We start from the raw sequence: 72089 nt of genomic DNA, 5'->3' as shown, positions 1-72089 counted from the left end.
GGCTTCCATTTCAGACATAAGGCCCGGTAGTCATATGCAAAGTCCCTCAGGCGCTGTTGTGGCTGCTGAACCATTGTCCTCAGCTTTTCCTCCACTTCTGAGAGGTAATCATCTGAAAGAAAAGCAGCCATAAATGCCTTTTTGAAGGATTTCCAATCCATTACCTTGACCTTCTCCGCTTTCCACCAGCTCAGAGCAGGTCCCTTCAGCACCGTGCTCAAGGTGCCTAGGAGTTCAGTACTGGGAAGGGGCCGGATCTCCAGGAAGTTCTCACATTGTTCGATAAAGTTGAGTACCTCCGCCGTATCACAGGAGTCACCAAAAGAGGGGAATTCGATGCGGATAGGAGGTTGGGCACAGAATGAGGATGAACCTGCCACTACTGAGGAGGTAAGCACATTAGAGTGTCTATCATACATCGGATGTTGAACGTCATAAGTCTCATTGAGGGGTTTATGAGTGGTAATTTTCTCTCTAGATACTAGAGTTGGGGTAAGTGGTTGAGGGACAGTGGAAAATCGGGAGGCATCTGGAGAATAGGCCTGTAATCTGGTGAGTGTGGGGGTGCTAGTGAGCCTCATTTTTCTCATTTGACTTTCCCATTTCGCATCTCTCCTCAGAAAACAATTTGTCACAGCCTTTTCTAATTTTTCCAGCGCATCTGCAAAATAATCCTCCAACCTTGCCAAGCTAGTATCTACAGCCTGTCTGAAACTGGTTTCCCGATTCAATGTACTGTCCATTGACTGTTTGAAATCTTGTTCTAAAGTATGTACTTTGTTATCAAGGGCCAATAAATCAACTTTACATTGAGTCAGTTCTGATTGCAATGATTGTACCCTCTCAACATTTTGTGTACAACTCTCATCATCATCATCATCATCAGATTGTTCAGCATCAGAAATGTACAATGAACTAAGCATTGAAGTTATTTCAGCAGTAGGATTACGTCTAGTCACAAAAGACCTGGGAATCTCTTGAACATTTGTTAGTTCCATATCATTCTGGCCATCTTCAAAAGTAACTAGGTCATCAGCAGTATTAACAACTTCTGTCACTGTATCAGTATTCCTTACATCCATCTTAAAAAAAAAACACACAAAGAACAATAATAAAGGGTCCCCGTACGGGCCACCAATATGTAACACTCAGCTTAATTAAGGCAGGATACACAAAAAAAAAAACTACGGTTTATACCCTCTATATGATTTTCTTTGAATAGAAATGTTCTATTTGTTCACAACATAAATACAACAAACAAGATGGAATAATACCTTAAAGTGTATTCAATAGAAGCACCAAAAATAAATATATACAGAATAGGCAATAAGTCCGGTGAGTGTGTGTGTATGTTCCAGTTCAGTGTAAGTGTGTGCGTTGAATCGGCCTCACCGGTAAGCCTTTCAAAGTCCGTGCACAGGAAGAGGAACAGCGCTGTCCTGTGAAGCGATCTCCAAGGTGAAATAATCCACTGGTGTATTTCCGCAAAGAGAGTCCTACAATCACAGTCAATGACGAGCAAAAACAAAAGGTGTGGTGCGATCGATCGCTAGTCCCAAACGAGCAATAGTAGCGTTGCTCTCGAACGCCGACTTTCCGGCTCTTTTAAACGGAAGTGAAAGTCATAACTCCAGCTGATCAGACTGACGTCACGGGGATTCCCTGAAGCTCCGCGAACAAACTCTCGCGTGAGAGAACAGGAACACAACCACATGGCCGGGCAATCAAACGAGGAAGAATAATTATAAAAGAACAGCTGTCTGGTAAGAATTATACAAATACTTCACAACAATATAAAATATTCTTTCCTTATGTGGCCTAGCTACAACTTTGTCACCCAAACTGACGTGAAAAAAGCGGGAGGCGCCGAAAAGCGTGCTGTTTGCATCCCTGCTTGTCAAAACTTGGCAAAGACACATCAAAAAGCTGCTGTAACAGTATACTGTAACCATTTGGCACTTAAAAAGCACGTCACGACACATAATTTCCTGTCTTCTTTTACTAAAGAATATTTTTGAATTATTTATGAAATGCATAACTGATGCTACTAAAATTTATACTGGCCATTGGGGTGGCCAGTGGGGTGGCCAGTGGGGTGGCCACCCCCTGGTGGCGCCACTGGATCGCGAGAGTACGAGTGTGTCGGGGATCGCGAGAGAACGACTGTGTCGGGGATCGCACACAAGAGAGAGAGAGAGACCGAGTGTGTCAGAGATCGAGGAGAGAGAGAGACAGAGACAGACCCAGAGCGGGTCGGAGATCGCGGAGAGAGAGATAGAGAGAGACAGACCCCGAGTGTGTCGGAGATCACACGCAAGAGAGAGACCGAGTGTGTTGGAGATCGCGGACAGAGAAAGAGACTGAGTGTGTCGGAGATCGCGGAGAGAGAGACCCAGTGTGTCGGAGATCGCGGAGAGAGACAGAGACAGACCCCGAGTGTGTCAGAGATCACGGAAAGAGAGACCCCGAGTGTGTCGGAGATCACGCGCAAGAGAGAGAGAGAGAGTGTCGGAGATCACGCGAGAGAGAGACCGAGTGTGTCGGAGATCGCGCGAGAGAGACAGAGACAGACCCCGAGTGTGTTGGAGATCAAGCGCGAGAGAGACCGAGTATGTCGGAGATCAAGCGCGAGAGAGACCGAGTGTGTCGGAGATCACGCGCGCGAGAGAGAAACCAAGTGTGTCGGAAATCGCGCGCGAGAGAGAGGGAGAGAGACCGAGTGTTTCGGAGATTACGCGAGAGAGAGAGACCGAGTGTGTCGGAGATCGCTCGCAGAGGTCCCTTCGCTTTTGTCTAGTCCGGCGGCTCATAGATCTGCTCCGCTCCGAACTCAACTTTTTTTTATTTATACTCGAACATCTCTGCGAATTATTGACTGGCTTTATAATCGTGTGACACAACGAATCGATAATGAAATTCGTTGCCAACTATTTTAATAATCGATTTTTATCAATTCGCTGTTGCAGCCCTAGATATGTTTAAAATAATTTAAAGAAAGTATTTGTCAAAACCCTTTGTTATTCTTAATTTTGACATTAACTTACAGTTTTACACCAGACATAGGCTATATATAGGTTAAAAATATCGGTTATCGGTCTACTTGATCTGTAATAATCGGTATCGGCCCTGAAAATCACATATATCGGTCGACCCCTAAAAGAGACATATAAAAATATGTGTATTTATTATCGCAATGGTTAGCATAAGTAGCCTTTAGCATCACATATAAATGTATATCTGCCTCATACAGTGATCAGAATCTCCATCGAATCACCTCACTGGTGTCTGAAAGTGAGTTTTGAACTGAAAATTGCTAAAATTGTCTTAAAGTTGAAGTCAGCTGGTAGCCTGATAAAATAACATGAGAAATGAACAGCGGTGTTGACCCTCTCCTGACTCAGGTAAACCCTGGCTTTGTTCATGACCACTCCTCAAGCCCCAGTTATCCCGCTTTGGACCAAGGTATTCTGCGGGCCAAAAACCTCTGGCAATTTGCCCCGAGGAAGCCCAGATGAGGCCTGATCAAGCCCTGGAAGTGACAGTGGAAGTGCAACTGGCCCTGGCACGCACTCGCATGCTCGCTTTTGGCCCGATAGTGGAAAAACGCCTATGCTGTTGCATGGAAATTTTAATTAATCAGGCATGTGACACTGGAACCATTTTTCTAAAATTAAATTCACATATACTCACATCATCTTCAAGAGACTGAATCAGGGTCTTGAGTTCTCCAATGTCTTTGGCTTGGTACAACCGCAAAAATCCTTTAAGGTACTCATCAAGCCCATGGAAAAAGGTTGTCTTAAGGTCTGTGGACAGGCCCGGATTGGCCATCTGGCAATTCTGGTACATGCCAGAAGGGCCGGTGTTATTTTCTATTGTTTTGGGCCGAGCTGACCACGTTGCTCTCCTTGATCATTTCAAATTCAATTCACCGCTACTTTTTCCCATGCTTTTTCCCTCTTCCTCGCTATGTTCCTCGCGCTCGCGCCCGCGCCGCTGCTACCGTCTTCTTCTTCTTCTTCTTCGATAGTAGCCTAAGCTACTGTCTGTATACTGCCACCTGCCTTACTGGAGGTCTAGCAACCCAAGTGCAAGCCGCCACTTCACAGACACAGATAGTTGCGTGTTCTGAGTTAACACAATCAGAGTGTAAAAATACGGGATATTTTACGGGAAAATACTTAAACGGGAAGACAGCGGGAAAAGAGCTAAAATACGTGAGAAACCCGGAAAAAACTAGATGGGCCGGCCCATATTTATAGGGGGGTTTCTCCCCCTAGCTACTGGCAAGTGATATGGCAGGACGTGCATGCGGAAGTGATAGGCAGAGGCCCTCCCCTCTGCCCAAAGTAATATGCTCCACGTCAAGAGTACGCAACCAAAAGCGGGGAAAGAGTAAAATAAATTTTGCTAGTATGTCAGTGGCCGATCATTGAAAGAGTAGTGGAGAAGAGCGCGCTGATGCAACGGCTGCTGATTTAATAAGGTAGGTCATGCTTCTTTTTATCATATATATTCTATTGTGGTTTGGTCATGGTGCTTTTTCTTTATTAAGCAGTTGTGTTGTGTGCGTCGTGCCGCCGTGCCATGCTCGTGTGTGTGCATGTGTTTTTGGCTGCTGTGCCATACTCGTGTGTGCGTGTGTTTTTGGCCGTTGTTCCATGCTAGTGTGTGCTGTGAATGTGTATGGACTAAAGTCTATGCGCCTCAGTCTTATATCATGACGTATGCCTACAGTGTTAAAGTCATTGCTGCTTTGTATGGTGTGTCTCAGTGGGAAAAAAATTCAGATTCTGGGGACGTTTTTTTTAACGTCATCAATTAGTTGGGCCGGTGAAAACCACCAATGCCAGGGCCGAATTTTGGTCCCAGTCCGGCCCTGTCTGTGGACACTATGCGTTGAAATTCTGCTGCAATCTAGTAAAATGCCAGACCCACAATTAGAATATTACAGTTTGTTTTTTTAACAATGGCTAGGACACATTTCTCAATACTTAGGTCACTTTTTCAGTTTTGAAAAGAGAATGTAAATGTGCAGGTTGGCCTGTAGTATTGGTAATGGTTGTCTGTAAGAGACAAGAATTCATGCAAAGGAAGATTATTTGAAAAATATATTCATTGAATGTATTTTGTGCCAAAGCAGTGATAAATGATCCACAGTTTAGCCCACTGTTGTGCTTACTTTGTGAAGTTTTGAAAAAGTAACCCAACTATTGAGAAATGGGTTCTAACGATTAAAAAAAAAACTTTTTTTAACATTTCTACATTTAACAAAGCTATATTCTATGTTCAAATAGTCAATTTTACTATTGTGTTAAATAAGGGTTTTAGAATAGGTAGTTTAAAAAAGGCAATTTATAATTCAATGCAATATTGTGTGACAAAAGTAACCCATGTTTTAGTGAAGAATGCTAACCTGTCTCTCTGTAAATAAGGCAGGCCATCTGCTCCTTACATCTTTAACCAAAGGTTCATGTACGACCACTTCCTTTCGCCTTAATGAGAATGTGCTCTCCATCAGTATATCAACTTGCTTCCAGTCCACTACCCTTTTCTTCATTGCATTCTCTAGAGCAAGTCTGTCCACTTCAAGACTGTTGGAGCTTTTGCAGACTTCTTTGGCTTCTTAATTACTCTGGCTTTATCACCTGATGCTGATCTCTTCCGGCTGTTTACAGCGAGCTCTGAGCATCCCGCAATGCGCAACTTCTGCCTAAAATTCCCCATTTTGAACTTCAAGCTGAATTTCCATCCGTACCACCAACATGAAGGACCAGTCTCTTTCAAACATGGGTGCCTGTCTATTAGAGCTTTTGCAACAGCATTATATTCATCACTGTTGGGATATGCCTTAACGGCATAAATAGCTTCTGCCAGCTTATCGAGAATGTCACTTTTCATGTCTTTGTTCATGTTTAGAAAAGACCCATCTTTTAAGTATGCCTCATTTCCAAGCTTGAGCTTCAGTTCAACATCGGAAGAGAAAGAGGGTAGGACAAATGGATCTGGCCATTTTTGAGTATGGCTTTGTGGTAAGTCTCCAGAAGGGCTGTTCACATCAGTGTCTACTGAAGAGTCAGAAAGAACTTGGGTTTCCTTCTGGATCACTTTCAGAGTTGCTCTCCCTTCAGGCAGGTCTGACACGTTGGACAAATTGCAAAGCTCATTTTGAAAAGCTGGGTCTTCAAACTGTAGAACAAAAACACCTTCCAAGCTTAGCTCTTTGCGTAGTATATTGATCAGCTGATCTACTGTCTCTGGGAGGCTTTCAACGGAAACTCTTCTGATGTCATCACAGGCCATGATCACTCGAAACGTCTCGGTTACATATGGTAACCTTCGTTCCCTGAGAGAGGGAACGGAGACGTAGGTCATGACTGACCAATAGGAATCTCGCTAGAGAGGCCAATCTACTTCGAGTGAAACTAAAACAAGCCAATACACATTGGCATGCAATCATTTGCATCAGCTGCGCGCCCTCGTTAGCGCGGGTATAAACGAGCAGCTGGTGCGATTGCACACTAGTTTTTTGCTGAGGAGCCAAGCCCGAGAAAGCTGGCCGCCCCGGCGGGCGGCAGCGGATGTGGCGACGGGACCTACGTCTCCGTTCCCTCCCTCAGGGAACGAGGGTTACCATATGTAACCGAGACGTTCCCTATCGGTCAGTCACTACAACGTAGGTCATGACTGACCAATAGGAATCCCTACCAAAGCGCCACAGCTGCTGCACCCCATCCAGTGCCCCCGTGCGCGCCTCTACACCTTCTTGCCTGGATCTTGTTTGTTGGACTGTTGTTTAAAATCAATTCATTTACGATCACGTGAAAACATCAATCTTGCTTGTGTGATACTATTTACATCTTATGACAAAAAAAGCTTGACAAATGAAAAAAAGCTTCTTTTCCTTCAAATGAGTACATGTCAGTTTACACATAGTTAAAAAAATAATTACGATATTATAGCAGACAATACTGTAAATGTCACACATAGCTTTGTATTTGGACAAAAATTCACTTTTTGGGCGCTGCGGTCCATCAGAGACTGTCACTGAGGTAACATTAACGTTAATTCAAATGGCAGATCGCCAGGTCAGGATTTACACGAAAATAAGCGTGAAAAAATCAATAAGAGGAATCGAAACTTTAATTTTTTATAACAATAATCCGAATCCTAACCTTGGATATCCGATTTCAGGATACATTTATCGATTTTGAATTCCCAACCCTATAAAGTTATAAAATAAAGAACGTGCAGGCGCTTCCACCGACTTAACGTGATAAATAACAAAATGATTAGACCATTTTGACCTTATAAGAGGCTATATATGATATATATGTTAATAAAATCACATTTAATCTAGTAACTTAGGCTATCAACATTAAAGAAATCCGCGTCTGACTTATACAGACGTTATAAAACATGCCGCGGCCAGTTCTTTCTAACGTAGGCCTACATCTATTAACGTAAGTAACTGATATGGTTAAAATATAAAATTACTAACCAGATATATATCATATGTATGGCGAAAACTTTGCCGACAGCGACGCGATGCACGGCCTGCGCACTCTCAAAGAGGGAAGGGAACTGAAGAGTTCTTCATAAAATGGCAGCTTGTTGTGGTTATTTTTCGCGATCATTTCGTACTAATGTATTTAAATTGACAGGAACATGTCCCAAAATAGGCTACATTGAAGAGTATCATATTGTACACATCTTATAGTAAAATGTCTAGAATAGATTAAATTGAATATAGAAATTGTGGTCAGCTATTCTAAATTACTACGTTTTGTTTTGCTGTGTGTTCATTGTCAAATCCAAAATTGAAGAAAAAAAATGCTATTATTTTATATGAAAAACATAATAATTTTCTTTTATTAACAAAATATTTTAGTTTGTCTTGGATAAATTTGATTAGATGACATTAAGCTGTCATATGGTCATGTTAACGTAAATAAGAAAGTATGCACTGTATTATGAAACAAGAAAACATTTGTCCCAGACATGTGTGAAAAGAGTAGATTTCACAAACTGAAAAAGTCAAAAAGCGTTAGGTTGTGCCCCGCTCTCCCTCTAAGGTGATTCAGGTGCACCACTAAATAAACCGGGCTTCAGACATATTGCGCCGATAATTGGTCCATTCAGTGCAGGCGGGAATTTAGCGCTTATAAAGCTCTGAACGCGCAATGTATTGATTAATCATTAGATGGGTCTCCTCCATTAACCACGGTAAATAGTGTGGGAATTGTTTTTGACCCTTCCTACGCTACAAAGAATGATTTTTTTGTGTGTGTGTTGTTTTCCAGGACAGATATCTAAACATTCATATAAGAAGATCTATTGTAAATCAAACCTAAATTATATCAAAAATCAGATGTCTTTGCTCAGTCTTTTTCTATTCATAAAATATATTAATATTAGGAAAAAGCACCTATTGAGGTTAAGACCCATCCGCCACAAACGAGTGGTTTTAAGTAATTTACAATGGGTGGGGTGGCGAAGTGTGCATACACGTAGAGAAATGTCAAACATCTTAAACAACTATTTACTTTACACAAACCTTACACAAAGTTTACCTTACGCAACCCAAAACGTTTTTTTTTAAATGAAAAAAACTGTCTCCTTTAAAAACTGGTCTAAAACAGGTTTAAAAAAAAAAAACTTCCAGTGGAGTAAAAAACTACTTACTTTTTACTTTTATTTTAATAGTGTTAAAACAGGGAGAGGTTAATGACAGCATTATTTAATCACTCAAATCCATTCGACCTCTTCAAAGCTTCAACATAGCAATGCTGAGATTATACATTATAGTGAATTTAGTTAAAACACCCGTCCATTCAGTGTATTGTTGTTACATCTGTAACCGGAGTCACCTGTATCATGGTGAAGACAGAAAGATGAGACAGAAAAGAAAAAAAAGTTACTGGTCAGAATTAAAAATGTCACTTCTATCTATTCATGAGTTTTTCAAGAATTTTGGTAGATTTACAATGCTAATAACCATGGAAATGCGTCATTACAGTCTGTAAATATCTCTTAACAATACAATGCAATCACTAGTAAGACTTTCTGTTAGGGCTGGGTATTGTTAGGAATTTCACAATTCGATTCGATTTCGATTCTTGAGGCTTCGATTCGATTTCGATTCGATATTGATTTATTAGCTTTGATATCGATTCAATAATGAGTAAAGACACAAGTAATTAAGTACCTGAGTATATTTTGAAATAATGTTTGCAGTATTACCAATGTTTAAGAACAAATTGACCCCAGCATGTTTCCTGTCATGGTTTATTTAGCAGAACAAACTGTGTACAATATTGTAGGCTACATGTGTTGAATACAAACCACAACTGTAACAAACAGGTGCTTTATTAACACCTCTAAAGTGTATGTAACTGTAAGTAGTAGAAAGTATATTTCTTTCTTCCTATACATTCAAGTTATAAAAGAAATGTAAACAGAAGCACAAAATGTGCATAGGCCTACTCATAAAAAAATGTGCTTCGTGAGGCACACGCGAGCACATTTGCACACACACGCAAGGACTCTCGCTCTCTCCCTCTCTGCTGTGCGCGCATTACGCAGTTTGGAGCTCGCGAGCTCTAGATTCTGGGAGATTTCAGGGAGCAGCGATCAATATGCGGGAGACTCCCGGAGACGTATTGTTGTTTATGCAGGAGACTCCCCGAGACTTATTGTGTCACGGAATGGGTCTATCTATCTATCTATCTATCTATCTATCTATCTATCTATCTATCCATCTGTCTATCTATCTATCTACAAGGCAAAAAGGTGTGAGGACTCAAATGCAGGAGAATGGTTTATTACAAAAATAAACAAACACAAAGCAAAAAAACCATGAGGGGGGAAAAACACAATGAATAAAAATGAAACAACAACTGAACCTTAACATGAAGCGGGGAACAGGGAATCACTGGGAACAGGAGACATTAGACAAACGATCCGACAAAGACTGCAAACAAGAGGAGACTTAAGAAGGGAACAAATGAAGAGGGGACAGGTGGAAGAAATCAAACAATAATCAGGTAACGGGGGGGGGAGGGATCAGACAACGACCAGAGCACATGGCCCAAAATAACAAAACACCCATGTGCAACACAAGACAGGACAGGCATGTGACATATTGTTGTTCTTATTATCATTTAGGGGGGCTTAGGAACATTTTGGGGTAGCTTCATCCCCCCTAAAATAGGCCTAACGACGTCTCTGGTTGGTGGTGCAGGCTTGAACGGAGTGCAGCTGGCAGAGACGGGAGGGACAGAACGCTTACTCCTGGGAGGCCAGGGCGAAGCAGACAGTCCATCGGGCGGCCAGGGCGAAGCAGACAGTCCATCGGGCGGCCAGGGCGAAGCAGACAGTCCATCGGGCGGCCAGGGCGAAGCAGACAGTCCATCGGGCGGCCAGGGCGAAGCAGACAGTCCATCGGGTGGCCAGGGCGAAGCAGACAGTCCATCGGGCGGCCAGGGCGAAGCAGACAGTCCATCGGCCGGCCAGGGCGAAGCAGACAGTCCATCGGGCGGCCAGGGCGAAGCAGACAGTCCATCGGCCGGCCAGGGCGAAGCAGACAGTCCATCGGGCGGCCAGGGCGAAGCAGACAGTCCATCGGGCGGCCAGGGCGAAGCAGACAGTCCATCGGGCGGCCAGGGCGGTGAAAACCCCTCGGGCGGCCAGGGCGGTGAAGACCCCTCAGGCTCAGGTACCGCAGACACCGGCTCAGGTACCGCAGACACCGGCTCAGGTACCGCAGACACCGGCTCAGGTACCGCAGACACCGGCTCAGGAACAACAGACACCGGCTCAGGAACAACAGACACCGGCTCAGGAACAACAGACACCGGCTCAGGAACAACAGACACCGGGTCAGGAACAACAGACACCGGGTCAGGAACAACAGACACCGGCTCAGGAACAGACACAGGAACTGTAACAGTCACAAGAACAAACACAAACACAGAAACAAACACTGGCTCTGGGCCAGACATTGGCTCCGGCTCTGTAACGGGCACTGGCTCTGCCTCCGGCTCTGGAACGGGCACTGGCTCTGGAACGGGCACTGGAACGGGCACTGGCTCTGGAACGGGCACTGGCTCTGCCTCCGGCTCTGGAACGGGCACTGGCTCTGCCTCCGGCTCTGGAACGGGCACTGGCTCTGCCTCCGGCTCTGGAACGGGCACTGGCTCTGCCTCCGGCTCTGGAACAGGAGACACGGGCATGTCCAGGATCCGAGCCAGACGCTCCAGATAGTCCGTGAGTGCCTTGGCGGCCACACAAATGGGCATTTCCAGATCTGTCTCAGACTGGGCAGACTGGACGTGCTCAGTCTCTGACTGGGCAGATAGAGCGTGTACTGTCTCTCCCTGAGCAGACGTGACGTGAACAGTCTCTCGCTGGGCAGACGTGACGTGAACAGTCTCTCGCTGGGCAGATGTGACGTGAACAGTCTCTCGCTGGGCAGACGTGACGTGAACAGTCTCTCGCTGGGCAGACGTGACGTGAACAGTCTCTCGCTGGGCAGACGTGACGTGAACAGTCTCTCGCTGGGCAGACGTGACGTGAACAGTCTCCCGCTGGGCAGACGGAACGTGAACAGTCTCTGACTGGGCAAACGGAGCGTGAACAGTCCCTGGCATGGCCCCTCTTCTCCGCTGAGTCCTCATGAGGTCGGATCGTTATGTCACGGAATGGGTAAGGCAAAAAGGTGTGAGGACTCAAATGCAGGAGAATGGTTTATTACAAAAATAAACAAACACAAAGCAAAAAAAACATGAGGGGGGAAAAACACAATGAATAAAAATGAAACAACAACTGAACCTTAACATGAAGCGGGGAACAGGGAATCACTGGGAACAGGAGACATTAGACAAACGATCCGACAAAGACTGCAAACAAGAGGAGACTTAAGAAGGGAACAAATCAAGAGGGGACAGGTGGAAGAAATCAAACAATAATCAGGTAACGGGGGGGGGGGAGGGATCAGACAACGACCAGAGCACATGGCCCAAAATAACAAAACACCCATGTGCAACACAAGACAGGACAGGCATGTGACATATTGTTGTTCTTATTATCATTTAGGGGGGCTTAGGAACATTTTGGGGTAGCTTCATCCCCCCTAAAATAGGCCTAACGACGTCTCTGGTTGGTGGTGCAGGCTTGAACGGAGTGCAGCTGCTGTCCGTCATCTTGCTGTTTTGGTAAAGCGCGTCTTGTACAACGCTGAGCTCTCACTAGAGTGTTGCCCACAGCGCCGCCACTGACCGGTGGGCTGAATCATTCATAGGATTTCATGAATCGATATTGAATTGAGAAACAAATAATTGCAATGCATTGATGAATCGATATTTTTACCCAGCCCTACTTTCTGTTTATAAAGTATCAGGTAAGAATATATTCTACATTAACAATGCATTAAATCACATTACACATTAATAAACCACAATAAAAATAAAACTAATTAGGTGATCTCTCAAGTCAAGTGAATTACGAGTCATTGGACAGGTGTTCAATCACAACTGACTTCCGGAAAAGGGGAAGTAACCAATGACATTTGAGGTTATTAAAACAGTAAGTCCCGCCCCTCGACTGTCAAAAATAAAACTTTTCGAGCGAGCAAAAGTAGCAGGCAAGAGCAGATCAAGCGCGAGAGCCTGTGGAATGATCATGCGTGTGCGGGCTTGTATTGCGAGCAGAGGAGATGTCATGAGGCTATGAATGAGCTCGCGAGTTCCCGTTTCCTCGTGTGTAGATCTGTTATCTTCTCGCTAAAGTAATTTACCGCACGCGCCAGCATCAGTGTGCTGCGCTCGGTTCTTATTGACATTGATTTGCCTCTTGGAGGAGTATCAGCTGTGCAAACGGGAGAACCTCTGCCTGGCGTCTGTGCATAAATGGTACATGCAGTTAAGAGTCTTTCTGCGTTTAAACTTGGCATTGTAGTGTATTACGCCCCGACTCTAGGGGAATATAAATCACTAAAGAGGCGTAATAAATAACTATTGGGTTGTGGTATGGAACCCCAGCAACGAATCACTCCGGTCGATAATCAAAAAAAAACTCATGCACAAAATTAAATCAAAAGTAAGAAATTTATTAAAGAATAACAAGTGAAATAAAGAGCAAATCTTCAGGGTGTCCAAAAGGCCAAAATAACAAACAAAACGAATATAAAAAGTAAAAGGGGAAATTAATAACTTACTCAAATAACAAAAGAAAATACATTTATCTTACCTAACTCCCTGCCCAAAAACAGAGATCAAACAATTTACAAAATAAACAAGGCAGGACACCCCTACGCTCCACACTGTTAAGATGGTTTAGACATTAGGAGAACGGTTCAGAGATTATCACAAAATGCACGTTCACTTGAACTAATCAAAGTTTCTAATACACAATTTGATCATCGGCCGGAGGAGGGATTCCGGAGCTCTCAACCCACGTGCGACCGAACCAAGAATGAGCTCCCAGACGAGTACCAGCAGCGTCCTTATAAAGACCACGCCCTGACTGGACAACCAATGGCGTTCGTTCACTTCAATCATTGGGCAACCTATTAAAAATCAGGAAAAAAAAACAAACAAAAAAAAGAGAGAGAGAGAAAAGGAACAGAGCAATAAAGAAAATAATTAGCTACACAGACACAGGTCGTAACACCCTCACACACAAAGAATCTACATAGAATATAGATTCACTCAGAGTTAAACGACCGTGATAGGGCATCGGCCAACACATTATCCTTGCCTTTCTTAAAGCAAATTTCCAGATTAAAATCTTGGACAAAGAGAGACCAGCGCATGATTCGTTGATTTGAGTTTTTCATCCTAGACAAAAAAACTAACGGGTTGTGGTCTGTATATACAACCACCGGAAGAGAACTAGAGCCAATATACACCTCAAAGTGTTGTAAAGCCATTAAAAAGGCTAACGCCTCCTTCTCAATAGTACTATAGTTTAACTGATGTTTCAGGAATTTCTTTGAAAAGTACCCAACAGGGTGTTCAATCCCATTTTCATCATCCTGCAGAAGGACAGCACCACCACCCGTGGCACTTGCATCGACATCCAACTGAAATGCACATGAATAGTTTGGAGCCATTAAAACAGGAGCACTACTCAAAAGGGTTTTAACAGAATCAAATGCAGTCTGGCATTTAGTAGTCCACTCAAAGATTTGTGACACACGAAGCATATTTGTTAGAGGCAACACAACATCTGAGAAATTTTTACAAAATCCCCGGTAATAACCAGACATTCCTAGGAATCTCCTGAGGTCACGTTTCGTTCGAGGCACTGCAAAGTCTGCAATAGCTTGCACTTTCAGAGCAACAGGTCGAACCTGCCCTTGCCCCACCTGTTTCCCTAAGTAGGTAATTGTCGCTTTGCCAAACTCGCACTTCGCCAAGTTAAGAGTCAGGGATGCATCCAATAAATGAATAAAAACAGTGCTCAGGGTTATCAAGTGCTCATCCCACGTATTCGAATAAACAACGATATCATCGAGGTAGGCTTTACAGTTGGAAACACCGCCCAGCACTCGACTCATCAAGCGCTGGAACGTAGCCGGAGCGTTACGTAGTCCAAACGCCATCACCCTATAATTTAGGAAATCATCTGGAGTAACGAAGGCGGATATTTCGGCCGCGCGCTCCGTCAAGGGAACTTGCCAGTACCCCTTTAGCATATCAAGTTTCGTGACAAAGCGCGCCGAGCCGACTTTATCAATGCAATCCTCCATGAGCGGGAGGGGAAACGAATCTGGTTTTGTCACGGCATTTACTCTTCTATAATCCGTACAGAACCGTTGTGTTCCGTCCGATTTCGGAACTAACAAACAGGGTGAACTCCAGGCGCTGAAACTCGGAACTGCGAATCCATTCGCCACTAGATATTTTACCTCGGCCTCCATTACTTTACGTTTAGCAGGGTTCACTTTATAAGCACGTTGCTTAATCGGTGAATGATCACCCACATCAATATCATGCTTCAGTACTTGAGTGCAGGTAGGGACATCTGAAAACAACCCCAAGGACGAATTTATCAACCTTACTATGTCAGTACGCTGTGAGTCAGATAAATGTGTCAGATGAAGGTCTAAATTATCCAAAATCGTGGAATTATTCAATCTCCCACCCAACACCAGGGTACTCTGCAGATTCAGCCCATCTTCATCAATATCACTGTCAGAAGCAACCACGATCGAAGCTACTGGAGTGATAACAGAGCTTTTTAACTCCATATCTTCCCCACGACTCACATACAGCTTCAGCATGTTTACATGACACACGCAAGTTTTTCTTTGCCGATCAGGAGTCCGAACAACATAATTCGTTTCATTCAGCTTCTTATCAATGAAATATGGTCCAGAGAATCTAGCCTGCAATGCAGCACCCTGAATTGGCAATAAAACCAAGACCTTGTCCCCCTCAGAGAACGAACGAAAAACAGCACTCTTATCAAAACGTGTTTTCATTTTCACTTGCGTTCTTTCCAGTGCAATCTGTGCTAATTTACAAGCATTATGCAATCGCTCTCTAAAGGAACTGACATAATCCAGCAGATTACAGTCCAATCTCTGCTCAGCCAGCCAGTTCTCTCTCAACATCCTCAGTGGGCCCCTTACTGTGTGTCCAAAAACCAATTCTGCTGGACTAAATCCCAGCGACTCTTGAACACTCTCACGGACAGCAAACATAAGAAGAGGCAACCCCTCGTCCCAGTCTTTCCCTGACTCAGCACAATATTTACCCAGCATAGACTTCAAGGTTTGGTGGAACCTTTCGAGAGCACCTTGAGACTCTGGATGATAAGCACTAGATGTAATGTGCTTAATTTTCAGTTAGGACAGTACCTGTTTAAATAATCGTGACATAAAATTGGTTCCCTGATCCGTTTGGATCACCTGTGGAAAGCCGAAGGTAGAAAAAAACGTGATTAGGGCTTTCACCACAGCCTTCGCTTTTAATGAACGCAACGGTACTGCCTCCGGATAGCGAGTTGTCGCACACATAAGCGTAAGCAGGTAGACATGTCCAGATCTTGTTCGCGGTAACGGTCCAACACAATCCAAGATTACTCGTGAAAAAGGTTCTCCAATGACAGGGATAGGTTTAAGTGGAGCAGGATGTATAATCTGGTTAGGTTTTCCTACGACCTGACACACATGGCACGAGCGACAGTACTGCGCCACATCAGACTTAATGCCAGGCCAGAAAAAATAACGCAAAATGCGATTATAGGTTTTTCTAATACCCAGGTGTCCTGCTACATCATCATGAGCCACGCTCAGAACCTGTTTTCGAAAACACTTAGGCACAACCAGTTGAAAAACCGTATCCCAACCTAACCCATCAGAGCCGGTCGGAGTCCACTTTCTCTTTAATACCTCATTATCCCAAAAGTAACCTATTGATGTATTCTCAATCTCATTTAATTTGAACGCTACCTTCCTGCAACGCGACAGAGTAGTGTCTTTTCTCTGTTCAGCAGAAATCGCGTCTTTATCTATGGATAACAGATCAGCCGGTTCTAGTTCAGCACAACTAGTCACGGACAGCGACTCAGGATCAGACAGCTCAGGTTGAACCTTGCAAACTTCGCTTTGAACTTGCTCCTCAGCTGCCAAAAAGGTATTCGAAATATCAATCGACTCGCCAAACTGCGAGAGATCCCGGACGAGCCCCCAATTATTACGCCCCGACTCTAGGGGAATATAAATCACTAAAGAGGCGTAATAAATAACTATTGGGTTGTGGTATGGAACCCCAGCAACGAATCACTCCGGTCGATAATCAAAAAAAAACTCATGCACAAAATTAAATCAAAAGTAAGAAATTTATTAAAGAATAACAAGTGAAATAAAGAGCAAATCTTCAGGGTGTCCAAAAGGCCAAAATAACAAACAAAACGAATATAAAAAGTAAAAGGGGAAATTAATAACTTACTCAAATAACAAAAGAAAATACATTTATCTTACCTAACTCCCTGCCCAAAAACAGAGATCAAACAATTTACAAAATAAACAAGGCAGGACACCCCTACGCTCCACACTGTTAAGATGGTTTAGACATTAGGAGAACGGTTCAGAGATTATCACAAAATGCACGTTCACTTGAACTAATCAAAGTTTCTAATACACAATTTGATCATCGGCCGGAGGAGGGATTCCGGAGCTCTCAACCCACGTGCGACCGAACCAAGAATGAGCTCCCAGACGAGTACCAGCAGCGTCCTTATAAAGACCACGCCCTGACTGGACAACCAATGGCGTTCGTTCACTTCAATCATTGGGCAACCTATTAAAAATCAGGAAAAAAAAACAAACAAAAAAAAGAGAGAGAGAGAAAAGGAACAGAGCAATAAAGAAAATAATTAGCTACACAGACACAGGTCGTAACATAGTGTTACAAATTTATTAAATGTTTTTAGGTTCCAATACAATAGTGTATACACTGAGAAAGTTTAGTAGACTGAATTTAGCATTTGAAGTATAAATGATGATATCAGAATTATCAGTAAGAGATTCATTGGCAGTCCTGATCTCTCTATTGTAAGTCAAGCAATTCAGGTGTCGGACATTAGCTTTTGTCTGTATGCACATCCTGGCCATTAAGATGGGTGATACAGTCGGGCAGATTACTGAAACTCTCACCTCTTGTTCTAATGGCTCTCGGAGCCACTGTCCCAGTCGGTGAAGAGTCTGGTTGATTGGATTAGGATATTTACATTTGAATCACCCTGTTATATTATCCAAGATGGCGCCGCGGATGGCTGCCTCGGTGTGGAGCTCTCCAGCTATTGTGTTGTTTTTGTTCGTTTGTTCTGCTATTAGTCATTCTTTTCCTATCAGTTTCACCAAAGACGAACTACTGGACATTAGGAAACACACACCAGAAACCTTTTCTACAGTTTTTGATTATTCGGACGTTTTGCTGGACATTCTCGTCGGAGGGGCAGCGTTGTTGTTCAAACGCGCGTTCAGACGCAAACGCGGGAAGCGAGCCAGCGCGCTGGTTAAACTCCGCGAGCGCGGCCTGCGCACTGCACTCCCCAGTATTCATCTCGCGAATCTCCGATCCCTTCCTAACAAAACGGATGAACTTCTTCTCCTCACCCACACTAACAAGGATTTTTTAAACTCTGCTGCTTTGTGCTTCACTGAAACCTGGCTGAGTGAAGCCATACCGGACAACGCAATACATCTGCCGGGCTTCCAGCTGTTCCGAGCGGATCGCATCGCGGAGCTAACGGGGAAAACGAGAGGTGGTGGATTGTGTTTCTACATTAACGAAAGTTGGTGTTCAGATGTAACAACACTGAAGAAGATGTGCTCTCCTAATTTAGAGGCACATTTCATAAACTGTAAACCCTTCTACTCGCCTCGGGAATTTTCCTCTTTCATTCTCGTGAATGTTTACATCCCTCCAGACGCGTGCGCGAGCGCGGCGCTACAACAGCTGGCTGAACAAATATCTGAAACGGAACAAAGGTACCCAGACTCTCTTTTAATCATTCTTGGGGATTTTAACAAAGCAAATCTTTCCCGTGAACTACCAAAATACAGACAGCACGTTACATGTCCCACCAGAGACAGTAATATACTGGACCACTGTTACACCACAATAAGAAATGCATATCACTCCGTCCCACGGGCAGCTTTGGGGCTCTCTGATCACTGTTTGGTTCATCTCATACCGACCTACAGGCAGAAACTGAAATCAGCTAAACCTGGAATAAGGACTGTGAAAAGATGGACTAATGAAGCAGAGCAGAATCTACAGGCCTGCTTTGATTGCACTGATTGGACTGTTTTTGAAGCTGCTACCAATGATCTGGATGAGCTCACAGATACTGTAACATCATATATACGTTTCTGTGAGGATACATGCATTCCTACCAGGACATTCTTATCATTCACTAATGATAAACCATGGTTTACTGGGAAACTCAAACACCTTCGTCATGCCAAAGAGGATGCTTACAGAAGTGGGGATAAAATCTTGTATAACCAGGCCAGAAACAGATTGACAAAGGAGATCAGAGTTGCTAAAAGGAACTACTCTGATAAACTGAAAAACCAGTTTTCATCCAACGACCCATCATCAGTCTGGAATGGCCTGAGGAACATTACCAACTACAAGTCACCATCCCCTCGATCTGTGGACAATCAACACCTGGCTGACGATTTAAATTCATTTTACTGCCGGTTTGAAAAGCCCTCATTCACACCACACACCCGGTCTGATCTGCACTTCACACATTCAGCATCACCTCCTGTTCTCCAATTATCACTCCCCCCTCCTGCCATCCAACCTGAGCTTAAGGTCTGTGTGGAGGACGTGAGCCGAGTCTTCAAAAAACAGAAGACTAGGAAAGCCTCAGGCCCAGACGGCATCTCATCTGCTTGTTTAAAAGCCTGCGCTGACCAACTGGCCCCGGTCTTCACGCAGATCTTCAACAGATCATTGGAGCAGTGTGAAGTTCCCTGCTGCTTCAAACGCTCCACTATCATTCCTGTCCCCAAAAAACCCAAAATCACTGGACTTAATGACTACAGACCTGTCGCTCTTACGTCTGTGGTCATGAAGTCGTTTGAAAGACTGGTGCTGGCCCACCTGAAGGACATCACCGGACCCCTGCTGGATCCCTTTCAGTTTGCTTACAGAGCAAACAGGTCTGTGGATGATGCAGTCAACATGGGACTGCATTATATCCTGCAACATCTCGACAGACCAGGGACTTATGCAAGGATCCTTTTTGTGGACTTCAGTTCGGCCTTCAATACCATCATGCCTGGTCTTCTCACAGCCAAACTGACCCAGCTCTCCATACCATCCTCGATCTGTCAGTGGATCACCAGCTTCCTGACGGACCGGCAGCAGCGAGTGAGACTGGGGAAACACACATCCAAGACACTCACAATCAGCACTGGTGCTCCCCAAGGGTGCGTTCTCTCCCCACTGCTCTTCTCCCTGTACACTAATGACTGCACTTCTAAAGACCCCACTGTCAAGCTCCTGAAATTTGCAGACGACACCACTGTCATCGGTCTCATCCGAAACGGTGACGAGTCTGCTTACAGACTGGAGGTTGAACAGCTGGCTGCCTGGTGCAGTTATAACAACCTTGAGCTGAACACGCTCAAAACAGTGGAGATGATCGTGGACTTCAGGAGGAACAGCTCAGCACTCCTCCCACTCACCATCATGAACAGCACTGTGGAAGCAGTGGAGTCATTCAGGTTCCTGGGCACTATCATCTCTCAGGACCTGAAGTGGGACAATCACATTGACTCCACTGTGAAAAAGGCCCAGCAGAGACTGTACTTCCTTCGCCAGCTGAGGAAGTTCAACCTGCCACAGGATCTGCTGATTCAGTTCTACTCAGCCGTCATTGAGTCTGTCTTGTGCGCTTCCATCACTGTCTGGTTTGGTTCAGCTACCAAATCAGACATCAGGAGACTACAACGGACAGTCCGGACTGCGGAGAGGATTATTGGTGCCCCCCTGCCAAACCTCCAGGACCTGTACTCTTCCAGAGTGAGGAAGAGAGCAGGTAAAATCATCACAGACTCCACTCACCCTGGACACCACCTGTTTGAACTGTTACCGTCAAGACGGAGACTCAGATCACTGGCCACAAGAACATCTCGGCACAGGAACAGTTTCTTCCCACAGGCCATTTCCCTCCTGAACAGTTAACACTCCTCCCAAGGCATATGCCTGTAAGTGCAATACTCCCACTGTTTAGTGCAATATCCCACAACTCAGGTGATACTTATATGTAGATTTATTTATTTATAATATTCAAAACACTGTAAATAGGTTCATAATCTGTAAATCTGAAAATGTCTATTCTGACTAAACCCAACTGTGATAGTTTTATTCTCATATATTTTTATTTTTATTTTTTATTCTTATAATTTGTAGTATTATGTTTCATGTTGTATTTGTATATGTCCACTGGAAGCCTCAGTACCAAAACAAATTCCTTGTGTGTGCAAGCACACTTGGCAACAAAGCTCTTTCTGATTCTGATTCTGATTCTGATTATGCTGACGAGATTAGGGCTGTGGAACTTCCGGTAAAGTGTTGATTCCTGCACTTCACATTTACATGCCTTGTTCAGATTGCCTCCCCCCTTTTATATAAATCCTGAATTTTAAATTAAATATTGAGTTAGACTTGGGTAAGATTTTGGACGAAGCAGACTACTGCAAATAAAGAATCCTGCTTAAAAGATAAGCCAAGTTGTTATATCCAGTCAGGAATGAAACGGAGAGTGAATCCAATTGCAAGCACATTTAATTAAACAAATACAAAAACAGGAAATCCAGGGAACTCAGAACAGGACAGGAGTAACATAAAACAACAACCGACAGCCAACAACTGAAACACAGGGGTTTAACTACACAGACAAACAAGCTAAACAAGATAACAAGGGGGCGTGGTTAATAAGAAACACCTGGGGAGACTAATAAACATGGACGAGGAACACCTGTGGACACTGAGCAACAACAACAAAAGACAAGACACATGGCAGGGTCACATGACAAACAAGGATTCACGTGATATACAAGACACAGCAAAACCCATACGTAACATAGCCCCCACCAATGGGCGGCTCCCGACGCCCCTTGAAACAAAAACACTAAAGTTCAGGAGGGTGGTGAAGCGGAGGTGGTCTTGGGGGAGGGTAGGAGGGCCAAGTCCTAACAGGGGAACGGGACCAGGGCAGAGAAGGTTGCGCAGGGGACCAGGGCAGAGATGAGCCCTCGGACGGCCACGGCGGAGAAGACAGTCCATCGGGCGGCCAGGGCGAAGAAGACAGTCCATCGGGCGGCCAGGGCGGAGAAGACAGTCCATCGGGCGGCCAGGGCGAAGAAGACAGTCCATCGGGCGGCCAGGGCGGAGAAGACAGTCCATCGGGCGGCCAGGGCGGCGAAGACCCTTCGGGCGGCCAGGGCGGCGCAGACACCGGCTCAGGAACAGCAGACAACACACACACTGACTCTGGCTCAGGAACAGACAACACAGACTCTGGCTCGGGAACAGACAACACACTCACTGGTTCGGGAATAGACAACACACCCACTGGCTCGGGAACGGACAACACACACACTGGCTCGGGAACGGACAACACACACACTGGCTCGGGAACGGACAACACACACACTGGCTCGGGAACGGACAACACACACACTTGCTCGGGAACGGACAACACACACACTGGCTCGGGAACGGACAACGCACACACTGGCTCGGGAACGGACAACACACACACTGGCTCGGGAACGGACAACACACACACGGGCTCGGGAACAGACAACACACACTCGGGCTCGGGAACAGACAACACACACACTGGCTCGGGAACAGACAACACACACTCGGGCTCGGGAACAGACAACACACACACTGGCTCGGGAACAGACAACACACACACTGGCTCAGGAACAGACAACACACACACTGGCTCAGGAACAGACAACACACACACTGGCTCAGGAACAGACAACACACACACTGGCTCGGGAACAGACAACACACACACTGGCTCGGGAACAGACAACACACAGAATGGCTCGGGAACAGACACTGGCTCCGGTTCTGGAACAGACACCAGAACAGAAACAGCCACAAGGACAGACGTAAACACAGAAACAAACATAGAGCGATCAGGTTCAGGCGTGACTTGAACAGTCTCTGAATCGGCAGACGTGACTTGAACAGTCCCTGGATCGGCAGACGTGACTTGAACAGTCTCTGGATCGGCAGACGTGACTTGAACAGTCTCTGGATCGGCAGACGTGACTTGAACAGTCTCTGGATCGGCAGACGTGACTTGAACAGTCTCTGGATCGGCAGACGTGACTTGAACAGTCTCTGGATCGGCAGACGTGACTTGAACAGTCTCTGGATCGGCAGACGTGACTTGAACAGCCTCTTGATCGGCAGACGTGACTTGAACAGCCAGCGGCGAAGAGGGTCTTGAGCTGGGCAGGACCAGCGGCGAAGAGGGCCTTGAGCTGGGCAGGACCAGCGGCGAAGAGGACTGAGCGCTGGGCAGGACCAGCGGCGAAGAAGACTGAGCGCTGGGCAGGGCCAGCGGCAAAGAGGGTCTTGAGCTGGGCAGGACCAGCGGCGAAGAGGGCCTTGAGCTGGGCAGGACCAGCGGCGAAGAGGACTGAGCGCTGGGCAGGACCAGCGGCGAAGAGGGGCTTGAGCTGGGCAGGACCAGCGGCGAAGAGGGGCTTGAGCTGGGCAGGACCAGCGGCGAATAGGACTGAGCGCTGGGCAGGACCAGCGGCGAAGAGGGCCTTGAGCTGGGCAGGACCAGCGGCGAAGAGGGCCTCGGCTGTGGCTTGACGTGGTTGACGTGAAGCTCTGGCTGGACGTGGCTGACGTGAAGCTCTGGCTGGACGTGGCTGACGTGAAGCTCTGGCTGGACGTGGCTGACGTGAAGCTCTGGCTGGACGCGGCTGACGTGAAGCTCTGGCTGGACGCGGCTGACGTGAAGCTCTGGCTGGACGCGGCTGACGTGAAGCTCTGGCTGGACGCGGCTGACGTGAAGCTCTGGCTGGACGCGGCTGACGTGAAGCTCTGGCTGGACGCGGCTGAGGTGAAGCTCTGGCTGGACGGTCTCTGGCTGGACGGTCTCTGGCTGGACGGTCTCTGGCTGGACGGTCTCTGGCTGGACGTGGCTGGCGTGAAGCGCAGAGCTTATCCGAAGGGCAATATCAATGTACTGCTCTAAAGTCCATTGAGGGGTGTTGTCCGGCATAAGGTACTCTAGGAGGTCCGTAAGGCCATAACGGAACATGTCTTTCAAGACATTATCATCAACGTCCACCCCATCACAAAGTCCACAAAACTCCTCCACATATTTCCCAATAGGGCGGTCACCTTGGCTGAGGCGAAAGAGACTGGCTGCTGGATTCATCTTCGGTCGGTTGTTCTGTTATATCCAGTCAGGAATGAAACGGAGAGTGAATCCAATTGCAAGCACATTTAATTAAACAAATACAAAAACAGGAAATCCAGGGAACTCAGAACAGGACAGGAGTAACATAAAACAACAACCGACAGCCAACAACTGAAACACAGGGGTTTAAATACACAGACAAACAAGCTAAACAAGATAACAAGGGGGCGTGGTTAATAAGAAACACCTGGGGAGACTAATAAACATGGACGAGGAACACCTGTGGACACTGAGCAACAACAACAAAAGACAAGACACATGGCAGGGTCACATGACAAACAAGGAATCACGTGATATACAAGACACAGCAAAACCCACACGTAACACAAGTCTCCTGGTCTTCGCTTCTGAGTTTTTCTACACTTAAATCTGCAGGAGGGAGTTTTGTGAAAATGTTGACTTAGCCTGAAAATTTGAACAAGCACAACTTACAGGTCCAACCCCCTTGCTCTCTGCTGCACTACAGCCCTCCCTCCACAGCTCCTCCCCCACAGCGGAGCCTGCCGTGAACGCGCAGGCTAGTAAACACGACCACCGATGACGGCGGATTATAAACAGTTATGGAACATTCACTAATAGGGACGAAACATCAACAATATGCTTTACATTGACTATGGCCTGCCCATACTTTGACTACAAACTTGGTCCTCAAATCATTATGTATTTTGCAATACATGTAACTTTTTAACGTTGCACTCTTTCTATAAGTTATAAATAGCTAGTAAGATAACGTTAAAGGATTAGTTCACTTTTAAAAAAACTTTTGCTGATAATTTACTCACCCCCATATCATCCAAGATGTCCATGTCTTTCTTTCTTCAGTAGAAAAGAAATTAAGGTTTTTGATGAAAACATTCCAGGCTTTTTCTCCATATAATGGACTTCAATAGGACATAAACGTTTCAAGGACCAAATGACAGTTTCAGTGCAGCTTCAAAGGGCTTTAAACCAGTGGTTCCCAAACTGTGGTCCGCGGACCACTAGTGGTCCGTGAGGGTACTGCAGGTGGTCCGTGGAAAGGCAAAATAAAATATAAAATAATATTTTTTACCTTCATTTTACCAGGAATCCCCATAAAAAAAAATAAAAAGTAAAAAGAATATGTAGGCCTATATTGATATAAAATTTAAATTAAATTGTCAGGTTATTGTGTGATTACTAAAATAGGCTAGTGGTGCTCGGCCGTGACGTTCAAGTTCAGTGCCGTTAGAACCACAACATGGATCGGTTGATAGCGACAGGGTTCTCTGAAGAGGAAAGCGGCAGAGGCAAATATTTTGCCATTATATAAAATATTTGTCTGATTATAATTTCACCAACAGTAATTCTGGATTGCCTCCACCAAACAAGTAAATAGGAAATAAGCAAATCAGAACACTGCACGCCAAAACAGCAGTATGCGCGCAAGCGTGAAACGCTAGTGTTTCTTCTTCCTGCGTATCTTTTCCTGGGGTCTCCAACACGTCGCTAGATTGGAGGTAGCTCGTCAAGGGGCCATTCACATATCGTGTCTTTTGCGCTCTCAAGTTCATTATTTCATGTAGGCGCGCGGCAAGTGCGCTCATAATTGAAGTGACGCACTCATTTTTTTAGGCGCAGCGAGATGAAAACACCTCAACTATTCATAATGCCGCAAACACACCGCAGTTCATGTGACAAGAACAAACAAATCAGCTTCATCCTTTCCGTAAACATTGAAAGCTCAGTCAATGAAGAATGTAAGAATGCACGTGCACCCAAACACTACGGGTGTTTTTCTCTTCTCCGTAAATAAATCTTGTAGCAGAGCTACAGCAAGCGTTTTTCGGTGGTGGAAATCTATTCGCTACTAAGCACAACTAAGTTGTGGAGAGCGCGCATAGCAACGACAGATGGCACGGGAAAATCGGACCGAATTTTACAATTAGCTAATAATAAAAGATAAGCTAATGTGCATCGATGTAAATGTCAAGTAATTTATCTTTTTTTGACTCATTATTTTTATGAAAATGATTTAAAGGCGGCAATGTAAGTATATGGATATTTGCGGCGGGGTGAGGGGTTCGATTACCTCTCTCTTTTTTGACCGTACATGTTTGCATCCCTGAAAAGAACCTGATTATGCCCTCGGGCGCTTGAGTAAATAAATAAATTAAATCTGTGGCAGCCGTTGCGTGCAGTAAACTTTCTTTTAACAAGCTGTTGTACTGATGAGATGACCAGTTATAGTTTTAATGTTAGTAAGCCTATTTAGAGGTGCAGATTAATTCAGGAAGGACAGTGTGTAGATATATTTTATTATGTGTATTATGAGGTGGTCCGTGAAAATTCTTGATTACAAATAGTGGTCCACACACACAAAAAGTTTGAAAACCCCTGCTTTAAACGATACCAGACGATGAATAAGGGTCTTATCTAGTGAAACGATCAGTCATTTCAAAAATAAATAAAAAACTTTAAGTTTTATAAGCACAAATGCTCGCCTTGCTCTGTTCTGTGATGCACGTTCGTGATCCTGTTTGAACTCGTTCATCAAAATGAACAAATCTTTCTTTCATTCAACGAACGAAATGACTCGAAAAAATATTTGTTCATTTGGATGAACGAGTTCGAACAGGAGAGTCACGAACGACGGCTCGCGCTCGCGCTGTGCAAGAGAGGGGTGATCAGCGCATACACGAGCGTGATTGACACTGCTAAGACATTCCTCCTGGCTCTGATTGGTTGTTTCTGACCGGGAGCGGTGTATTTCTGCAAATGGCAATAGGACCACAGGGAGGAGCCAGAGGAGGTTGATTTCTTCACAGATTGTCTGTCTCGTATTCTACTGTCAGGACATAATGACAGTTTTAACAAATATTTGTTTACAAAAGTTATCTACTGGAGCTTTAAGAAGAACAAGGTTTACAACAGCATTAACATGCGATCAAGGTGATTCGATCAAGCAGATCGGATCATTAGCCAATCAGGACATGCCGCGTTTACATTTGCCTCTGTATCTGGATAACCGGCGTGATTTTTCCTCCCAAACCACTTCAGCGGAAATCCCACCCTGCAGCCGATTCTAAAGTTAATTGGTCATGTCAATCACGCATTAGCGTGCTATGACTATATTGACAGAAATTGGAGATTGATAAACATGCTGAAACCATAAAAACATTCAACATTTAAAACATTGAATTCCGATTCCGATTATTCCTCTGGCAAAGCGGCGTGCTGCTCTTCATTAAGATCTAATGATTGACTGTGATTTACTGGCGATCGCCTCGTTCCGATAATGTTGCACAATTAAAATGAAAAATGACAAATTGTCATGTAAGTCTACAAGGGGGGGGGGGATTGTGAGGATTGGAGGAAAAACGAGGATTGTCTTCGTCTGTCCAACTAGCCACTGTTTTTCTGGGTTTTTTTGTTTGTTTTTTGATGTATGTGCATGTCTTGGAAATCTGCCACCATCGTTCGGTGCGAACCTGGAACTAGGTAGGCCTAGGGTGGAGGCCTGCTAACCTATATGTTTTGTTTTGTTTGTTTTGTCTGTTTGTTTGGTAATCATTTTATCACTGTATTCAGCCTATAGGCATTGTGCAACATCTCCTGTGTGGACAATGCTTTGTAACTTTTTTTCTTTTACATTTCTTTAAGTTACTATTGAGGGTTTACCACATAGATCAAATTACTTGTTTAATGAACTTGAGCAAACATTCTTGCGTTTTCTTTTTCTTTTTTAGTTGTTGTATTACCCCAAAATGTTGGCACTTGCTAACAATCATTCAAAATAAGTACTAGAAAACCATTGTCTTTGATTTCTCAAAAAAAAAACAATAACGTTAGATCAATCTTAAGGGTGCTTATCTGCAATGAATTTCTGTCCTGTGAGAAAAGTTATGCAACCTGAAGGAGGAGAAAAAACATTGAGTGCGTTGAAATATTTCGCTCTTCTCTAGCATTGTCCATTCCGTCTGGAGAAAAGAAACAAACAAATCCACTCCGCCACATATCATCCTTTTTAAACCATATTAAGTTATGCTTGCTTCCAATTCACCCTAAGACGCGAATGAAAATATCAGCCCTTACATTGTCCTACACGGCACTTTTTTGTCATTAACACGTTAAATTAACAGAGTGTGAATTATATAAACTCGGAGCAGTGTTAAATGAGATAATTAAATGAATAATTAAGTGATGATTGAGCATTATTGAAGACGCCTGATGTTAACAAGCAGAATCACTGAAGGAGAAAACCGAAATTTCTAAGTCATCCTTATGGTGATCTGTCTTTGTTTTAGTTGGGCTCTTGACCCTCAAATCATTAACTTTAGATTTTGTTTGGCTGCTGTACCCGAGTTATAACAGCCAGATGAACAAATAGAAAAGGTGATCTGATGGTGTTGGTTGAGATTGATCAATCTAGAGATTGCAACCCTCAACTTCATTTGAAGGGATGCAAACATGAGAGCGACATAATATAATTGCCAAAGACTCTTGCCCTCTAAACTAAAGCTTCAGCTCTTCTTAAATACCCTAGAGCAATTAGGGGAGAGCGTCCATGCTCTGTCGGTGCAAAGGTACTTCTCCAAGGTCAAAACACTGGTCCAAGTTATCGAGTGAAAAATAAATTGGGGGAATGCTACCAGGCAAACTACCTTCCTGTCAGGTTCTTGAACATGAATCAAACTAGAGAGACTTTACGCTGCACCCAACCAAGGGGAGCAAACGACCCTACTTAAAGAACCAACAACAGTTAGGGAGGCAAATTAATAAGGGTAACAAGTAAATATATAGAGAGAGATCAAGTAAATAAAGTAGAACAGCTGTTTTATTGCTCACTGACACACAAAGGTGTTTTATTCATTCAAATTACATCCAATCTCATGTTATAACAGCAAAACAAACTGGTTGTTCAAAATAGAAACTAGAATACGCTTTAAAAATTAGCCCTGTTAATGCGATCCTGGTTCACGTGTGATGAGCTCTTTTTCTTCAGCATCAGAATGTACTCGGCAAACTCTCGAACGGCTCCGTGGCCGGCGGGTCTCTGACAGGTGTATTTCGCTGCGATGAGATCTGCCACAGGTGCGTCACATGGGACGCCATTCAGCCCCACCTGAGACAAGATCTCTATGTCTTCAGCTTCTGAACCTGTGAGGGAAAAAATCACAGACCGCTCAATAAAAAAATTAATATTTTGCATGTGGATCCAATGTCAATGTCACATTTATTTATATAGCACATTTCCAAGGCCAAGGCCTACCAAAGTACTTCACAATAAAAACACAAAGATATTATTCACAATATCCAGGTTCAGTTCAGTTCTGTTGACATAATAATCATTACATCATCTTAAAATTGGGTGTAATTTAAACTCAAATTTCTGCGTTCGTTTTTTATTTTAAGATTACGAGGGCACATGAATTAAAAAAAATAATGATGTGCATGGAAAAATGTATAATATACACTATAATATATATAAAAAAATGAGAATTGTTCAGTTGATTTCATGATAACATTGATTGATGGAACTGAACTGAATCAACACTAAACTGAGTTGAATAATGACACTATTGTCTATAGCAGAATTTGAATCGGTCTTATATTTGATGAAGTCTTCCTCATTGATTCTGTTATTGTCCTGTTTATTACTGTGAAGCTGCTTTGAAACAATCTTTATTTCATATAAAATGCTATATAAATGTGAAAACTGGTTTCGCTGGATTTTTGAACATGACACTCTCACCCATGAATGCCACTTCATCCCAGCGCAGTTTCTTCTCTTTCATCAGCGTCTCCACATCAAACCCTTTCTGCTGTTCTCCAATCCTGAGGCCACATCCGGCCTGCTGGGACACTTTCTTCAGGAGACTCCTGGAAATCGGCTCGTTCACGCTGGATATGAGGATCACCTGAGGAAAGATAGGAAACAGGTGTTGCTACATTGTATAATAAAAAAAAAACTTCTGCCAGAACTTTGCAGAACAATACTGCATGTTTCATTAACTGGTATTATGTTAATATTTCATTAGACTACTCTGTTTTGTACCTGCGTAATACACTGATATCCACTGTAATAATACATACTGTAAGCAAGAAAAGTCACATGATGAATTAGTTTAAACTTTTCCACAAGCTGAGATAAATGCTAAAATACAGAAGATGCTCACAGTGTCAGGGACACAAATGCAAAACACCATTATGGTAACAAAAATCACACTAAAATAATGCAATAATGAAACCATTATTTGTCCCAGCCAACACAACTGTACCTTTATATCTTCTCTCTTTAGCATCTGTATGCCTGCCACGTCTCGAGCATTAATGGCCACAAGATCCTCTCCAGAAACCGACATGTATATCTGACTGTTCGTCAAACAGCCAGACACTTTACACAGAAACAGCTTTACTGCCGCTATTTCCTCTCGGCCGAAGTAGCCAAATCTGCAGAAAAGGGCAGCATTTATATCTGCATTATTGTGTTGTGTCACTAACAGAGTTTGATGAAATACCCACCTCAGAACTCTCTGCTCAGCGACAGGCCAGTCGATGTCCACGTCGATATCAACGCTGTGCTCAGGCAGCATTTCATAGTAAGCGATCTTGCCCAGCTAAAACACACAGAAAAGATCAAAACAACTGATGCAGAACACACACACAGAACAGATAAAAACAACTGATGCAGAGCGTTTGAGGTCATGAGCACTCATGGAGAAGTTCCACACATGCACTCCAAAAAAAAAAGTGTATTGCCTCCTAAAATGAGCTAAAATAACAATATAAAACTTTTGTCACAAATTAATTAATTTGTGTTCAATCAAGTATATTTAAGACTGAAGTTTACTTAATTCATTTGTGTTAAAACTACATGAATCATCTTTTGTTTACAACTAACTGGGCAGTGGATCTGTCCCAGACTGCATTAGGAGAGTACATTTAGGGAATAAGTGTTATTTTATGTGTTTTTCAGTAAAGGGAAATATGTTGTTAATGTTATAAATATAGCATAAAATAGCATTAAACACAATGTTCAGTTATGTTGGACATTTAAAGGATTTTCTTCGAATTGTGTCTACACAGCAGAGTGGTTCCTGTGTTTAGGCACAGGCTAACATCTGATCTATACTAATGTCAGGACTGACATTAGTCTATTCTGATTTGTTATTACACATTGTGTATAACGATGAATGAAACTGCTTATTATTTAATTTACCACTGAAATACCACTGAAGTTTGACAAGTATAAAAAGTCATTTTATAAATGAATCAATTTCATTTAAACTGTATTTTATCAAATTGAGTTGAACCAACTCAATTACATTTCATTGCCTGAATTTGTTTTTATGAGTTGGGGCTACTGGCTACACATATTTTTTGGATGTATATCCTGCCCTCAATTAAATTGAGTTTGTCCAATAAGTTTTTTGTTTTTTTTTGAGTTTGGGACATTCTCGAAAAATGTTGAGTTCACTTTGTTTTTCTCCCATAAAAGGTGATGGGAAATATTTATGAACTTCTTGACATTTGACTTTTGTACTTTATTTTAGTTTGTCTCACAAAGAAGGACTGGATGTGATATTTGTGATTATGAAATCTTTTTCTAAAATGGTGTCAAAATCATCTCAAAATACTTTTAAAACTAAAATTAAGATTCTCAAAGAAAATCTGTCATGCGAACATTTAAACAATGTAATGTGAGCACTGAAAAGAAAAACATTTAAACGCACACTTTTTTGGTTCCTTTTCTTACTCTGAACTTACTTTTTGTATTTTCAATGATATTAACACTGAAAAAATCAATGACAAAAAATATTTTATATTATTCATTGTTTATTTTGATTATTTTTTTCCATTTTTATTAATTTGGATTAACGTTAACCTCGGACAAAAGACATAAAAATAAATAAATAATTGTAAATCTCATAAGTGGTGTACCAGATGAAAGGGGACAAGGAGCACTTCAGGGAATAAAACAATATAGATTCAGCCTATTTTAAATTATTTTAATATTTTTATTACATAACTGTGTTATAAAATTATGCCTTTAATAAAAATCTTTTCCATGACTGAGAAGTCAAGGAACAGGTTTGTCACCGTATTTTGATAACTACCTGTTTAAGGCCGTTTTCCAGGTCCTTTCTCTTATAAAAGTAGAAAGAGCCATTTTCATAGAGTTCCCCAGGCCAGTCTTGGCGTCGAGGTCTGTGCGCCACATCGATGTTCGGAGAAGTCGTATTCTTACCCGCTAGTTACAATGAAAGGCAGAAAAATGTGTGACCTTCAGGATCTTCAGGTTTAGTTCCTGTTTATCTGAACTATCTAGTCTGTCACTTAACACAAAACAATCTGCAACTGTTTCCTTATCGGAGTATGTGAGATGTTTTCATGATACTGTACCTTTCTCATCCACCTCCTCCCACCGAAACTGGTGTCTGCGCACCACTGAAAACACATAGTCATACCCCTGTCCCGTGATCATCTGTAGGGCTTCTCTGATATGATGAGGGTGCAGACATGGAGACGTGGCCTGAATATGACAGACGATGTCCACCTCTAGAACACAGCGACAAAACAAATGACAAATACAATAAAGATAAATATTTTACTTATTTTAACTGTTTGTAATTGCTCTATATATCAGTTATCCCTCTTTAAGTTACACAAATTCATGCTCTTTATGAAATGTCTCATAATTTCAGCAATATGTTCCTTGTTGAATATGATTTTCTCTGCAAATTTTAATTAATTCTTTTTGCTTCCTAAAAATATTTAAAATAATTATATTTACAGGAAAAATTACATGCAAAAAAACTTTTTTTTGCATGAAAACCACATTTCTTTTTTACTTAAGTATTTTAATATTCTTTTAAAATACAAAACTATGAATTTCTACTTGCCTCACTAACATTTTCACTAGCCCCAACACACACACACACACACACACACACACACACACACACACACACACACACACACACACACACACACACACACATGTGCCCACACACACATGCCTCACACTCAAAAGATGAAGGATGAAGTTTGAAAGGTCATAGGTTAGGCACATGTTTCTTTATGTTGTGAACATTTTAATAACTTCAACCACAGAAGTCAACAACAGATCTTTTACTGTAACTTGATCACCCATAACTGTGATTTGCAAAATGTGCCTAAACTAGAAAGACCAAATAAATCAATTTCGAAAGGTTTCTAGTTTGGGCAAATTTTTCTTGTAGTTGTTTCAAATGCTAAAATTAAAGATGTATTGAATACTATTTGTTTTATCAACTATTTAATTATGTATTTAATTTATTTAATGCTCATTTTGAGTAATTAATTTTACATTGTTATTTCAAAATTATACAATTTGTTGTATTATAAATTTTTCACACATGCATTTTATTTGTATCTTTATTATTCGTGGTGCTTAAGGGGGAGCATTACTATTATATCACATGTTTTTGTTTTCTGTACAAATGTCAGCACCTAACTCGTCCCGCACCGTTTGTCGCACACCATGAATAAGGTGTTCAATGCAAAACTGTAAAGGACTTTTATAAGCGATCAGACGATGTTCGCACAGCGGGCGAAAAATCCCTTAGACTTGGTTTGCATCAAAACGTTTACAAAGTCCCATGAAAGCACAAATAACACATATATAAGCCACAGCCACATTGGCCGACGCATCATTTTCCAGCAAATACTAAAATTATAATACCTAAATATGTCACAGTTTACTAAAAGTAAATCCACATTGTTCTTAAGGGGGGTTATCTTCCCCCATGTTAGGCTATTTGGCATTTCAAAACCCTCATATGTCAGCATGTTAGATCATTTTTAGGCATAAAATAAGTAAGATGATTATGAAGGTCTGTCTCACCGGGTCTCAGGCGGATGAACTCCTGGATGGTCTCCAGAGAGCTGGAATAATCATTGGAAACTTCAGGACTGCGACGATGAACTTTCGCACCCCAGACTTTTGCGACACGCTCAATTTCATCATGATCTGTGGAAACCCACACGCTGCCACACATAGTAACATCAATCATTCAAAAAAAAAAAAAAAAAAAAAAACTAAATGTTACTTACAAAAAACAAATTAAGAATATTTTAATATAAATCTGAGAAGATGGAAGCTCGCTGCAGAATAATAATAAGAAATAACAATAATAATAATAAAAGAGTAGGCTAATTGCACCTTATTTTCTCGACTTCTAAGTAGGCTCATAAAAAAAATTAGAATTGCGAGATAATAATCTGCAATTAGCCAACATTTTTATTGTTTATTCGTCGCGGAAATATCTGCATCAAAAGCAGCCTTTTAATTGTAGGCTAGCTCATTTTAATCTTAAACATGGCGACAAATATAGGCTATCTATCCACCACAAACATTTATCTCCCAGTTTACATTGGTTTCATTCACACATTGAAGAACAAAAATCATATTAAAGCCATAATAATAAAATAGTTAAGAAAAGCTCAAACGTAGTTGCCTGTCAACGACTCCTGAGTCCAAGGCAGCTCTCAGAACCCATCCGATGAGAGGAACACCGGCCAGATTCTTGATGTTCTTCAGAGGGATTCCTTTACTGCCACCCCGGGCCAGAATCAGAGCCGCCCGGTGAGGGAGTCCAGAGGACGGGGAACAGACACCCGAACTCACCTGAGCCTGTGCGAACCTGTGGCTCTCCATCGCCCTGAGACGCAGTGAGGGAACTGAGAAGTGAAATTCACGGGATGCAGAATAGCAATAGCCTAATAATAATTGTATATAGGCCTATTCACTAGATCATTAGTTTGATAAAACCATATGCTTAACGATCAGAATAGTTTTACAGGTCTTCCTCTCTGACAGATCGTCTTTATCTGCCAGTCTTGACATCTCGCGATCTCTTACGTTTAAAGCGGAGACGTAGGGCTATAGGCTATAGGCCACGTAACATGTCTTGTGTTTTAAAACCGTCACAGACAGTGAACATAAAACTGATAGATGTACAGAAGTTGAAGAGTACCCAGATAAAGCAAGAAAACAAAAAAAAACATCGCTAGGAAGATAAACAAACCTGATAGCCTGTGACATAAAGAGTGGAATGAGAGCGAACTTAAAATATAAGACAAGTAACTTAAATTGTTTAATAATAAACAGTGTTACTAAATCTATTTTAATTGCTTAGTTAATTAATAATAGCCTCATAATAATAATATAAACTAATATTGTAATTGTTGCAGTGCTGTAACTGAAGCTTTAAGATAATAACCGTAACGCCTGACATAGCTATAATTTGTCAGAAATGGACCAGTTCGTTGAATATCTAAAACATCTTTTTTAAAACGTTTCCATTCCTGTTTTTTGTTTTGTTTAAGAGACCATAGGATAATGAGAATGTGAAGCTCAAATTCCAGGACGAAAAAAATAGAATAAATAGCCTACTTTTATTCAGAGGCCCAAACTGATCAAAAATATTAAAATTGGCTTAAATTGTGAATTCGTTGTTATCAATATGGCCAAAAACAACCCAGGCTCATGGGAAATACGTTACTCTGCCTACATTTTTGCAAAACCTAAAATTTTCGTGATATCAGCATTTTTATTTAGCCTATTAATTTTTTTACTAATGTAGCTAATGCACGATTCTTTCTGCCAGGCCAGCTGCAGCAGAGAAAGCTGTTTAATCGACATTTATTCACGATATCTTATCATGTTTATATTTGTATTTATTTTAATGTTATTATTTCGGTCTTATTGCCAGGGAAGCTGGACTGTTTTGCTGTTTATTGATTTAAAAAAAAAAGTATAAACGACTACGCGAATTTTATCAGTAGGAAATCGCGTTGAAGAAGTCTCCTTCCGAACACATCGCGATATTTGGCATCAGTTCACGTGTTCCAGATGTTAGGGAGTACTGAGTAGTCGAAAATACACTGTCCTAATAATGCGTGATATAATGTCTTTTCTGATGGTCGAAATGAATCAGATTAGCTCATGTTCAGTCAGTGCATTATCTGTCATCTCCACGGAGGCTTTGCGTTTCATTGCTTTCTAATTCAAAACAGGGGGATTAAACACTATCTGTCATGTGACGTGCTACAGGCCTAGACCTTCTATCAGTTAAGATATTCATATTAGGTTTAAAGTAAGTTAGTACAATTAGTTCCAAAGTGGTATTTGTTGTAGAATCACAGTAAAAACAACACTTACCATGCTTTTACCAAGGTAGCCTTAGTTTTACTGTGATATGTGTGGTAAAAGGACAGTAACCACAACACTTACCATGCTTTTACCACATTATTTGTAGTTTTAATGTGATATTTGTTGTAAATGCACATTAACCACAAAACTTACCAAACTTTTACCACATTATTTGTAGTTTTAATGTGATATTTGTTGTAAATGCACAGTAACCACAACACTTACCATGCTTTTACCACATTATTTGTAGTTTTAATGTGATATTTGTTGTAAATGCATATTAACCACAACACTTACCATGCTTTTACCACATTATTTGTAGTTTTAATGTGATATTTGTTGTAAATGCATATTAACCACAAAACTGTCCGTGCTTTTACCTCAGTATTGGTCGTTTTAAAGTGATATTTGTTGTAAATGCATATTAACCACAAAACTTACCACACTTTTACCACATTATTTGTAGTTTTAATGTGATATTTGTTGTAAATGCACAGTAACCACAACACTTACCATGCTTTTACCACATTATTTGTAGTTTTAATGTGATATTTGTTGTAAATGCATATTAACCACAAAACTTACCACACTTTTACCACATTATTTGTAGTTTTAATGTGATATTTGTTGTAAATGCATATTAACCACAACACTTACCATGCTTTTACCACATTATTTGTAGTTTTAATGTGATATTTGTTGTAAATGCATATTAACCACAAAACTGTCCGTGCTTTTACCTCAGTATTGGTCGTTTTAAAGTGATATTTGTTGTAAATGCATATTAATCACTACACTTCTCATGCTTTTAATGTCTAATAATGTAACAACAAATATTTGTAAGGTAAATAAGTAATTTTTCCATTAAATAATCCGATATATTTTACATAATGATATTTTCTTTTCTCTTTTTTTCAGCTGAAAAGACCAAAAGGGCCTTTTGGACTCAGTCAGCCCATTATTGTTTGAGGAGAAGTAAACGGGAGACGAAAAGCTACAAAGGCAAATATTCGCAATGGTATGTATGTGTTTGTTTTAACCCATAATCAAACATTTTATCAAGCATTTGTTGTTTCGTAAAACTTTTCTTACAAAACCCATAGCCCAATCAGTACAAACATAGTCTCAAAGTCTTAATAATTCACAAGATTTAACAAGTTGTCAAATTCGTACAATACTTGTACATAATCATGCAGCTTTTACTTGTTGTGCTGTCAATGGCTAGTGCCTCAATTCCTGTACATATTTATCTCCATATTTGTAAATCAGTTGCGCACCTTCTTGGAAAGTAGTCGGATGTCCCATACACTGTCAGAAAAGTTTATATTAATTGCATTGTATTCATTAAATTTATTACAAATTGGACCCTGTCTGTTGATGTTCCAATGATACATGATGTCTCTCCACAACTCATAACCTTCCTCTGTTTGCAAGAGTGCAAAAGCTAATCTGACTTGTCACATGACATCAGATACTCGATTATTTTGTTGTAATCAGATCAGTTACACTGCTGATAACTGTCCCGCTTGCATGTAAATCATGTTGTTGTTTTTTACATGTTATCATGTAACATATTATTAGGGCTGAACGATTATGGAAAATAATCTAATTGCGATTTTTTTAACCAATATTGCGATTTAATATGCGATTACTTTAAGTTCTTTACCTTCTGTAGCCTATTAGTCGACAAAGACAAGCAATAAATCATTGTACAGTAGGGATGGGAATCTTTAGGCAGCTCATGATCCGATCTAATTTTTTTCTTATTAATTAATCTTAATAATACTTAAAATATGTATTTAATTACATGTGTAAATATACATACATATATATATATATATGTATATATATTAATTAAACCAATTACATGTTAAGAATTTTAAATGGACTATAAACTAATATAGCTTTAACATATAAAAGCTAGTAAATAAAGAGGAACAAAAAAACATTACAAGCAATAAACAAAGAGTGCTTTCAGTATTTAAAAGTAGGCGGTCTGAACGTTTTCCATTCAAGAGCTGGAGTGATTTTCCCCCTATACGATAAATTGCTTTCACACTAATGCACATATCTCTTTTGAAATTGTAAATGTGGTTTGTCCTGTTGGTTTAAGATATAACTGACCGTGTTTACATTAATTTCGCGTCAAAAGCATTTTGAAATGCAAGTACATTTACCCAATGAGTCGCTCAGAGCCGCACGAGCACTCTTCACAAAGCGCGCGTAAGTATTTTAAAATGAAAGCAGCTTTCTCAGTGATTTTCATAATTTTAATATATAAGCCAACTGCATTCCAAAAGACATAATGCCTTTGTGGAGCATTTGTAAGGAAAATTCCGGCGGCCAAGACCGCGCACTGCAAGAGTAACATCAAAGCGGCAAAACCTGTGCAATGAAGCCCGCGACTGTCCTTGTAATTCGCTTAAACCGCGAACTTTATGAAAGCTTATTTTTCGGAAGGTTCGAGCGGTGTCGTGTGTGTGTGAGATAGAGAGAGAGAGAAATTAGAAGCAAGCAGAATACGGTTGTTTCTAAAGCACGCGCAGCGTCATCACGCATAGTGTTTAAAAACTAAGCTCAGATTCGATTCTGAAATTCTCTGAATTAATCCAGAATTGTGTGAGAAAATAAATAACACAATATCACATACATAAAACATAAATTGTTCTTTCCTGTATGCCAGACCTATGCGTAGCGTGCCAAGTTGATGCTTGATTTGCAGACTGCTTTTCTCTCGCGTGTCACATGACCAGTGTAATCGCAGCTTTTGCGGTTACAATACAAAATCGCATTTCATCATATCGCGATATTATCGCAAATGCAATTAATCGTTCAGCCCTACATATTATGTCATGTTATCATAATCACTTTTTTAAGTTCATATGATTATTGCATGCTATTAAAGACATATTTTTATTCATAGAAATGCTCACATATCAGTGAACTTATTACATAAAAATGCTTTTAATATATAATTATGCAACACTCCTTACATAAATAAATCCTACAGTTATATATAAACTGACTACTTGCAAGTAATGTATTAAAAGGACCTTCCTTTCTGTTTTGCAGGATTATCTTTTTTAAAGCTCTACAATATCAAACTCAACAGCTCTTTTAGGAACCAACCCTCACAAGATCTACTAGTGAGTCGCAGCAAATCTTGCCGTGATCAGCCCTTCCCAGGTAAAGTTTCTACAATATTTCAAACAGTATTTACTCATCAAATGTTCTCCCATGAATCGTATGGTAAATTAACTTAATTATAACTGTGTTAATTGGTATGTTTCAAGAACAATAGTAATTGCACATAGAGCAAGTGGAGACTTTCTTGTTTTACAGCAGAGAAGGAAGACCAGTCCTTATATCAACGCAAGCTAATCGAATAAGTCCTTTGTTTCGGGTGAGGAAGAAACATCTGGTGCCCAAAGAAGAAAGAAAGGTGCGTAAGTCCATTGGTATGTCTTGTATTTAAACAATGCCTTGTATTACATAATTTGATTTTGACAATTTTACATTGTACAGATTATCACTCGATTTTTATATGGGTTAAACTGTTTTTCTTCAGTACTTAGCTTATATTATGTGCTGCAATATTATATATATGTATATAATACTTCAATGTGTATATTATATAATGTACTGACTGCTGCTTTGTAAATTTAAATAAGGAACAGGCAACTCTGGCCCTTTTGCGTTCTCCTTTTTGAGGTGGAGAGTTTACCTCCAACCCTAATTGAGCACATCTGAAAATTGTAACCAAAGTCTTCAGGTTTACTTGTAGACAATAGGCGGAGGGTTTGAGGTTGGAGCTAAATCTGCAGGACAGTGGACGCTGAGGGCCAGAGTAGCCCATCACTGCTTTAAATAAAGCTACACTGTGTCATTTTTTATGTTGATTCTTTGCAAAAAAACACTTTGTTCTTTCAAAATTATATGTGCTCATTCATGTGTAATTACTTCCACCGATTAATCAAGTACTCTCGTAAGTGTAGAATCTGCCATTCAGAATACATATGAGCGAGTCACTCGAATGGTGGCAGCCATATTGCACCTCCATCTTGAAAATACATTAGCCAAAGAGGGACATACCTGGAAATTCAAGCTTCGCCTTTCGAGCCTTTACTTAGTGGCACCGTGACGAATGCGAGGGGGAGATTACTCATAATAATACGGCCACCGTAGGAGTTAAAACGCCCTCGGAATGGGAGGGGCTAGAAAGTAATATTCAGTTGGTAGTCTTATACAATTTCACCGCTATATGGGAGAAAATCTTACACAATGTAGCTTTAAATAACACATAACATAAGCTGACCTGACTGTCCATTAAACAGTTTAATTTGAATTGTTTGTGTTTTTTGTTTAACTTTCAGAGCAGGACTGGAGAACGCCTGACGATGGGATGTTGAGACTTCTTCCTCTGAGAAAAAGCTACACCACATCAGTGATCACATCATCTGCTCATCAGTTGTACTGTAGGGCACAACTGAACAAACTGTTTAGATGAGGAAGAAGAACATGAACACGATAGAGACGTACAGGGAAGAGCAAGAAACCAGTTTAGCTGTGATAATGAATTAATTTTTTCCAACACAATATAAAATCTGTTTTCTGTATCATAGGTGACTGAATATGATTCTCTGGCACTCATTTGTGTGGCTTCAGCAGTTGTGAATCGATTAATTTGATGTTAATGTATTTTTGAAGGCTCATTGTTATTTATCTTGAATCTCATTTGTCTTTATGCTACTTTATCCACTTTATGTTGTGTCCTCAAATAAAGTGTTGTGTAATAAAGTATGGTGAATATTGTGTATTGAAAGTGGTGTTTGGGACAGAATTTTATTTGAGAAATTTGAATTTCGTATTTATTTAGCTTAGTTCATAATTTAAAAACAACTAAAGATAATTAATTACCATAATTATTTTACTTAGGACATAAACATTTTGTTGTGGTTAATGATATTTGGGACAACAATGCAGCAAAAGTTGCACATACTTGCATGTATGCCAGTTTTCAGTGAAATAAAGAGAAGGTGTGTGAATAACAAGAGGCTGTAGTTGGCTACCTTGCTGCAAACACTTTAAGTATTATTGAAGATGATCCATGTTGATCATTCTAGTACATCTACTACTGCATTTAAAATGAAAGCATAGACAGTACTGATGTCAGGCAAATAATCAGCAGTCAGATGGGGTGAAAAGGATATTTTGGCACTGTTTTGTTGGTTTACTGAACGGTGCATTATCCTTGTGATATAGTAATAGTTCAATATCTAAAATCTGTGTAGACTGCACTGCACGTCCACCCTCAGGGGCCCAGCAATGGCCCCCAGAAGAGCAAAAGAATGCACATTTCAAATGGCTGTAACTCAAAGTCCGGTTAGTGTATCAAAGAGACAATATGAAGGACAACTGCTTATGCTATGTTTACTAAATAATGTTGGGCACAGTCTTGAGACATATATGGCAAGCTGGCATAAAGGTTATTTTAAAAGTGCTCACAGTAAAATATCAAATTGCAACCTATCCCTCATATATATCATAAAGGTTTGCACAATTAACAAATTTAGATATCCAGTTGGCCATTAAAGATATTATTTATTTAACATTTACTGTTTCATTACTAAACGTTTTAAACTACATTACCCACATATCTCTGTCATTATATCAATGGAACAGGAAGCCTTGTGCTGTAGTTCATTGAAATGTGCAGACATGCTTAGGGTTAGGGTTCGGATCTCGGTAAAGGAGAAATTTCTCACAACATAGAGACACTTTCTAGTTACCTTAATGTATAACTAACGTAATAATAACACCAAAACATACTTTGTAACATGAAGCGCCGTTTTATATGAGTTAAAAGATAGTCCAATCACAGCGAGTTCTGCGATAAAGTCACAGCCAATAACAACCGAGCTGAACAGATGCATCACACTTACTTGCCCATTTATGGTAAATGATGACAGATCTCTTCCAGTTCCGGTTGCAGGGATAGATTCCTTAAATATTTAATATTTGGGCTGTTAAATATGTATTGCTTCTAATTAAATTATAAAACTCACATTTAAAAACAAAAAGACTCCTTTGTGTGGTTACCATCCAAAAACGTTGTATTCATATGATCATGACACAAATTTGCTTATTTGATTAGACTGATGCATACATTTGAAAGAGAAAACTTTTTTCTAAGCAATGGCACACTGGCAGGGTAGTTAGCATTTTTTTTTAATTAAAGATAATTGCATGTACTAAAGTGCTTCTAACATTTACAGTGTATGTATAGTATATCCAGTATATTATATAACAAAATGTAACAAAAGCATAATGAATGCACACAATTTTTAAAGCAAATTCCAATATTTAATGTCAAACTGTTTAAAGACAAATGTAGTGCCAAAACTACTGCACAACAGAATAAAAATCAGATAATTGTAAACAAAACATAAAATCCAGATACAGGGGCAATTTTTATATTAGTTTTTATTAGGCAATTATTATAGTGACACATACAGTTATTTAAAAAAAATCGCTGATGAATATATATTTTTACAAACCACAAGTTGAGATTCAACTTTGTTATGTGAAAATATATTTGTTTCTTCCCTTTAAAGAACAAATAGGTGAAAACTTAAGCACAACATTTTACATTCTCAACTTTAATTCTATATCCTTGTGATTATTGGTCACTTTTATTGTAACTAAATGAAAGGAAACCTAAAATTGTTAATTATTATAAATGTCAGCAAGAAAAGGCTTCTATAAAATACATTCACAGGTAGGCCTGTATTACAATTACATTAACCAGGTAGTCATATAATGATAACATAGATGTAGTTATGGTGGATAAATAGTGACCACTGTAATTAAAGGTTTAATGAAGCTACATGCAAGACATTAAGTCCATCTAAATGTAAAGGTGACAAACTCACAGAATAATGTCCAGTTGTCAAGTGTGTCATTTCTGTAATACTCTTTCAGCACCAAACAGAACTCCATGAATATTGCTCGTTTTAAAAGGTTTTCCTGAACACTCTCACTATCTTCAATTGTTCGGACAAACACCTGCTATATACACTTGCCGAAATATACATTTGACTATTGTCATGAAGTCGCTGCATGACTAGAACTAATGGATGTCAATGAATATGTCCTTTACCAAAACTCCTGATGAGCACTGACGCTTATTTGATAAAGGCATTAGGCAGACCTCAAGTACAGTTTATGAAGATGAAACGAGAAAACAAAATTCTAAAACAATATGGAAAAATATAACTGACTATTTTTAAATATTGGTTCTGCATATATCAGAGATCATAAGAGTGGGACTCCACATAAAGACTTTCAGAAACTGACAGAAAAAAAGGGAGCACCTCGCTGGACACATCCTACACATGCCCAAACTACACCACACAAAGACAGTTATGAAATGGACACCACTAGATGGATGCAGGAGACAGGGAAGACCAAGGAAGACATGGAGACAGATGTTTCACGAACACCTGAAGAATGTCAGTGTCCCATGGGAAGATGTGGAGAACTAGTCCACGGATCGAATACGTTGGAGGACACTTGTTGCCCAATGTGCCCAGCACAGGACTTGATGATGATGTTGTGAGTTTATCCATAACTGTGGGATATTTTTCTGTAAGGAGTATTGCATACTTAAATGTTAAATGCATTTATGTAATAAGCTCACTGATATGTGGTCATTTCTATGAAAACAAGCATGCCTTTAATAGCAAGCAATAATCATATTAACTTGTTTAAAAAAAAAACATGATTTACATGCAAGCGGGACAGTTATCAGCAGTGTAACTGATCTGATTACAACAAAATAATCGAGTATCTGATGTCATGTGACAAGTCAGATTAGCTTTTGCACTCTTGCAAACAGAGGAAGGTTATGAGTTGTGGAGAGACATCATGTATCATTGGAACATCAACAGACAGGGTCCAATTTGTAATAATTTTAATGAATACAATGCAATTAATATAAACTTTTCTGACAGTGTATGGGACATCCGACTACTTTCCAAGAAGGTGCGCAACTGATTTACAAATATGGAGATAAATATGTACAGGAATTGAGGCACTAGCCATTGACAGCACAACAAGTAAAAGCTGCATGATTATGTACAAGTATTGTACGAATTTGACAACTTGTTAAATCTTGTGAATTATTAAGACTTTGAGACTATGTTTGTACTGATTGGGCTATGGGTTTTGTAAGAAAAGGTTTACGAAACAACAAATGCTTGATAAAATGTTTGATTATGGGTTAAAACAAACACATACATACCATTGCGAATATTTGCCTTTGTAGCTTTTCGTCTCCCGTTTACTTCTCCTCAAACAATAATGGGCTGACTGAGTCCAAAAGGCCCTTTTGGTCTTTTCAGCTGAAAAAAAGAGAAAAGAAAATATCATTATGTAAAATATATCGGATTATTTAATGGAAAAATTACTGATTTACCTTACAAATATTTGTTGTTACATTATTAGACATTAAAAGCATGAGAAGTGTAGTGATTAATATGCATTTACAACAAATATCACTTTAAAACTACCAATACTGAGGTAAAAGCACGGACAGTTTTGTGGTTACTGTCCTTATACCACACCTATCACAGTAAAACTTAGGTTACGGTGGTAAAAGCATGGTAAGTGTTGTGGTTAATATGCATTTACAACTAAAACTACAAATAATGTGGTAAAAGCATGTAAGTGTTGTGGTTAATATGCGTTTACAAGAAATATCACATTAAAACTACAAATAATGTGGTAAAAGCATGGTAAGTGTTGTGGTTACTGTGCATTTACAACAAATATCACATTAAAACTACAAATAATGTGGTAAAAGCATGGTAAGTGTTGTGGTTAATATGCATTTACAACAAATATCACATTAACACTACAAATAATGTGGTAAAAGTATGGTAAGTTTTGTGGTTACTGTCCTTTTACCACATCTATCACAGTAAAACTAAGGTTAGTGTGGTAAAAGCATGGTAAGTGTTGTTTTTACTGTGATTCTACTACAAATACAACTTTGGAACTAATTGTACTAACTTACTTTAAACCTAATATGAATATGATTAACTGATAGAAGGTCTAGGCCTGTAGCACGTCACGTGACAGATAGTGTTTAATCACCCTGTTTTGAATTAGAAAGCAATGAAACGCAAAGGTCCGTGGAGATGACAGATAATGCAGTGACTGAACATGAGCTAATCTGATTCATTTCGACCATCAGAAAAGACATTATATCAAACATTATTAGGACAGTGTATTTTGCAACTCACCAACATCTGGAACACATGAACTGACGCCAAATATCGCGATGTGTTCGGAAGGAGACTTCTTCAACGCGATTTCCTACTGATAAAATTCGTGTAGTCGTTTATACTTTTTTTTATATACTTTTTTTTTTTAAATCAATAAACAGCAAAACAGTCCAGCTTCCCTGGCAATAAGACCGAAATAATAACATTAAAATAAATACATATAGAAACATGATAAGATATCGTGAATAAATGTCGATTAAGCAGCTGCCCGACTGGCAGAAATAATCGTGCATTACATTAGTAAACAAATAAATTAAATAAATAAATAAATAAAAATGCTAATATCACGAAAATTACGAAATAAACGTCCGTATCACGAACCAGTAGATTAAATGACGTGCCCATATCACGAACTGCCATGAGGCTGTGTGGCACCTCAAAAGCGTGGGAAAAAATCCTAATTTATATTAAAATTAGTGTATAGGCCTACTGAGAAGTCAATACATTACTCATATTATTGTTTTTATAACCTTTATTTAACCATCTGGAACGGAGAAAAAATGATACCACTTAGCGCCTCTAGTGGACTTTTCACTCGAAAAGTGCAGGGAAACGTACCTGAAGGTAGGTATTTTAGGTTTTGCAAAAATGTAGGCAGAGTAACGTATTTCCATTGAGCCTGGGTTGGCCAAAAACCAATTTGAAATTCTGATCTATCTACCCATCTCTATCTACCAAGAGAAGAAAATATATTTGTTTCACATCATCGTTTATATTTTAGGCCTATCAACTCACAGTCACCACACGAGAGCAGCAGTGTCACAGTTTTTGCTTAATCAAAACAGAACAGTGTTTATGTGCTTGATGTAAAACGGATTTATATAATCAATTAACTTTGCTTTGCCCTATTATTTTACTGTATTTCCTTACATTTTGTTTATCATTAAAATTTTTACTTTGACATTAAACACCCTGCAGTTCTTGGTGGATTATTAAAGTTATTATAAACACATCGAGGTTTTTTCTTTGCATGTTCACAAGGTTTACAAAGTCCCCCTAATAGATGCATGCACAAATAACAGATGCAAATGTTTAATTATGAATCTCATCATACATATTTTGCACACTTTTGTTGATCATGTAAATCTATAACAACAGGTTTAAGTAAATGTTATACTCCTCTCGAATTCAGATGTCATATCCATGAAAGCAAGAATTTGAATTCTGCTAGTATTAGTTATTGACTAAATAAAGGAGGCAGTTGAAAGACAGAGATCTGCTGTGATCTTCACTCTCTAATCACACGAAGCACAGGAGCTTAGGGTTGTTTCTGAAGGGAAAGAGAATCAGTTGAGCCGTGGCCTTCACCCTCTTCTCGGATGTGAACTTCAGGTACAGCAACACCAGCTTTTTTTATCCTTCAGACTCTATCAAAACAAGTGTTTGCTGTCCATTCTCTCTCCCTCTCCTAACACTTCTGTTACAAAACCAATCAGTTCCTCACGATGGTTAGTGATCAGATAGCGAAGAGCAATTTATTTAGAGCAAACCGTCTGCCAAACATTTCAGTGCTACGGCCCTCAGTTTCATGAAAAGCAATTTATTAGCTGCCAAGACAAGAGAATTAGTCGCTTTTAAGAGGTAAAGGAAGATGTGAATCTTCTTATGGCTACAGAATTAATATCCGCCATGACGTAGAATCAGACATGACGGGGTGAGTCCTAGACCTTTATGACACAATACATTGCAAGCTAGGGGCATCACTTGCAATGGATATGCAACATTTCCTGCCAATTGTTTTGGCTGTCACAAAAAAATTGTGACAGTCCTCTGTTCTAAGGGACATAAGAAAAACACACTCTGTGGAAGGGACAACCGTCAGTGGACCAACTTTAGACATGTAATCTTGGACAACTTTTTGTATCTAAAATAATAGTATGTGCAACTCGCATTGAATTGCATTGCATAAAATAATAAACAAAATTTAAATAAAATTATATATATATAAAAAATAATAATATTAATAATAAAAAATAATAAATTTACATAAAATAACAAATTTAAATAAAATTAAAGAATTAAATTAAAATAAAATAATAATACAATAAAATAAATGAATAAAATGATTATATATTAAAAAATAATAATAATTAATTTAAATGTTGCATTTAACTGTGGAAGCTAGGCTACGATACAATCAATGGACCAAAATGAGATGCAACTTTGGACACATTTTTGTATCTACAATAATAGTTTCATACAAAAAAAAAAAAAAATATATATATATATATATATATATATATATATATATATATATATATATATATATATATATAAAAAATGCACAAACATTTTTTTAATTTGAAAGCTGCATTTAAAATGTACTAGACTCCAAAATCTGAGCAAAATCTCCAAAATATGATCTCCTCTTGTCATATCATCTATCATTGTCGCTCATGTTGCCTCAAATCTCCAACTGTCCCTGAAAATGACTTTTATAAAATGCTGTCAGAACTCTCCTATACACTCAACAAATCTGTCAATGTCGCAATGTCAGATCTGTAGCAACAGAACAGTGTTCAGAGAGAATAAAAATTCACCAATGTTGAATTTATGTCCGATTATTTGGATTTGACGTGCAAAAATCAAAACTCAACCTCAGTTCAGAAAATCTCAGCACTCCTTCCTAATATTTCATCCCAAAAACTGTTTATTGTTCCGTTTAGTCTCAGGATATTTCATATTAGTTATTTTCTCAGATTGGATGATAAATTATATGTTCTGTTAAAAGATTTTATGGTGATTTTAATCTAGCTGCAGCTCGGATGAATATCAGTCGAGATCTTTTGTATTAGTGCCATCTGAGTGACACCAAATTTAGCTGAACAAACATCGCTGTAGAGAAGTTTCTGCTCTCTGCGGTGGCGAGAGTTTTGGTGGTGGGCGAGAAGCTATGAGAAATTTGTATTGTGAGACACCAGTTGCTAAGGCACTCGGGAAGAGTCGACATCCATCTGTGTAGATGTGTATTTATATCACACATGAATAATTTGCTGAAATAGAAGGAAACAGAGATTCTGAAGCACTGGACTGTCACATTAGCATATGCGTGTAAAAAAAAACGAATTCTGCCAGCACTTTTATAAAGACTCCCAGAAGCAGACGTATAATTAAGAGAAACAATAATAAAAGTCAATTTTAAGAGGTAGGCATAAACAAAAGTATACAGAAACAGTAGTACAGTTACAGTAGGCAAAAAGGAAAAAAAGATTAAAAGCTATTCGTTTAGCTTTTCAACCTTTAATTGCAGACTCGCATGAACGCTTAATGGTGATAGAACACCTCATTTTGCGTGGATCAGCCACAGCATGACCTCTGACCCCGTGATGTCACATCATTAGGATAATAGGTCACCCATTCATCTTGATTATGTCTGTGCTAATGCAGAGGTATGACCTCAGGATCACGCGAAACAAATATGCATTTCTACATTGACTTAATGAATATATAATTAAAAATACATCAAATATATCAATACTAATATTAAATAGATTTTACAAAGATTAGACTACAGAATCCCCAAATTAATGTTGAATCAACATAAATGAATTATAAATTTGATATAGTATTTTGCTTAATGCAATCTTTTAACCAAGTACTTTAAAGGCCAGTAACACTGATATCGTCATCACACAGATAACTTTACTAAATATAATTTTAAAAAAAGCATCAAATCATCATATTAGAATGATTTTTGAAGGATCACGTGACACTGAAGACTGGAGTAATGATGCTGAAAATTCAACTTTGATCACAGGAATAAATTAAATTTAAAAATATATTCATATAGAACAAATATTTCACAATTTTACTGTTTTTACTGTATTTTTGATCAAATAAATGCATCTTTTGTGAGCAAAAAAGACTTCTTTCAAAAACATTGAAAACTATTCTGTACATAAAAACTGTAAAATGTGTTATTAGACATTTTATTACAAATACATGATATATATGAAACTTGAATAATAAAAATAATACTGAATGTGTATATCCTCATCAATACACTGATACGGTTATTAAATACATAATTTTTCCAATTCCTTAGTATAAAATGAGCAATTTACTAATTCAACATTATATTTAAAAAGTCATAATGTTGAATATTTAAAAACTGTTTAATAGAATGTTGTTGTTTTTTAACTTAAATGTCTCAGTAATCATGTTGAAGACGCTCTAGTCCTTTTGTCAGAAACAGATGCAGAACAAACGAAGTGAACTCTCAGGAGAAACTGCTTGTGAATGAACACTAGCCAGATGCTGTGGTAGCACTTTATTTTACAGTCCTGTTCCCCATGTACATACTATATACTTATTATAGTAATTACTGGGTAATAACTAGGTACTAAGCCTGAACCTAACCTTAACCCATGAAGTTACCTTATATTACCTATACGGTACCCGCCTCCATTTTCTAAAGTGAAAAAAAGTGAAAGTGAAAGTGACACTTAAGTGATGGCCAAGTATGGTAACCCATACTTGGAATTTCACTTCTGCATTTAACCCATCCAAGTAAGTGCACACACATTAGGAGCAGAGTAGTGAGTAGTGAACACACACACACTGCAAACACACACCCGGAGCAGCGGGCAGCCTTGAGTGGCGCCCAGGGAGCGATTGGGGGTTAGATGCCTTGCTCAAGGACACCTCAGTCATATTCCTGCCGGTACTGGAATCGAACCAGCAACTTTTGGGTCACCAGTCCAACTCTGTTACCATTAGGCCATGACTGCTCCCAGTCATGGCCTAATGGTAAGAGTAGGCAAGAGTAGGCCTACCAATTGTGTGTAAGTGATTAAAAGTGTGGATTTCCTACTTTGATAAACGCATGTTTAAATCATTTGTTTATTTTTTGAGATTGTCCGAAATTAAAATGAAGGCGAGATATTTAAAGTTTTCCTCTGTGATTTAGTTTCCATGTCATCCAGTGAGTGTATGATATTGGACGTAATTAGGCGCAACGCGACACTTCACCGCAGTCAGCGTTTGAATGGGTGTGGAGGATGTTCATCAAAAGTTGATGAAGAAAATAGCTGTCACTATTAAGACCTGACGCACTGATCCATTACACTGTTACACATGCGTTTTCTTTCTCAACTGTTTCCCTTCACTTAAAACATAACTGACTATGTTTACATGAAAACTCGCCAAGACCAGCATTTTGACATTTGTGTGTTTGTTTGACTGTTTATGTGCAATAAGCTGCGAAAAAGAACTCTATACAGAAAAACCGACGCCATTGTTCGTATCAATGTGTATCAAGCAGTGAGGAAGCTTTCGGAGCTGAAAGTCAGATTGGCGTTTCGTTTCTGACACGGCGTCTGACCAATCAGAGCAGGCTCTAGGAAAGGAGGGGTTTAGAGAGACCAGATCTTCGAACGAACCGTTTTCAGACTCTTTGAGAAATGAGGTGATGTGCAATGTATTTCATGAGAAAATGTGTTTTTTGACCTCGGATGCATGTACATCTATTGTAGAATACTCAAAAATAAAATTAGAAACCTTTAAAATAGCATAATGAGGCACTTTAATCATTTGGCAGACAACATGCTATACAAACGCTATTCTCACGCTATTCTTCTGTCACAATCAATTTATTAGTAAAATATCCCAATACTTACTGGTGGGGTCACCTAGTGTCACTATTTCATGATTGGTCAGAAACCCAATTGGCCTTGTTTTGCCGCAGGACAGCAATTGTAAGTAGTAAGAGGCCATAAATAAATAAAAACATGTTTTTTAAGAAGTATCCAAATTAGATTAAACCTGAGAAAAACACCCTAGACTCTTAAAAATATTTTTTTGGGACATTTTAATAATCTAAAGAACCATTTTCCATTATAAAGGACCTTTTGTGGAATGGAAAGATTCCATTGATGTTAAAGGTTCTGTCTCCGTGCCAATAAAGGTGTCTTTAACTATAGCCTGTGTTCTAACATTGAAATTAATCTTTTGATACAATGCACTTATTATACAGACATGTTTTTACAAATGTACTTATATCTTTGAAAATACCTGCATGTAATTACAGCTATAATTAATCTCTGTAATTACATCAATAATTACAGTTTACCCTTCCCTTACCCTTATCCCACTTCAGTAGCAGCAAAAGTGTTTGCAATACAACATCAACACAATAACATTGTACTTATTTTTTGATGTAAGTACATATTAGTTAAGGACACCCAATATATAAAGTGTGACCAAGAAGCTTTATTTTTTTAAGTGTGACTATAATCACAAGCCACCTCTAGAGCTTCAGAAGAGAGTCACACACTGTGCGAACATACCAAAATCTCACACACACACTCCATGGCCTTTTTGCAGAGGATCCCAAAAATCCAGCATCCATGACTCAGGCGACAGAAAAGGATTTCCAGTTATTAAGGGCAGATGTGCTGTTCTAGCAGGCGTGGGTTCCCTTTCGTTGTCACTCCGAGTTACGTCGGATGACGACGAATGGGGTTTCGCTTAGAACACCTATCGACTTCGAGTATTACAAAACGAGCCAATGGCAAAGAAATGCCATGGGTCTGCGGAATTTGCATAGCGTATCTCCGCCTTACCTCGTGGGTATAAAAGGAGGACGCCGGCAACAGGCAGATATGTTTTCGCTTCGGAGCCAAGAGTATTTCTTCACTCCACAGTCATCTCTGACTTCGCTCTACGAGACGAGCTTCTCTCTCCGGTGTTGGTGTGACGGCGATCTGCAGCGAGCTCACAGTGCCTGCTGATCTGTGCAGTAATCTGCCAGTGTGTGTGTGTCTCCCTGTGCGCTTCAACATCGCGGAGTTTTTTTCTCTCCTCTCATAAAAGAGCTCGCACGCGGCACGTCTTTTTAAAGACGGCTCGCCCGTGCATTTCTGGTTGCAGCGGACTGGTATCGGACTCTGATGGGCACGAGCGCTGTCTAGTGTGTTTGATCATGCTTGAACAGCGCTCGTGGGTGACTCATGTTCTCGCAAGGGAACGTGATCATCGCGTCATATATAGGTCGAGACTCGGTGAACTCGCAAGAGTGAGAGTCCCCTCATCCACCCCCCGATCTTCGGCTGGTGGCCAGGGTGACCTGAGGGTTACGGTCTGGAACAAGGCGCCGACTACGTGTCCGTGACCCCAGCCCCCCTCTTCAATCACGGTGCCCGCTAGTGAACTGCTGATTTCCGCGAGTCTACCCTCTGGTGGCCCGCGTGTTTCAGTTGAAGCTACAGAGGAAGATGCCATGTCTGTTGCAGCATCACTAGGTGGGCTTGAGTCTTCTGGAAGTGAGGGCTCGTCACAGCTGCCACCTTCCGGTGTGCATACGGCTGTGCCTGAGTCTGATCCGGAGATGACGGCCATGCTTTCCTGGGACGATTGGTTTTGGGTAAGGCCGCCGACCCTCGTCCGTGGCAAACCCCAATACCTCTCTTCCCGGACGTGCATGATGAGATCTCGAAGTCCTAGAAGACCCCCTTGTCTTCTCAGGACCGCTCGCTGATCTCATCCGCCTTTCCTCCCCTCGATGGGGCCGCTGCCCTTGGGTACACTGGGGTTCCCCCGGCTGAACGCTCTGTTGCGATGCTATGTGTCCTCAGAGTGCTTCTTCTCGGCGCAATCCTAAGCACCCGCCCGTGGCCTGTAGTTTTTCGTCTACGCTTGTGGCGAGATCCTGTAGTGCCACGGGACTGGCAGCCGCCTCTCTGCATGCCATGGCTGACCCAGATGCTCATGGACCTGCACGAGGGCGGGACTGACCCAGGGCTCTTCACTGAGCTGCGCGCCGTCACTGACCTTGCTCTCCGAGCGACGAAAGTGGCCGTACGCTCCCTGGGTCAGGTGATGCTCACCATTCTGTGGCTGAACCTGTCTGATGTGCTGGATGTCGCACGGACCCGTCTGTCCGACATTCCCATATCCCAGGTCGGCCTCTCCGGCGGTGCGGTTGAGGGCTTGACCAACAGCTCTCAGCCGCTCATGAGCAGACTGACGTTGATTCTGTCCCGACGGCCCCGCCGTCCGCCCAGGTCCCTCGGTCTGCCCACCGCCGAAGGCGCCCCCCCGCGGCTCCCACCCCGCCTGTTCACCGGGCCTGGCTCTGGGGGCCGCGGGCGGACTCCACAGCCCCTCTCCAGCCCCGCCCCCCGCTACACGCCGGGTTAAGCGGCGCTCCTGAGACGGGCTCCTCGGGGATGGAGCAGACTGAGGTTGACTCTGTCCCGACGGCCCCGCCGTCCGCTCAGGTCCCTCGGTCTGCCCACCGCCGTGGGCGCTCCCCCGCGGCTCCCACCCCGCCCGCTCAGCCGGGCCGGCTCTGGAGGCCGCGGTCGGACGCCAAAACAGTCCTCTCCAGCCCCGCCCCCCGCTACACGCCGGGTTAAGCGGCGCTCTTGGGATGGGCTCCTCAGAGATGGGACTCAGTTCTTTCCAGGAGCTGGTAGCAGGACCACTCCTTTCCCCGGGTGAGGGCCGGGGAAGAATCCTTATTCTCCAAAGAACTGACTCTCCCGTCTCTGAGCACAGAGAGTTCGGACGACACAGAGCGCCGCCCACATGCCGTGCTCTCCTCGTCCCCCTCTGTCCCGGAGGTGGTTGACACGGCGTGCCGTCCACGACCGCTTCGCCCCTGTCCCCCTCTGTCGCCAGACCCTTGACAGAGCAGGCCCCTGTGGAACGCTGGTCCTTCCCTGGCCTCCTCAGTCAGGGTGCGGTTTTGACCTTGCCCCCACACCGGGCCGCTATGCCGTCCACGTCTGGGTCGGTCATTCCGCTTCGCTGCACCACTGGAGGGACGTCTGTGGTTCTCGACGCCGCTGGCACAGTTGGGAGCCTGCCTAGAGCTTCCCTTCTGTTCCGCGCGAACCATCGGCTCGGCTATGCGATTCAGTTCGCACGGTCTCCTCCCCACTTCAGGGGAGTCCGCTCCACTTTGGTCGATGGCTATGCCCTATCATGAGAGCGGAGGTTGCTACCCTACTGGCGAAGGGTGCGATTGAGACTGTCCCTCCAGCCGAAAGGAGGTCCAGGGGTACAGCCCCTACCTCCTTGTCCCGGAGAAGTCTGGTCGGTTACGGCCAATCCTGGTCTGAACCGCTCCCTTCACAGGCTGCCGTTCAAGATGCTCCTGGCCAAACGCATTTCTGGATGTGTGCGGCCACAGGATTGGTTTGCAGCGATCGACCTGAAGGACGCCTACTTTTATGTCTCCGTTCTCCCTCGATTCAGACCATACCTACAGTTTGCTGTCAGGGCGCGCGCATATCAGTACGCTGTTTTCCCATTCGGGCTAGCCCTGTCTCTTCGCGCCTTCACAAGGTTGTTGAGGCTGCCTTTGTTCCTCCATGGGAACACGGGGTTCGCATCCTGAACTATCTCGGTGACTGGCTGTCTTAAGCTCACTCCTGAGACCAGGGTTGCGAATACAGGGACCCAGTGCTTCGGCACCTAGCTCGTCTGGGCCTTCGGGTCAACCGGGGAAGGAGTAAACTTTGCCCCGTGCAGAGGAGCTCTTTTCTCGGTATGGACTTGGTCGCCTTCTCCACTCAGCCATTGCTGACTTGCCTGAGACTATCAAGCGCAAGAGTGCGGTTCCACTGAAGTTTCTTCAGAGGCTCCTGGGGCATATGGCATCTGCAGCCATGGTTCGCGCTCAGATTGCTTCATATGAGACCGCTTCAGCTTTGGCTCCGCGACCGAGTCCCGAGGTGGGCATGGCAACACGGCACCCTCCGAGTACCAGTTACTCCGACCTGCCGTCAGACCTTCACCCCGTGGTCGAACCTCAGTTTTCTACGGGCCGAGTACCCCTGGAACAAGCTTCGTGGCATGTTGTTGTAACGACAGATGCCTCCTCCACGGGCTGGGGTGCCATGTGCAATGGACGTGCTGCCGCGGGCTCCTGGACAGGACCCCGACGCCTCTGGCACGTCAATTGTCTCGAGTTGCTGGCCGTACGTCTTGCTTTGCGCTGCTTCCGGGCCGTGCTCAAGAACCAACACGTACTAGTCCGTTCAGACTATACCGCCTCTGTAGCGTACATCAACCATCAAGGTGGTCTACGCTCCCGCCGTATGTCGCAACTCGCCCGCCACCTCCTCATATGGAGTCAGAAGCATCTGAGGTCGCTTCATGCCATTTATATCCCCGGAGCCCTGAACTGTGCAGCCGACGAGCTCTCACGGCTTCAGCCCCTCCCGGGATATTGGCGACTCCATCCCCAGTCGGTTCAGCTGATTTGGGACCAGTTCGGGGACGCACAGATAGATCTGTTTGCCTCCCACGACTCGACCCATTGCGCCCAGTTTTATTCCCTGACCGAGGGCACGCTCGGCAAGGATGCTCTGGCGCACAGTTGGCCGCAGGGCCGCAAGTATGCGTTTCCCCCAGTGAGCCTTCTTGCGCAGACCTTGCGCAAGGTCAGGGAGGACGCGGAGCAGGTCATTCTGGTCGCGCCATACTGGCCCGCCCAGACCTGGTTCTCCGAACTAGTACTCCTCGCGACAGCACCTCCCTGGCCGATCCCTCTGAGGAAGAACCTTCTTCCTCAGGGACGGGGCCACCTATGGCACCCTCGTACCGATCTCTGGAACCTCCACGTGTGGCTCCTCGATGGGACGAGGCAGGTTTGAGTACCCTACCACCAGCGGTGGTGGCTACCATCACTTCCGCTAGGGCGTCGTCCACGTGACACGTCTATGCGTTGAAGTGGAACCTCTTCGTCAGCTGGTGCTCTTCTCACCGAGAAGACCCCCGGAGATGCTCGATCAGCATTGTGCCTTCCTTCCTTCAACAGGGGCTGGAGCGAAGGCTGTCTCCCTCCACCCTGAAGGTCTACGTTGCCGCTATTGCCGCACACCATGACCTCATCGAAGGTAAGTCGGTGGGGAAGCACGACCTGGTTATCAGGTTCCTGAGATGAGCGAGGAGACTAAATCCGCCCCCCTCCTCTCGTTCCCTCTTTGGACCTCTCAGTGGTTCTAACTGCCCTGTAGAGTGCTCCATCTGAGTCCCTGCAATCAGTCGAGCTTAAATTCCTGTCTATGAAGACAGCGCTCCTGGTTGCACTGGCCTCCATCAAGAGGGTAGGGGACCTGCACGCATTCTCCGTTGACGAAGCGTGCCTGGAGTCCGGGCCGGCTTACTCTCACGTGATCCTGAGACCCCGGCCTGGATACGTGCCCAAGGTTCCTACCAGTCCCTTCCGGGACCAGGTGGTGAACCTGCAAGCGCTGCCCCTGGAGGAGGCAGACCCAGCCTTGCACTGCTCTGTCCAGTACGCGCTCTCCGCGCCTATGTAGACAGGACGCAGTGTTTCAGGACCTCAGACCAGCTCTTTGTCTGTTATGGTGGGAAGCTGAAGGGAAAGGCTCTCTCAAAGCAAAGGTTGTCTCACTGGATAGTGGACGCCATTGCTTTGGCATACCAGCAGCAAGGTCGACCGTGCCCCCTTGGTGTGACTGCCCACTCCACCCGGAGTGTGGCATCCTCTTGGGCTCTAGTGCATGGCGCCTCGCTAACAGACATCGGCAGAGCTGCAGGCTGGGCGACACCTAACACATTCGCCAGATTCTTTAATCTCCGAGTGGAGCCAGTGTCCTCTCGTGTACTCGCTTCAACCAGCTAGTACCGGACCCGCTCAGGTGTCTTCGCTTGCTCGCCATTCCACTCCACGGACTGGATACGTGCGATATTCTCCTCAGGTGAGCTTCCCCGGAAGCCCTGAGCTCCTCCAGCACTCCTGACGTCGGCGCCAGTGTCTATTGCCTGCGTGTCGGCTAGGTGCCTCCCGTGTGCATGGTCCCTCCTCTGAGCGACCCCCACATGTGTATTTCCACTGTAAGCCTCTTTGAGCATTTGTCTTTCCCTTGGCAAGCCACCTTGCCACCCCTGGGGTTGAAATATTCCACCTGCGGCTGGACACCCCAGTGTTCTCCACATGTCTCCTTCGGGTCATATGTGTATTCTCTAAGTCCCCCCCCTCTGGGTTGGCAGTAATTGCATATTTCCCCTAAACTTTGGGATATGCTCCCCAGTGTACCTTGGTATTCCTGTGCTAAATAGGAGTCCTTCGTCCGTGCCAGTCTCACGACAGGGATCTCAGATTTACGCAGGGCACTGGAAGACAGCTGAGAAGGTGGCGTGATTAGACTGGTAACCCCATTCGTCGTCATCCGACGTAACTCGGAGTGACAACGAAAGGGAACGTCTAGGTTACGTATGTAACCCTCGTTCCCTGAGTAGGGAACGGAGACGTTACGTCTTCCTGCCACTTTCCGCTGTACCGCGGGGATCGCCTGAGCTCAGTCTTGGCTCCTCAGCGAAGAAACATATCTGCCTGTTGCCGGCGTCCTCCTTTTATACCCACGAGGTAAGGCGGAGATACGCTATGCAAATTCCGCAGACCCATGGCATTTCTTTGCCATTGGCTCGTTTTGTAATACTCGAAGTCGATAGGTGTTCTAAGCGAAACCCCATTCGTCGTCATCCGACGTAACGTCTCCGTTCCCTACTCAGGGAACGAGGGTTACATACGTAACCGAGACGTTTTCATGGCTGGGAAAAAGAAAACTGCAGATTAATACTTAAAATTTCACATCAAAAATCTATTCACACACGTCTGGCTAATCAAAACTCTGGATCTGAAGCCAGTTGTCCTGCAGATCTGGTGTTTATTCGAGCAGAACCACATGGCAGTGCTCAGATCTGGCCTTTTAATCCCGTTACAGAGACAGAAGGCGAGAAGAGACACAATCCAGAGATGTCCATTTCCTCCTCTCAGCGCCGGCCAGTGAGTTCTGACGGCTGGAGGCTTCGCTCAGTTGTTTATGCAGATTTTCTTCGCTCTGCCTCTGTATCGTTGATGGAGTCCAAGACTGAAATTCTTGCTCATCTCTGTATCACAGCCATCTATATATCCATCTACCCAGACTATAACATTTGAGCACGGTGTTTGACAGGCGCGTCTGCAGGAATCAAATCCATGGTCAGATCTGCAGCATTTTGACCTTATACTGACCTGTGTGCTAACCAAGCAAACAATGAATATTGAATTTCAAAAAGAATTTGAATAAAAGTTCAATACAGTTGCTTTCTCAAGGTTCTGGCTAAAAAAAAACTGCCAAAAATCCCTCGACTTTAAAGTTTAGTGTCTCAGGCCGTTTCTCTACATAATATATAGCCTACAGTAAAATACTTTTTTCACGAGAAAATTACGTCAAGATCACAGTATTTTTTTTATGCTGATTGTGATTACAAGAAATAAAATAGTAATAATGCATGGCCTCTTTAACGTAATTAAATCAATTCATTTTCTTCAGAGAAAAATTTTACCAACAACATAAAAACCAAGTATGAGCTCCAAAGATAATAATATGCATCATACAAACTGTTTAAAAGTTTATGGTTGGTAAGATGTGTTGATGTTGTTGAAATAAGTCTCTTCTGCTCACCAAGGTTGGATTTATTTCATAAAAAATACAGTAAAAACAATTATACTGTGAAATATTATTACAATTTGAAATTACCGTTTTCTATTTGAATATCTTTTAAAATGTAATTTATTCCTGTGATGCAAAACTGAATTTTATTCCAATCTTTAGTGTCACATGATCCTTCAGAAATCATTCTAATATGCTGATTTGCGCTCAAGAAACATTTCTTCTTATTAATATAAATGTTGAAAACAGCGGCTCCATATTTTTGTGGAAACCTTGATATATCTTTGTTTTCAGGTTTTTTTTATGAGTAGAAACTTCAAAAGAACAGCATTTAAAAAAAAATCAAAATCTTTTGTAACATTAGAAATGTCTCTAGTGCCACTTTTCATTCATTTCATGTGTTCCTGCTGAATAAAAGTATTAAACAAAATCTCAAACTTTAGAAGCTATAACTCACTGAGATTTCAACTTTTAATCCAACCCACAGTCGAGAAATGTTGTTATCAGAGGATTGCAATTACTTCTAATTGCTTAAGTTTCCAAAGTGCTCACTGTACTCCATGTACAAGTAAAGGGACCACTGGTTTTCACACAATTGCCATCTGCTGTTAGTTATCATTCAGCTAAGATAAAATTGTTGTTATTATCAAATCTATACGTGACGGTACGACACTTGAGTGATGTGGCAGTGCGCGCACGAACTGCTGGTGCACCTCTTAAGATAATGAGCTCTGGGAATTCACATGCTCCTGATTAACCAGAGCAGAGCAGATGCTTGATCAAAGACTCACACCAGCCAATCACAGAGCGGCACACCTGCCCTCAGCCAATCAGAGCCTTCCACAGAACAGGTACTTCGGTACTTCAGTGCAAAGATTCTTCTGAGACACTCTGGCCTTAATTAAAGCCAAAATCAATTTTACTGTTTTTTTTAATTACCCAGAATGCTTATATTGTATTTAGCTTTGTAAATTCACGTGTTTTATCATTTAAATCACATTTGAGACAGTCTGAGGAAGAGCAATATAAAATTCCTCTTGACATCTGACCCACCCCTGTGGTTTAGATAAAATACTGTCAAGCCATATCTTCAAACTCATTTATAAATAGAGAGGAGATTAGACACTAGTGCCATTAGCCAGCAACCACAATAAAACTTCTGATAGCTGAGCGCATTGACTGCATAGACTTTACAATCGTGTGATTTCTTTTGATAATTTCAAACCCCGCAGGAATAAAACAGACAAAGGTGGTCAGAATTAGTGAAACTAATGTAACTATACTGAAAAAAATGGGTGTAGGAACAATTTTCACTCAGTTTCATTATTACAAAGAAATTGCAAGAAACACATTGAATTAAAGCTGCAGTAGGGAGTTTTGAGAAAATGTTGACTTAGCCTGAAAATTTGAACAAGCACAACTTACAGGTCCAACCCTCTCGCTCTCTGCTGCACTACAGCCCTCCCTCCACAGCTCCTCCCCCACAGCGGAGCCTGCCGTGAACACGCAGGCTAGTAAGCAGGACCACCGATGACGGCGGATTATAAACAGTTATGGAACATTCACTAATAGGGACGAAACATCAACAATATGCTTAACATTGACTATGGCTTGCCCATACTTTGACTACAAACTTGGTCATCAAATCATTATGTATTTTGCAATACATGTAACTTTATAACGTTGCACTCTTTCTATAAGTTATAAATAGCTAGTAAGATAACGTTAAAGGATTAGTTCACTTTTAAAAAAACTTTTGCTGATAATTTACTCACCCCCATGTCATCCAAGATGTCCATGTCTTTCTTTCTTCAGTAGAAAAGAAATTAAGGTTTTTGATGAAAACATTCCAGGCTTTTTCTCCATATAATGGACTTCAATAGGACACAAACGTTTCGAGGACCAAATGACAGTTTCAGTGCAGCTTCAAAGGGCTTTAAACGATACCAGACGATGAATAAGGGTCTTATCTAGTGAAACGATCAGTCATTTCAAAAATAAATAAAAAACTTTAAGTTTTATAAGCACAAATGCTCGCCTTGCTCTGTTCTGTGATGCACGTTCGTGATCCTGTTCGAACTCGTTCATCAAAATGAACAAATCTTTTTCGAGTCATTTAGTTCGTTGAATGAACGAAATCACTTGAAAAAAGATTTGTTCATTTGGATGAACGAGTTTGAACAGGAGAGTCACGAACGACGGTACGCGCTCGCGCTGTGCAAGAGAGGGGTGATCAGCGCGTACACGAGCGTGATTGACACTTCTAAGACATTCCTCCTGGCTCTGATTGGTTGTTTCTGACCGGGAGCGGTGTATTTCTGCAAATGGCAATAGGACCACAGGGAGGAGCCAGAGGAGCTTGATTTTTTCACAGATTATCTGTCTCATATTCTACTGTCAGGACATAATGACAGTTTTAACAAATATTTGTTTACAAAAGTTACCTACTGCAGCTTTAAACATGAAATTTTGAAGTAGAAAGACTGATGTTGTATGTTCTTGTAAAAAATACTTCAATAATCCAATAATTATTAGCTTTTTACAGTGTACAACAACAATACATTTTTCCAGACGGTGAAAAACTAAATCTGTTTTTTTTTAAACTGGTAACCGAAATAAAGATTAAATAAAATTAATTATTATAATTGTTTAATAAATATTAGATTAAAAAATGCTGCATTGTCAACAAACTAAAATTGGCTAAGTTAAAGTACTAATTACTAAAAATTACATGAAAATAAATTGATGCCAAATACAAATGAAAAAAATGAAAGAGCACAAAATGAAAACTGTATATATAACTAAAATAACACCATGCCAAAAGTCATCACTTTTTTTTGTTTGTTTTTTTGCACATGGTTTTATAGCTGAGTGAACAGATATATGCATGTACTGTTATTAAACCTTTAGCTTATACCAATAATCTGATAATTGTTTTCATGTTATGGCATAAACAATAAAAGGCAAATATTAAGTTAAAATTCTTCTACACTATTTTGTCTCAATAACTTAACACTAAAAACTACAAATCAGTCGTTTTAATTAAAAATCTATTCAAATGAAACCAGAAAATATAAAAAATAAAATGTAATTCCAAACATTAACAAAAACTATAATAGTACATAAATGATATACTAAAATAACACTAATCTGTTCATTTGAATAGTTAAATCCATTTAAAAATCAATTGGAGTCCTTACACAAGTGACTATGCAACACTTTATCATCTTTTTTTGTGGCGTTTTACACAATAATATTATAATATTTATAACAATAACTACAACAAAATTGAGATAAATGGTGTTTTCTTTATTTCTTTATTTTTTTAATAAATGGCTTCAGTAGCTTGTAGTATTATATTTTTTCAAAAGGGTATAGCTTGACAGTAGTCGAACCACTTTCAAATTATTAGTAACTTATAGTTTGGCATGCCAGTTTTAAAAGTAGCTTTATTGTTAAACCAGCAGAATCTGATCTGGAGAATCAGGCATGATTTCAAATGAACAATCTCAAAAAGGCAGCTCTTATTTTCTTTTAGGACAAATCTGAAGCTTAACAGATAAAAGGCCATTGTTCTGTAGAGCTCAACAGGCAGGTTTATGCTGCTGGAAAGATCAAGTCGAGCGCAGCACACAGCACTAATGCCCCTCAGATGGCCACCGGACACACAGGGAATCCACTGCTGTGCACCACTGACTCCAAACACTGCAATTCACCAGATTTTACGGTCAAGACAACATTGGAATGACATTCGCAAGACACATGACAGTATTTCCGAAGATATTCAGCTAAAATAGTCATGGGTAATACTTTTTTTATAAAATGACTGGGATGATTGGGATGACTTTTGACTGGGATGGAAAAATCATTGATATCATGGACTGCATGGACTGTATTTATATAGCGCTTTCACAGACCCAATGGCCACCAAAGCGCTTTACGTTTTTGCCTCACATTCACCCATTCACTCACTCATTCATACACCGACGGCGGTGTCAGCCATGCAAGGCGCCATCCAGCTCGTCGGGAGCAGCTGGTTGATATCATTGGTTGATAAAATTTTTCCCCATCTATAGGAGTCTTGAGCCCCAGCCCCTTTAATGAGAGGCTGATCACTGCAGAGCAAATGGGTGGAGCTTACCCTGCGTTCTATTATTGTCAACGAACCGACTCGGCTCTCGGACATGACGCCACTTCCACACAGTCATGGGGCAGTCATGGCCTAATGCTAACAGAGTTGGACTGGTGACCCAAAAGTTGCTGGTTCGATTCCAGTACCGGCAGGAATATGACTGAGGTGTCCTTGAGCAAGGCACCTAACCCCCAATCGCTCCCCGGGCGCCACTCAAGGCTGCCCGCTGCTCCGGGTGTGTGTATCCACGTTTGCAGTGTGTGTGTGTTCACTACTCACTACTCTGCTCCTAATATGTGTGCACTTACTTGGATGGGTTAAATGCAGAAGTCAAATTCCAAGTATGGGTTACCATACTAGGCCATCACGTGTCACTTTCACTTTCACTTCAAGCGTTCAGGTATGTTTTGCGAGTCCGAGTCGGAGAAAAAACATGACGCCACCCAGAAAGCTATGGTAGCACTGTCCGAGTACCAGGCGTTGGTCTAGCAACTCTCCGTTGGCATTCGAGCTGGAAAAACCAAACTCTGGTCAGGCCAATCACATCGTGTATAGAGTTGGTGGGCGGGCTTAACTTAATGACGGCAGCGTTGTGTGACGGTTCCACGTGATTTCCATATAGGTGATTTCCCTGCTATTTAAAAACAAAGAAGATTCTGCTGGCGAACACCGGTATTTCGAATCGGCTTTGGCCGCGACTCTGGATGACTTGAAGTTAAGAGAATGTCACTTAAGTCATTCTAAAAAAAGGAAGATGTGTTCAGAGTTTTGACAACCGGATACGGCAAAAGTTTAATATATCAACTAGCTCCACTGGTGGAAAAACGCATGGGACTCACTCAGCCACAGGCGTTTGTTGCTCTGGTTGGTTGTAGCACTGTCCTATTGCGTGCAGAGGGAATTTGAAAGACAACCGTTTATCCCGCCCCTCGGATTGAGGTATGCCAATTGTGAGTTCCCAGACCTAACATCTTGATGTAGGTCTGGCTTGCCAGGCTACCAAAGCGGTCCAAAAACAATGACAACAATTCATACAAGTCACACAGGGCGCAGCCATCTTGGATTCCGTATCGGAATTCTTGCTCGGTGTCCTCGCGATTGTCCAACTTCCGAGCTGGGAAATCCGAGGAAAGGGGGCGTGTTGGTGCTTGTTGCTAGGCAACGTCTGTCTTCCTAGTCGGAACTCCGACACGGATAAATAATAGATCGCACCATTACGTCCAGCGAGGAGGCGGGAATGTAATTTGGGCCTAATGGGTGGAGCTAGAGTATCCAACCACACCCTAAAGCCTCGTGCACACCGGGACGATTATCGTGCGGCTTATCGCCAGCGTTTTTCGAGAATTTTTTTTCTCAAAAATAGGACAAAGAAGTCCTATTTGATCTGCAATTCCTCTCCATAACTCCCTCTTATCGAGATTTTGTAGTCGATGAAGCGTTTGTCATAAAGTTCTTTGTGTTCTTGCCTCATTGCATCTTCTTCTTCATGTACTTACTTCCTCTTCTTCTATCAATGTGTGCTCGGTAAGTACTGTAACTTCAGCAGCTCCAGGCATGTGAACAAAAGCGCCAATCTCATTGGTCGGCCAGTTTTTAACACGGCGCGTCAAACAAACAAAAAAATTAACCAGAGGCTTTTTTTATTATTATTACGCTTTTAAGCCTGGTTGTTTTGCACACCGATGTGCATACTCACATTGGCGCCCTTTGTTTAGTCACGAGGCGTTAATCGTCAGGGATAAGCACGAGCGACAATCGTCCTGGTGTGCACAAGGCTTAAAGGGAAAGTTCACCCAAAAGTGAAAATTAGCCCATGATTTACTCCCCCACATGTCATCCTAGGTGTATATGACATTCTTCTTTCAGACGAATACAATCGGAGTTACATTAAAAAATGTCCTGGCTCTTCCAAGCTTTATAATGGCAGGGAATGGCTGTATATTTTTTGAAGTCCATCAAAGTGCATCCATCCATGATAAAAGTGCTCCACGTGTCTCTGAGGGTTAATAAAGGCCTTCTGAAGCAAAGCGATGCGTTCGTGTAATAAAAAATATACATATTTAAAACTTTATCGACTAAAATAACTAGCTTCCTATCTGTCTTTGATGGGGAATCAGGAAAAGTTTTGTACTACACATCTGTTTCATTAAATTTACTTGAACGCATGTCATAATTACAATTTGCAAACTCCTAAGTAGGAACATTGGAGGACTTATTGGGTGTATTAAGGCTGTATTGATTGGGTCTGCAGAAAGGGAAAAAATAATTTCAAAGACAGAGAAAGTTATTACATTTTGATACAAGATAATGAAACCCATCTTTTTTTTCCTCTTTAGAAAAAAATGTGCACTGACGAATCATGCACAATAAGATCAGGACATCTCTCTTCTGAGATGAAATTTAAATTTCATGTCATTTTTAGATACCTCCTACATTCTATAAACATGAAAAAATATTCAATATATAGGTGGGCATAGATTTTTTTTTTTAATCTAGATTAATCTCACTGTAATCTTGGAATTAATCTAGATTAATCTAGATTAAAATGGCTCATTTGAATTCTGCCGAAGGCATTCAGAATATGTGTGCTACCCAAATAATGACTAAAAGTAAGTCTTTGAGAATAGCTCGCCTCGCGTAGGGATGTAAATTTCTGCCAAAAATGCCATTCGACAATAGAGGAGCAAACGTCGAATATAGTAAAAAAAAAAAAAAAAAAAGTACACTCAAAAAAGGGAGGCCAATTTCATCTTTAGCGATTTGTCATCAAACAAACTGTATATTAATTGAACAAGTAACATGTTTTCGTCGTTTTTTTTTAACATATTAGGCTAATTGGAAGAAGAAAAAAACAATAAGCACGACGTAGCTACAGTCCGTTTTTGCATCGCCAAACCAGATGCTCGTTAGATCAAAAAATGATGTCATATGTCATAATGATTTTATGTGAATCTGGCTTTACCGGTAATAGCCTCCTCCTTTTTAAACAAATTAGTTTTCAATCAATGTAAACTATTCGTGTGACTATGCCCCTGCACAATACACACACATTACCACGGGATGGATGGGCACGTGTTCATTTCATAAACTGTACACAATGGTAACGTTAGCTTATTTAACCTTTTAACCTTTGCCAGTGCGCCAGAGCTCTGAAGCGTTTTTTTGTAGCCTATAAATTAATGTATATGTTCAAAAAACAAAAAACGGATAATGTCATACTTTTTAGTAGTGCTATCGTGGCGTAATAATCTGTTTGGTTGTAAAATGTATTACCTGAATGAAATGAAATCGAATGTATCGTCCTGTGGAATCATTCACAGACAGCATACGAAGATGTTCAACTAATAAAGATTATCATCGCTGGCAAAAATATGATGCATTTGCAGATTTGCTTTCACTAAACTAAACTGTAGATCCACGGCCACTTCATCCAACGCTCTTGGTGTTCTTAAATCTTCCTGTTACAAATCCGAGTCGAGTGTGATCGAACGCGCTTCAGACGATTCAGTGCGTGAGGAATTGAACAGTTCATTCAGACTGATTTGTGAACCGATTTAGACAGATCTGCCAATCTGCCAACTTGTTTGATGAAGTCTTTGAACAGAATCGACTCAAAAGAGTGATTCATTTGTAAATTGAGCATCGTTCATGCCCATAAAAAGATACAGCGCGCTTGGAATAAACTCATTTAACAACATGTAATTGCATTAAAATAAAGTAACGAGAGGAACGTCGCCCAACGTAACATGAAAAAGTATACACCTTGTGTCCCTGACGGGAAAATACCCTGCTGCGCGATCTGTGGCAGTAGGCGCGGCGTCAATTATGTCAAATATACTAGGCTACACATGGAATTGCGCGAAAATATAACGATATTCGAAAAAGCTATTTTATGATCCCAACCCAACTTTGAGATTTGATTAACGGCGATATTTTTTTTTATCGTTTGATAAGAGTCTCACGTTAACGCCGATAACGGCCCACCACTAATTCAAAACCACCATATTTCAGAGGAAAGAACATGTCTAAAACACCACAGATTGATACACCAAAATGATTTTTAATAGTGGCCACTTTATAAAAAAATATTTTGGTCAAACTCTTAATGAAGTGTAAATCCATTAATGAGATCTCATGCATGTGTTTCCTTGGGGAATCTTTTAAAAAGCCCACCAGAATACTTCATTTCCCTGCTGTAGTTTCTGTAGAGCTCACTGTGTTTCACGGACTGAAGCAGAAGGAAAACTCACCTGTTACCAAAGGTGGAGAGGAAAATTGGTCCCATGTCTCATACTTTATTAGGTTTTCACGTACAGGTCAGCGGATGCTGGAAAGCAAGGTTAGAGCTGGATGAACAGCATGGCTCTGGAGAAAACATGGTAACAGGAAATGGTGAATGTAGTGAGGTGTAAACCACATAAACACTCACACAAACGTCTCCCACACAGCCTGTGGGATAACCAGACAAAGCTGTCTGACTAACCTAAATTGATGTGCTCCTCTCTTCGGGGCGTCCTGTCAGTCTGGCCTACATGTTCCCCCGTTCACTAGATGAGTTTCAGGAAAAGTGCCTCATCTTCAAACTCCTGTAAGCACACAGGAACTGAATTCACCCCACAGCAAAGCTTTGTTCTGAAGCAGTATCTCTGAATTGAGTGAGCTGCCTACTTAGTATTTTAAAGTATCATAAGATGACACAAAGGCTTCAACATTATGCTGCCTTATGTTGGTGGACGAATATAATTATATATATACACTGCCTGGCCAAAAAAAGTGGCTGTTTGGATTTAAACAGGCAAATGCTTAAAGGGATAGTTCACCCAAAAATGAAAATTCTGTCAGTATTTACTCACCCTCATGTTGTTCCAACCCCGTAAGACCTTCGTTCATCTTCGGAACACAAATTAAGATATTTTTGATGAAATCTGAGAGCTGGATCACTCCTCCATAGGCTGCTAAGGGATTGAAACTTGCCGGCCCCGAAAAAGTTATTAAAAACAACACAATACTTTTTGTGCGCAAAACCCCCAAAAATAACGACTTTATTTCAACTATTCATTTCTTCAATAAAGTTTACGTACTGTAATAGCCTAGTATTACACACATTGACCAGCGTCGGCCAATAGTGAGCCTATGTTTGACGTACAACACAAAAGCGCTACGCTTTTAAACTACGTGAACTGACTCGAGGCCCAAAGAGAAAGAAGTGAATAGTTGAAATAAAGTCGTTATTTTGGGGGGTTTTTGCGCACAAAAAGTATTCTCGTCTCTTCATAAACTTAAGATTGAGCCACTGTAGTCACTTGGACTATTTTAACGATGTCTTTAATAACTTTTCGTGGCCAGCAACTTTCAATCATTTAGAAGCCTATGGAGGAGTGATCCAGCTCTCAGATTTAATCAAAAATATCTTAATTCGTGTTCCGAAGATGAACGAAGGTCTTACGGGGTTGAACAACATGAGGGAGAGTAAATACTGACAGAATTTTCATTTTTAGGTGAACTATCCCTTTAAGACTCTATAACTGGGTCATTATTGCAGTGATTATTATGTTTCTAGCATGTTTTATGTTTGGCAAGTTCTTCTAACCCTAATTGATGGAGTGTGTAGCTTTTCATCTCTTAAACAGCCATGTAGGAAGTTACATCATGAATATATTTCAGGATGACAATGTCAAGATTCATCAGGCTCAAACTGTGAAAGAATGGTTGTGAGGAGCATGAAGAATCATTTCGCACACCGATCTTAAATTCAATGAAAGTCTTTGGGATGTGCTAGAGGAGACTTTACAGAGTGCTGGACTCTTGCATTATCAATGCAAGATCCTGACCAAAAATTGATGCACCTCTTGATTGAAATAACATCACAATATTTATTTGTTTATAAAATGATGCATCAATTTTTAGTCAGGATCTTGTATTGACAATGCAAGAGTGTATATATATATATATTGATTCTAGCATTATACTGTATTTATATAAACAACAGCAGATATGCACATTTACCAGCCGAAAACAGTCGAAAAGTATACAGAGCTGAATACTGTCATAACATTAGACATATGTATTACCAAGTCACAAGGCATACGTCTATACCAATATAACATTGACTTTGTTTGGACGCAACAGCAGAAAATAACCAGTGCAGAGATATTTTTTGCTTGGCAACATGCTAACATCAGGCTACTGGAATCAATTGTTGAGTATCGCGCGCTTCTTGTTAGAGAATTTGTGTGGCGCTTAAGAGCGTTCCAGATCAGGTAATATTGCAGACAGTAAACAGCAAGGCACTAGGTTTTGGATACTGTGGCTTAATTCACTGTGGCAAAATCACAATGAAGAAGTGCGCACTAAAGAGCTAGCAGCACATTGTGCACTTTGTTTTCCTTTTCAGTTTTGTTGGGAATCAGGGCTTTTTGCTGTGCCAACATAGACTGCGACTCTCGAACTTAACAAATCACTTGGGTGCCGCAAGACCCCGGCGTTCAGTGTTTGATGGCGTGATTCACTCATGCTGCAAAAGACAGCAGGGAAAAGGCCTTGTGTTTCAGATGGCTAACTGAGTAAAGCTTGAACAGAAGCCAGTCGCTAAAGCTGAAGAGTAAGTCTTAATGAATATTTGAGACCATCTCAGTTCTGACACTAGTGATGTTTGTTAACACAAGGATAATTACTATATTTCTCATCTACAGCTTATTGAGGACTTGTAGAATTGAGCCATTAAGTTACCAACTAGCAACCACCCATAATACCTTAGCAAGGTTTAGCTGTTTAGCTAGATGTTAGGGCAAAAAAAGGTACGTTCCTCATTCAAAAGTAGTCATGTATTTTGACAAAACTCTTTGCAACATACAGCAGCACAAAAACATTCACTGTAAAAAATATATTTTTTAAAGTTGTAAATACACATTTTGGAGTAGGTTTTACAAGAAAATTATATTTCAGTCTTTCTACTTTAAAATGTCATGTTTCATTAATTCAATGTGTTATTTCCCATTTCTGTTTGTGAAAATTTCTACACCTTTTGATTTAACCTAAACTGAAGTAAACTAAACTTAATGTACTGTGTTCATCCAACTGATCCTTGTCCAGTGTATTCCAACTGAACGGACAAAATTAAAGGACTTTTTTTTTTCAAAAAAAATTTGAAATCGCTGGTGTTTCTGACATCACAAACAACTTTGTAACCAATCAGATCAATGTATGATCGTCAACGAGCTGGTGTGAGTGAGTGGAGGCGGGGTTATTTTACATATTCATAGAACCGCTTGTACTAAATGAGGCAAGTGTTAGGAGCAGAGGACCCGGATAAAGAAGAACAAGTGATAGAGTTTATTTTACAGCAATGGGAAAACAAACAGGTAAATGGCCAACACAAGGGAGAGGAGAGCACAGGATACAGACGCTTTACAGGATCGCGTTTCAAATGAAAAAGCGTTTAAATGTGTCATTTTGGTGATCAAAGATGAGTTTTAAGGGATACATTTATTGACTACAGGGGGACTTTAAAAAAAAGTTACCTTTTAGGAAAAAACTTTAAAAAGCCCATGCAAAAAAATAGACATGATCTTTTTTTTTAGTGTAGCAATTTCTAAATGGAAATACTGTATTATTTTTATTATTATTATTATTTTATAGACGCCTAATTTTGAAACACTGGGATCTTAAAAGCATGAAATAGACACCGGAAAAGAGACAGACAGAGAGAGTGAAATTTTATAAATCTGCGCTTGATCTCTACAAGAAACGTCTTGGTCTTAATCTAGAATCTGCCCTCAAATCGCTTGATATCCTGAAATCCGTCTCATTAATGAACATGTGGGTGGAAAACCTTAGATCTGCTCCCTACTCTGCTCCAATTACTCCTGTGTGGGTTTCAGCTCCCAAAAAAATCCAGAGATACCTTAAAACATGAAACAAGAAGTTGCAGTGTGTCGTTGAATCTTTCACTAATAGCTTTCATCGTGATTCAGGCCCATTAGATTCCACTTTTAGCCAAATGATCAATAGTTTAAACTCAACCTCCTGAACGGATAACAAGCCAATCAGATTGTGAAATCCATCACCACTGTCGCAACAACGAGCCGCTCTCGTTAGAGATGACTGATGACTATCAGACCAGGAAGTAACCTGAAGAAAATCAAACATAATCAAGTCTGGGCATTTGATCGATCTGGGAAATGATCCGCTCTAGCCAACCGTATACTTCTGGGAAAATGTGACCCTTACAGAAAATAGGAAACGGATCCTGGCAGACAGAAGACATACAACTTAAATATAACAAAGAGGTTTTGTCTTTAGCTTATGACAGGTCCTTGTGAAAAGGCGCTAAAATTATTCCAGTGAGCTAATTAAAAGAAAAGGGAAGAGTTTTCCAATCCTCAGGTACCGATGGGGATCCAGGCACTTGCACTGGCTCTCAGATCAGAAGAGTCTGTGTGTGTGTGTGTGTGTGTGTGTGTGTGTGTGTGTGTGTGTGTGTGTGTGTGTGTGTGTGTGTGTGTGTGTGTGTGTGTGTGTGTGTGTGTGTGTGTGTGTGTGTGTGTGTGTGTGTGTGTGTGTGTGTGTGTGTGTCATTACATTAGACTTAGAGTTGTTTTCTATATTCTTATTCAGTCCTCGTGTGTTGTTTTTTTCACCCACATGTAAGTTAAACAAATTTTTTGGGCTCTACCACCAAAAAAAAAAAAAAAAAGTAAACACTCATACATAGTAGCTACTGTTAAAAAGTTTGGGGTTAGTAATATTTTGTAAAAAGTCTCTTCTGCTCACCAAGGCTGCATTTATTTAAGATATTATTACAACTGTTTTGTATTGCAATATATTTCTACTATGTAATTTATTCCTCTAATCAAAGCTGAATTTTTTGCATCATTACTCCAGTCTTCAGTGTCACATGATCATTCAGAAACCATTCTAATATGCTGATTTGATGCTCTAAAAACATTTCTGATTATAATCAATGTTGAAAACTGTTGTGCTGCTGCATATTTTTGTGGAAAGTGTAATCATTTTTATTTTCCTCATCAGAATGAATTGATGAA

General features: G+C 41.2%; 1 protein-coding gene and 2 long non-coding RNA genes across 3 annotated transcripts; 1 reads left to right on the top strand and 2 right to left on the bottom strand.

Moving 5' to 3' along the window:
• Positions 1–28790: 28790 nt before the first annotated feature.
• On the bottom strand, positions 28791–34858 carry cmasb (cytidine monophosphate N-acetylneuraminic acid synthetase b). Its single transcript, XM_077210126.1, has 8 exons — positions 34458–34858; positions 33845–33987; positions 32362–32517; positions 32076–32209; positions 30481–30575; positions 30237–30408; positions 29711–29876; positions 28791–29115 (listed from the first exon to the last, which is right to left on the bottom strand). Exons 1-8 carry the CDS (start codon positions 34655–34657, stop codon positions 28901–28903), a joined length of 1281 nt encoding a protein of 426 aa, XP_077066241.1. The 5' UTR covers positions 34658–34858; the 3' UTR covers positions 28791–28900.
• Positions 34859–39225: 4367 nt separating this feature from the next.
• LOC143720399 (uncharacterized) lies at positions 39226–40889 on the top strand. Its single transcript, XR_013196543.1, has 3 exons — positions 39226–39340; positions 39497–39596; positions 40528–40889. It is a non-coding gene; the product is annotated as an uncharacterized LOC143720399 (long non-coding RNA).
• Positions 40890–42622: 1733 nt separating this feature from the next.
• On the bottom strand, positions 42623–45542 carry LOC143720398 (uncharacterized). The gene is made up of 3 exons (XR_013196542.1): positions 45460–45542; positions 44457–44556; positions 42623–43799 (listed from the first exon to the last, which is right to left on the bottom strand). It is a non-coding gene; the product is annotated as an uncharacterized LOC143720398 (long non-coding RNA).
• Between the last annotated feature and the right edge of the window lie 26547 nt (positions 45543–72089).

The sequence above is a fragment of the Siphateles boraxobius genome, unplaced genomic scaffold (assembly GCF_051911475.1).
Source record: "Siphateles boraxobius isolate OS27281-9 unplaced genomic scaffold, OSU_SipBor_1 65, whole genome shotgun sequence".
Lineage (NCBI taxonomy): Eukaryota > Metazoa > Chordata > Actinopteri > Cypriniformes > Leuciscidae > Siphateles > Siphateles boraxobius.
This window is presented reverse-complemented; position numbering and strand designations above follow the sequence as displayed.

What these genes read in the sequence shown, in the direction of transcription:
- cmasb (XM_077210126.1), bottom strand. Translation starts at nt 34,657, where the DNA reads ATGGAGAGCCACAGGTTCGCACAGGCTCAGGTGAGTTCGGGTGTCTGT. An exon ending in TGGAAAACGGCCTTAAACAG is followed by an intron (nt 30,576 to 32,075) that starts GTAGTTATCAAA and finishes TGTGTGTTTTAG; the next exon opens with CTGGGCAAGATCGCTTACTA. An exon ending in GCTGAGCAGAGAGTTCTGAG is followed by an intron (nt 30,409 to 30,480) that starts GTGGGTATTTCA and finishes CCTTTTCTGCAG; the next exon opens with ATTTGGCTACTTCGGCCGAG.